This window comes from Monodelphis domestica, chromosome 6, assembly GCF_027887165.1.
Source record: "Monodelphis domestica isolate mMonDom1 chromosome 6, mMonDom1.pri, whole genome shotgun sequence".
Lineage (NCBI taxonomy): Eukaryota > Metazoa > Chordata > Mammalia > Didelphimorphia > Didelphidae > Monodelphis > Monodelphis domestica.
The window spans coordinates 12,506,693-12,577,734 of NC_077232.1; the positions used below are offsets into that span (position 1 = coordinate 12,506,693).

The window sequence follows — 71,042 nt, forward strand, 5'->3', positions numbered from 1 at the left end:
GTTCAGTGGCCAAAAGCAGTTGGTGAGATGGGACCAGCTCAGGAGATTAGGCTAAAGCAGTGATGGTGAACCTTTTAGAGACCGAGTGCCCAAACTGCAAACCTCACACCAAATGTGAGCCATCCCCCCCCCCAACCTTACCCCAGACAGGGGCGGGAGGAAGTACTCCCATTGGGCTGCTGGGAAGAGGGGTGGGTGAGATGACAGATGTCCTCAGGTGCATATGGAGAGGGGGAAGGGAGCACCCCCCCAGCATGCTCTGGCATGCATGCCATAGGTTTGTCAACATGGGGCTAGAAGCAGCATGAGAGCAGGGGATCTGTCTGATGCATTAAACACCTTTGGGTCTCCCCTGGTATCTAACGCAGTGCTGGCTTCATTGTAGACCCCAGAGGCCATCAGGGACTACAGGAGTCCTTTTCTGTCCTTCCCAGGTAATCCAGCTCTCACCTCTGAAATTACTTTGCATAAATTTAAAAATTTCTCTCAATAGAATGCAAGTTCCTTGAGGAAACAGACCTTTAACATCTTTGACTCTGTATTACCTGACCTTAGCACAGTACCCGACATGTAGGTACCTAATAAAAGCTGAATGAATGAGAAAACTCTGGCCTGGATTTGATTGGCTAATGATGACAGAAGCTTTTGAATGGCTGCTTCTCTCTGAGTAGCCATGGGTCCAAAGGAAGATCCTTCTCTCACCAGACCCAGATTAGATGCAAAGCTATCTCCTTCCTGGGGAAGAGAAAGGAGGAAAATCAAGACTATTGTATTCCTCTTAGCAGAACATGCACTGGAGTAGGGGCTTAGAGCACTGTCAAGGGCATCTGTCCATCTACAATCTGGAGCAGAAAAGTTCCTGTGAACGGACAGCTGGGTAACTCAGTGGATTAAGAGCCAGGCCTAGAGACAGGAGGTCCTAGGTTCAAATCTGGCCTCAAACACTTCCCAGCTGGGTGACCCTGGGCAAGTCACTTAGCCCCCATTGCCTAGCCCTTACTGCTCTTCTGCCTTGGAACCAATACACAGTATTAATTCCAAGATGGAAGGTAAGGATTTTTTAAAAAGTATATAGTATTTCCTGAAGGTGGCCACCAGCTCCCCTTACACATACTAGAGATCACAAGGCTTAAAAAGGGTTTAAAAAAAAAAGAAAAGTTCCTGTGACTCCTTGTTCCCCAGAGGAAAGATGCTTTCCTTTGGGACTGCTGTGAGACTTCCACCTTTACCCCATCCCACAGCCTTTCTGTACTGAGGTGGGCAGATCTTGGGATAACAGACATTAGGTTCATCAGCCCTTCTTGCTGGTTTGGCAGGGTTGGCCAGATCCCTTGAGAGCCCAGAGTAACTTCCATGCTAGGACAAAGCCCTGGAGAAAGACTTCAGGAGAGGTCCGACACACAGACCAGGCTGAAATAAATTGAAAACTCCCAGCATGAAGGAGAAAAAAAGCCTCTGGTGTCGCCCCTAATATTCTGACCTTTCCAGAAGCATTCCTTGAATTAGAGCCCAAGGAATTAGGGTCACTTTCCTCCAATGAGGTCAAAGCCCAGTTCAGGGGCATTCTAGGCACCAGCCCTCTCTCACCCAGACACAGTCCTTTGCACATAATAGGCACTTAATGAGCATTTGTCGAATTCAGTTGTTGAAATGTCCCTATGTCTATTGGACATGCTTGGGGGTGGGGGGTGAGCAGATGGAACCTCATTCTACATTAGTTCCCTTGACATATTCTGGCCCAGTCTGTTCCTTGAATACCATACTCAGTTTCCCACCTCTGGGCCTTTGGGGGTGCCCCATGCCTGAAAGACTGCCTTCTTTATTCCCCTGCCTTCCTTCAAGTCTCAGCTCAAATTCTACCTCATGCAGGAGGCCTTTCTGGCCTCCCCACAGCTCCTAGTGCCTTTCCCCTTCAGTTCCTCTTTATATACTCTGGGGAGAGCTTATGTGGATTTAGATGTTTACATATGATCTCCCTAATTAGGATGTAAGCTCCTTGAGGCCAGAACTGTGGGGGGGGGGAGGGGTTGTTTTTGCCTTCCTTTGGACCCCCAGAGTTTCTCATGATGCATATCACACATTAAACACTTGCTGAATGCTTGTCAGCTGCTGACGGACTCACCTCTGAACCTTAAAATTCTTGTTTACTTCAAGACTTGGCACTGATGACAACTTCTACATGAGTCCTTGATCCCTGCCAGCTGCTATTATCCTCCATCTCAACTGAGCTTGTATCTCCCTCCCTCTTCCCCTTTCCTCCTCTCCCCATCTTCCCCCTCCCCCTCTCCTGCTTCCTCCCTATTCATCTTTCTCTCCTCTATCCCTATCTCCCTATCTATCTCTTCTCCCTATCTTTCTCTCCTCCATTCCTGTCTATCTCCCTACCTCTCTATCTCCTTATCTATATCTATCTATCTATCCATCCATCCATCCATCCATCTATCTATCTGTCTGTCTGCCTATCTATCTGCATGTAAGTGTGGATCCACTGGAGAAGGAAGTGGCAAACAACTCCAGCATCCTTGCCGAGAAAGCCCCAGGGATAGCTGTGGTCCATGGGGGTCACAAAGAGTAGGTCCTGACAGAGCAATGAACAACAGAAATGCATGGATGCTGTCCGATAGGCTGAAAGCCCTTTGAGGACCGGCACGGACTGGCTTTTGGCTTTGTCCCCAGGGCCTCTTGCACTGAGCAAGTGCTCACTAAGCTCAATGACTGCTTAACCGACTGACAAGTCTGTCCCTGGGAAGCCGCTCCTCCTGCTGCCTGGCCTCTGTCCAGGGTCTGACCCCACTAGAATCAAAAAGTCTCTTGACCATAAACCCTCGTATTGACACCACACTCCAGTTTTTGCTCAGAGAGCCCATTTATTCTCAGTGTCATCAGGACTGAATGACCTTCTCCTCCTTCTTTGGGACTCATTCCAGTCAGGGATGAAGGGGAATTATGTACAGCGGCCATTTCTCTGTAAGTTACATTCTTTTTTTTTTAATCAAGTGGAGAATAAAACGACTCTCTGCAAATCTCCTCAGCTGGAGAGGGACGGGAAGGAATGGTGGGCTCCTGTCTCAGTCTTCACCATTAGCAACCCTCCAGCCCCTGCTTCTAAGGAATTCTCTGGGCTCTGGGATGAAGTGGTCTCTCTTCTAGGTGTGAGGCGAGGTCTCCACTGGGAGTCCCCAATGCCTCCTGGGATCCTCAGGGATGGGACCCCGAGGAGATCTCCATAGCCTGGCTCTTCCTGTGACCTCTGCTGTAGTTAACAGGTAGACTTGCCCAAGGGCCTATAGAAGCATGACTCAACCCCAGATCCTCTGATTCTAAATTGAGACCCAGTTCTGTTATATTCTGGGGACAACTTGAGAGCAACCAGCCTAGGAGATGGAGGAGATGTTGGCAGTTCACTAGCAGGAGAGGAGGGGTTTAGAAGGACCAGAAGCCCCTTTGGAGGACTGAAGAGCCCGAGATATTTCAATTCGAGAAAAGATGACACAGAGGACATGGAAGTCCTTCAAGTGGAGGGAGGGATGTCATTGGGTAGGAGGATAAAGCTTGTTCTACTTGGCGCCAGAAGGCAGAATGAGGGTCAGTGTGGGTGGTGGGGTGGGATCAGAGTACTGAGAAAGGTCAGGCACAAGAGGAGCTGTCCAAAAGAGGAATGCGCTAATTCAGAAGGCTGGAGATGTTCAAGCGGAGGCTGGATGACTGCGCGTTGGCATTGTCATAGAAGGGGTTCTTGGTCAAATCCCTGGACTAGATGTCTGCTGAGGTTCCTTACAAATCTGGCTTCTCCTTCCACCATCTACTAAGGATAAGCTGCGTCACGTTTGTAGATTCATGGGGGAACCAAGGTCAAGACATCCCAGCTGATGTTAATTGGTTTGAGGCTCAGGAGTTGCAAGATGGAGGCTGATTAATTCAGGTTAGGGAAGGGGATCTTTCTCTCCACATTGGTGAATCCAAAGATCTGAATCGGTATGGTCTCATGGTCCTGGGCAGTCCAGTAGAGAAGGAAGGCAGGGAAGCAGGAGTGGCGGCAGGTGGAGCAGGAATCAACAGGCATCCTTTTTTTCTCTTTCTAGGTCTTGTCCTATGCAGCTCTGATGTCATCGTACTCCTCATCAGATGAGTCATTTTCAAGACTGCCCATGACTGCTGGGGTACGTGGTTCTGCCCAATGCAAAAGATGTAGTTGGCACCTACACCTTATACCATGAGATGCTTGTGTCCTCTGGTTCCCAGAATCCCAATGTTAGACCATGCCCAAGGAATACAACCCTTAGGGCTCTTATCTCCTTTCTCCAACCACCCTCTGCTCAGCACATCTTCCCCCACTGAATTGAGGTGCCTAATATCGAGAACCCCAAAGCTGAGGAATAATGAGCCCTTCCCCCACTAAAGAACACAGCTGCTGGCAAGGACATTGAACCAAACCCAAAATAGAATCACAGATTTGGAACTAGGAAGGACCTTAGAGATCCTTAGAATCCAATTCCTTCATCTTACAGAGGAGAAAACTAAGCCCCAGAAAGAAGTGACCTCACAGACTCTCTAATTCAGTTTTCTCATTTTACAAAGGAGGAAACTGAGGCTCACAGAAGTCATGTTACCAGTCACACAGGTAAGTAAGCAGCAGAGCGGAGATTTGAATCTAGGTCCTACAGTACAACAGTCAAGCAAGCCAGCCCTGCCCTATAAGATGGAGACCTAAATCATAAAATCAGGACTAGAGAATCAACCCCAAAGAAATGGATCTTGTTTCTACACTTCTTGGAGAGAGAAGCAAAAGGTCCATGAGGATATGTTAGATAGGCCAGAGTTTGGAGGGCTTAGTCGAGATAGAATGGAATTCCAATTCTATCTCCGATCTTATGTGACCTTGGCAAGTCACTCAACTGCTCTCAGCCTCAGTTTATCCACCTCCAAAATGTAGATGACAATTATAGCACACACAACAACCCCCAGAGTTGTTGTGAGGACCAGATACGATATGTAAAATGCTTGCTGCTCTTGTTGTACTTATTAATAATCCCTCCTCATTCAACTGAAGGGAGGAGGAATAAGGTAGTTGCCTCAAACCTCAGTTTCTTCATCTATGAATTAATGGATTTGACTTTGATCTAAAGCCCCTTCTAGCTCTCACTCTAGGAGCCTGTGATCTTTACATCTCAAAGCTCAAGCAATGGCACAGCTAGGTGACTCAATGGATAGAGAGCCAGACCTGGAGATGGGAGGTCTTGGGTTCAAATCTGTTCTCAAACACTTCCTAGCTGTGTGAACTTGAGTAAATCATTTAATCCCAATTGCCCAGCCCTTGCCATCCTTCTGCCTTAGAACTGATACTTAGTATTGATTCTAAGTCTGAAAGGAAGGGTTAAAAAAAAGCTCTAATGAGCCCATCTTCCCACATGCTCCAACTTCATCCTACCCTATTAGGCCCACCTTCTCTTCCTTATCTCTTAATTCCTTCTCCTCCTTCATTAAAAAGGTATAAATGATTTTGTGTGTGAGTACACACACACACACACACACACACACACACACACACATACTGCATGTGCCCCTCTTTCTCTGCCTTGGCCTCAAGCCTCACTCATCCAAGCAAACATCTCAACCTTCCTGACTGCTCCCCATTGGCCCACGAACATTTCCCTCTCTTATATCCCCCGTATTACCTGGACAACCAAAGGGCACCAAGGGAGGGGGCTGGGGTGAGTCATAATTCTCATACCACTCCCCAGAGGAGGTGCTGGAACTGTCCTCAGCCGCTGGTGCTGCTGAAACAACTCCAGGGCAGGTTCCTGGAGGGGAAACAGAAACAAGGCAAGACCTTTCAGACCAGGTCTTGGCTGTTGGGACCCCCCGGGAGCCAAGTTAGAAACCCTGGGGGAAAGGGGCAGAGGCAGATTTGGGTTCGACTGGAGACACACCATTGATAGAGTCCCCGAAGCAACTTGGAACGGATCTGAGACCAGTCTGTCCAATCTGTACCTTAACAAGGATCCTTTGGGAATGGCCCATTAGCCTCTGAATACAGACCTCCAGGGACAGGGAACTCACCACCTCTCAAGGCAGCCCATTGATTCCACTTTGGGATAGTTCTCACTAGTAGGAAGTCTTTCCTGACATGAAGCTTAAACCCACATCTCTGCAGCATGGAAATGACTGTTCCTCTTTCACATGGCAGGTCTTTAAATACTTAGGACCAGAGATTCATAGGTCAAGATCTGGAAAGGACCTCAGAAACCAGCTAGCCCAATCTTGTCTCTTTATAGATAGGGAAAGTGAGTCTCAGAGAGGTGAGCTGACTTACAAGATCAGACATCCAGAGCTAGAAGGACCCTTAAGGGCCATCTAGTCCAATTTCTTCATTCTATAAATGAAGAAACTGGTGTTCAGAGGAAGTGAAATGACTTATCCAGGGTCTTGAATTAATCCTAAGTAGAAGAGTTAGAATTTGAACTCAGGTATTCCAAACTCCCAGGCCAATGCTGTGTCCATAATATTACTCTGCCTTCTTTTGTGAAGACCACCCTCCTATCCTTCCTCTAAGACTTTCTTCTCCAAGCTAAACACCCCCAAGTCCTTCATTTGATTATCACCAACTAGATGGCACACTAGCTAGAATGCTGGGCCTGCAATCTGGAATACTTGAGTTTAAATGCTGTCTCAGATGCTTTCTACCTGGGCAACTCACTAACTTCTAACTGCTTCAGGTTCTCAACTATAAAATGGAAATCTTTCCACTGATTATCATTATTGAGGAGGAGAAAAAGAAAAGGAAGGAGGAGGAGGAGGAGGAGGAGGAGGAGGAGGAGGAGGAAGGTTGTTTCAATCCATCCTCTGAAGCCATCAGCTCTCTATCTGGAACTGATCCAACTCAATGTTTAAAAATTAAAAGTCTATTGATGCTTCTTTCTTAAAAAATCAAGCCCTAATTTGGAACTATGCCCAAAGGGCACTAAAAGACTGCCTGCCCTTTGATCCAGCCATAGCACTGCTGGGTTTATACCCCAAAGAGATCATAAGGAAAACGACTTGTACAAGAATATTCATAGCTGCACTCTTTGTGGTGGCCAAAAATTGGAAAATGAGAGGATGCCCTGGCTGAACAAATTGTGGTATATGTTGGTGATGGAATACTACTGTGCTCAAAGGAATAATAAAGTGGAGGAATTCCATGGGGACTGGAACAACCTCCAGGAAGTGATACAGAGTGAAAGAAGCAGAAACAGGAGAATGTTGTACACAGAGACAGATACACTGTGGCACAATCCAATGTAACTGACTTTGCAACTAGTAACAATGCAATGACCCAGGACAATTCTGAGGGACTTATGAGAAAAAATGTATCCACATCCAGAGGAAGAACTGTGGGAGCAGAAACACAGAAGAAAAACAAGTGCTTGATCACATGGGTCGATAGGGATATCACTGGGGATGGAGACTCTATATGATCACCCTAGTGCAAATATCAGTAATATGGAAATAGGTCTGGATCAAATGACACATGTAAAACCCAGTGGAATTGGGCATCAGCTATGGGAAGGGGTGGGAAGAGGGGAGAGAAAGAGCATAAATCATGTAAGCATGGAAAAATATTCTAAATTAATTAATTAAATAAAACATTTTTAAGACTAAAAAAATCAAGCCCTATTTTGTCTCTCATGTGGGAGCTCTGTTGCTTCCTCCTATTTGCCCTGCGAACCTTCACTTGTAACAAAGAGAAAGTTAAGCAAATAGAACTGGTACAGTAAGTAGATATGTCAGGTATGCCATCTTCTGCACCCATAACCCTCTTCCTTTCCCCCAAGTACCCTCCACCCATATTTGATGGAATAAAGGTTTCTCCTTTGGACAAACTTACCAAGAAGAGTGGCCCGGGACCCAGCCAGTTCCAGATTTGGAGTTGGCTCCAGGAGGTTCCTCTCTGAAGAAAAGCCCTGGAAGTTGGACTGAGACAGCTTTCCAGTGGAACTATTGCAGTAACCTTCCCCAGAAGAGGTGCTGGACTCGCTATTGTGCCTCAGGTGATTCTGAGGAGCTGGGATGGAGGCATCTACAGTCCAAGGGGTAAGAGGTTTGTGGGGTTAGAGGGAAGGTGAACTGTTTTCCCAGAAAGATAATCTGCAGCAGGAGGGCTTCAAGTTAGACCCAAAAAGAACTTTCTGAGACTCACATAGAATTTAGGGATGGAAAAGACCTTGCAGGTTCTTTAGGCTCTTTCCCCATCCCCATTTGACAGATGGGAAGCTAAAGGCCAGAGAGGAGGCTAATAATGCACTTCTAGATTTTCCTTGGCTTGGGAGACAGGCAATTCAGGGATTATCATTCCTATTTCACAGGTGAGAAAATGGAGACCCAGGAAAGTGATTTGTTCAAGGTCACAAAGGTAGTAAGTAGAGAAGCTGGGATTTGAACCCAAGTCCTGACTCCTCAATCCTGTGATCTTTCTGTGTTCCCCTGAGTATTTTATTTTCAGTCAAACATCCCCAGGTCCTCCACATGGCTGTCAGATGCCAGAACCACGCTAGTCACTCTGCTTTGAACTCTCTAGTTATGGGTTTCCTTCTTAAAATGGATTTCCTTGTTCATTAAGATAGATAACCAAATTCAGAGGAATGAGGGTCACTGAGGAGATGTTTCCTCTCCCAGTCTACCAACCAAGCCAACGAGCTGGGGAGAGAAATTCGATATTTTAGGAACGGCAGTGGATAGAGCTCTGGGTCTGGAGGCAGGAAGATTCGTCTTCCTGAATTCAAAACTAGCCTCGGACACTTCCTAGCTGTGGGACCTTGGGCAAATCACTTAACCCTGTTTGCCTCAGTTTCTTCATCAGTAAAATGGGCTGGGGAAGGAAATGGAAAACCACTTCATTTTCTTTGCCAAGAAAATCCTAAATGGGATCACTAAGAGTCAGACACAACTGAAAAATGGCTGAACAAAAGCGATCGTGCAGCCCAATGGACTTGAGTTCCCCACCCCTGACCTCTACCCAGTGAAAGGCATATTCCAGCAATCCCAGAAGGAACTGAGAAAGTGAGAGGGCACAGGGTGAAATGGAAGGATCAATGGACTTGAAACCTGAAGCTCAGGGATTGACCCTTGGCTTGGCCACTTCTTATCTACATGGTCTTGACCTTGCAAGCCCCTGGGCCTTGGGGAGGTGGTTGTTCTTTGGGTGGTTTATAGAAAGAGATGGTTGGGCTAGACACCTCCTAAGTCCAGAGCCTTTGCCCTTAAGGTGGCGGAGGCAGGAGGCAACTTCCTAGACTCCTTCTGGCTCTAGAATTCTATGGATTCCCAGTTCCCAGAAAAGGTGGGTTTCATGCTTCTTCCAACCAGATTTTTAAGAAGAGAAGCCTGCTGGGTGCTCTTGTTTGTTCATTAGTCATTTCAGGTTCTTTGCCTCTCCTGCCCATCCAGTAAGCTTTCCCTTGCCAGGAAAACCATCCAAGAAAACTCAATGGACCCAGTGACATTGCATGTGCCATTCTGCACCCGTAGATCCCCACCTTTCCAAGGAACCCTTCACCTACATTTGATAGATCGAGAGCTCCTCCCCTGGAGAAACTCACCAAGCAGAGTGGCCCGAGACCCAGCCAGCTCCAGGTTAGGAGCTGCCTTCAGGAGGCATTTGCTCTCTGAAGGAAAGCCTTGGAAGTTGAACTGAGGCAGCTTGCTGGTGGGACTATTGCAGTAATCTTCCCCAGAAGAGGTGCTTGACTCGTTGTTGTACCTCTGGTAATTCTGGGGAGCTGGGACGGGGTGATCTGCAGTGCAAGGTCAACATGGGAGGATTAGAACAGAGGGGAAGAAGACGAACCTTTGTGAGGACATAAAAAGATGAACTGAAGTTAGCCACTTGGTCAACAAGCATTTTGGCATGAAGACTTCAGTTCATCTTCAAAGCAACACCTTTCTTAGGGTTTTAGGATTTGGAACTAGAAGGGACCTCAGAGATCCCCTAGTCTATCCCCCCTTTTAACATTTGGGGAAACTGAGGCCCAGAGAAGAGACCAATAGTAACTCACCTCGATATTGTGTTTTAAGGCTTACAGAACACTTTAAAAATAAACCTGTAGGGGACAGCTGGGTGGCTCCGTGGATGGAGACCCAGGCCCAGAGATGGGAGGTCCTGAGTTCAAATCAAGGCCTCAAATCCTTCCTAGTTGTGTGACCCTGGGCAAGTCCCTTAACCCCTATTGCTTAGCCCTTACCATTCTTCTGCCTTAAAACTAATACATAGTATTGCTTCTAAGATGGAAGGAAGGTCGGGGTTTAATAAATAAATCAATAAATCTGTGAAGGAAGTACTTAACCTGTTTCTGAGACCTGCAGAGGGGAAGCAATTTGGATAAGGTCATACAGATTGTAAGTGGCACAGCTGGGATTCAAACCCGGGCCTTCTGACTCTAAATCCAAGTCTCTTTCCATTGCACTAGCCTCCCTGTGCTCACAGAGTTTGTTAAGGGCCACAGTGGGTGGGAGAGGGAAGCTGCAGCTGCCGGAGCATCTCGGGGTAAGTCGAGTCCACAAAAAAGCCCCAGAGTCACCCCATCCCATCCCTCCATGGCAGAAGGCTCCTCTTACCCTCCTGCAGGGTCGGCATCCTGAACCTGTTCTGCTGGGCCATCTCCTCTGTCACTTGGTACTTCTGGGAGTCTGAAAGCAGAGACCGTGGTGGTGGTGCAGAGTGGGGGCCTAACAACCCTGCCCTGGGACAGTGGAGGAGGGCGCAGAGATCTCAGGGGGCCATGCCTAAGGCTAGCGGTGTTGGGGATGGGGAATGAGCCCCAGAGAGATTGTGGAGGAAAGACCTGGGTTTGAATCCTCCATCCCTCTGAAACCTGCAAGCTGGGTGAACCTGGGCAAGTCACTCGCCCCTCTGACTCCCTGACCAGGGCCCTGATGACCCTCATCCCACTCTCTGCCTGGCCTGCTTACAGGCTTCTGCGATGCCCTTGGCAAGCCTTCAAGTCCCCATTAATGAGGCTCTCTTGATTGGGCTCCATCTATGGGAATAGCTCCAGCCCCAGCCCCAAGGCAGCCTAGCGAGGGGCAGCTTCCTTCCCTAACTCCAACTGCCAATTCTTCCTCTGTGGACTTCTTGGTCTCTAGTGTCCCCCCAGCCGAAGGGAAGGCAGGATGGAAAGATGGAGCTAGACTCAGGGTCCTGGAGTGAGAATCCTGAGTCTGCCACATACTACTGGAGTGATCTTGGATAAGTCATTTCCCTTTCCTGGGATTGTTTCCACATCTGTAAAATGAGGGAGTGCCTCAGTGGCCTCTGAGATCTTTTCTAGCCAGAGATCTGGGATCTTATAAGATCCTCTAAGAAGGTGTTAGTGAGGAAAGAATGCCACCCCCGGAGTCAGAGGACCAATTTCTAATATGTAGGCCTTTAGAGAAGTCATTTGAGCATTCCCAGGACCTCAGTTTCCTCGTCTATAAAATGGGGGAGTTGGCTTGTGACTTCAGAGGTGGCTCCCAGCTTGTAGGTTAAATGGTCTGTCGTCCTGGCAGTGTGAGACTCAGTGATAAACACTCCTCCATAAGTGATGAGAGCCTTGCTTAGACCCCTACCTTAAACCCCAGCATCCCATTTCTCACTCAGTCCATCCTCAAGGCCTTCCAATGGGGGGGGGGAAGGAGGGAGGGGCGTTGGCTGAGGTGGGTGGGAGTGGCAAATAGCCCCCTGAGCTCCAGGGGGCTGTCCTCCCCCACCCCAACTTTGCCCTTTGAGTCACAATACAGACATGATCTAAATGAAGGTTGAGGTGGGCTAAGAATGCTAAGGTGGGGGTGAAGAGTAAAGGACTGCCAGGACAGAGATGCTGCCATCACAAGGAAGGAAGGAAGGAAGGAAGGAAGGAAGGAAGGAAGGAAGGAAGGAAGGAAGGAAGGAAGGAAGGAAGGAAGGAAGGAAGGAAGGAAGGAAGGAAGGAAGGAAGGAAGGAAGGAAGGAAGGAAGGAAGGAAGGAAGGAAGGAAGGAAGATGGCCCTAACAAGAATCTATCCAAATTTGACGCATTTAGCACCCATAAACCCCTTTCCCTAAAGAATAAGAACAAATTTTCCCATTTCCCAGAAAGAATCAATGAGGCAGAGAGTAGTGAAGGTCACCCTAAGAGAGTGATAAAACTTGACAGTGGCACCCAGAAGTCCCATCCTCCAGCCTGGCACCCTTTTATTCAGCTTGAGCTCCCTGGACCAGGGAGTCAGGCAGGGAGACACTCACTAGCAAAGGTGGAGAGGGGCACAGGGGGCTGGCTGTGGAAGTCATAGTGTTCATAGTCAGAGTCTGATTCAGAGTCCTTGGAGGGTGGGGCTCCCACTTGCAAGGAAAGCTTGGGTTCTGGGAAGAAAACAACAAAGTCAGGAAAGGAAGAGGAGAGAGCAAGTGCCTACTGTGTGCCTGGCATGTGCTTGGCACTGGGGACACCGAGATAAAAAATGAGAAGTGGAAGCCCTCGAGGAGCTCGTGCTCCATTAGTTAGTTAGGGGTGAACACATGGTGACATGGTGGGAAAGGACCGAATTTGAACTCAAAGGACAAAGGCTCCAATCCAGCCTCTAGAGGTTCCTTCTACTTGTGTAACCTGGAACAGGTTGTCTAACATCTACGGGTTGTAGCTTCCCCATCTGTAAGATGAAGGAGTTGTTCTAGATAACCACATAGAGTGCTAGAGCTTTGAGCTCTAGATCCTCTGGGAAGAGAGTGGAAAAGCAGAAGAGAGGAGGGAAGACACACTAAAGAGGGGGCAGAGAACCTGAGACCCAGAGCTGGAAGACCTTAGAATTCTCCTTATAGATGAGAGAACTGGGGCCCAGAGAATCTCAACAACATGCCCTGGGTCTCCCAGGTAGGGACAGAGGCAGGATTGGAATCCAGGCCCATGAAAAAAGCAATAGAGGAGAAAGTGGGAAATGGAGAGTAGGAAGCGGGCAGTGGGAATGGGCAGGATTGGGAGTTGGTAGGGAGCTGATTGGCTGGTCCATTTGGAGTAGTGAGGATGCCACAAATGCATTAGTCAATAGGCACACCAGTTATTTGCTCTGGAAACAAAAGATCTCCCCTTTCTGTCTTGAAATGATACTCTACATTCCTTTGTAGCTCTTGGCTCCAGTAATGCCTGCCATTTTGTCATAAGAGCCCAAGGAAATGCTGATGCTTCCTCTCCATCTCCAAGCTCCAACCCCTCATCTACCTCCAGCCCTCCACTGTCCATCTAGGTGGATGGACTCCTACCTTCTTCTTTGGGGATGGTCAGAGAGACCTCATTGTTGCTTCCGATGGTGGTCGTGGCTGTCTCCTGATTATGATTTTTCATGACTGGGAGGGCTGAGGGTGGGAGACAAATGGAGCATGGAAAGAGTTTGGAATTAGGAGTTCAGAAGGCCTGGCTTTTGATCCCAAGCTTCCATCCTTCATTAGTTGGGCACTGTTGCTTGGGACCTCAGTTTACCCAGTTTGCCCCAGTGCTCTCTGGGGGTAGGTAGACTAATCTCATCCCCATCTGGAAGAGCATGCATGTCCCTAGGGATTGGGTCTCCTTTTCATGCTTAGCATCAGGGTGTCCTGGACCCTTACCATACTTTCCTTTAATCTTCAGAAAGATGAAAGTCAGAGCTAGGAGTGCCGCCAAGAGGAGAATTCCTAGGACAATGCAGAGGATGAGGAGGATGCGCTCCCGAAATTCATTCTTTTGTATTCCCAAAGGCACAGGGGATGCTAGAAGTAAGAGGCCCCATGTGAGTAAGAAGAAGAGCAGGCTCAGCCTTGGTCCCCAGATCAGAAGGGGACCATCCCACATCCTGGGCCAGTCAGGGTCCCACAGCTGTCTGAACTCAGATCTTCCTGACTCCAAGCCTAGCACTTTGCCCATTACACACCCAGCTGCCTTAAGTCCTTCTAACTGCAAAAGCCCTTTGTTCTGTCCCCAGCCCAGGGATCCCTTTGTATAACTGGATTTGAATTGAATGAATCCAGAGAGGTGAGAATTCGGTGCATGACTCTGATGCATCATGGGTCTAGAATGGAGGAGCTACCCATGAAGTACCCAGGAGGGTTCCTGGGGGAGGATGCATAACTCCCCTCCATCCACAACCAACCCTGGGAGAGGATTGGAACTCTGAACTTGGAAGGCTCACCTGCTGTGGGCAGCTGAGAATTGGAGGTGACCTCAGGAATCCATGACGTATTCTGACTTAGGGAGTCTAGCAGAGGGGATCAAAGAGAAAACATACACTTCAGTCAACGTGGGAGCCCTCCGAGGGGGGAGGGACAGACAACAGAGGGCTGGGAAATCAGGCAGAGGCATGGGTGAGGAGGCTCTGGGGCCAGCCAGAGGAGCAGAAGTTGTAGGGGCTGACCCGGCCTTGCTGCCCATTCCCATTGCTCTGAGGGATCAAAGAGTGGTGGCAGTGGTCACATAGGATGGACTTCTCCCTCTAAAACTGCTGTCAATGCCTTTGACCCTGGGAGGAGGGGAGATGGAAGCTGGGGTGCCAGGGGGTGCTGGATACTCCCGTGAAAAGGCCACAGAGCCACCAACCTAGGCCATTCTGTTCCCCAGGGCCAGCCAAAGTTTGGAGTAGTTCATCAGCAGATGAGGTGCAGAAGAAAGAATTCTCCTACACCAGAGACACTCCAAGGCCATCAGCTAGGTCACTGGGGGCTCCCTTTCCCTCAGCAGGTGGAGGGCTCTAGCCAGGGAAACCCAGAGCCCGTCCATTCTGCTGGAGTGCCCACAGTGCCTAGGTGTGAAGCTCACCCTGATGCCCATGACCCTGGAGCTTCCCTCCCCACCAAACCACTCTGGATTGATTTTGGTTATATTTCTGTGTGCATGGGCTGACTCTCCCTAGAGAATGTAAGCTCCTTGAGGGCAGAGACGGTTTCCTTTTTTTCTTTGTATCCCCAAAGCCTAGCACAATGCTTTGTACCCAAGAGCACATATTTGTGGAATTGAATTGAGTTTCAATGCACCCATGAGATGAGGGCTAAAGCATCATAGGGACCTAAGGGCACAGAAAATACAGACAGGCAAAAGGACAGACCTGAGCAAACCACACCGGCATCCTCTTTGTGATGACAGTCATGATCTCTCTGGGCAGGGCACTCCCACAGGGAGAGCTCAGTCCCAGAGCAATTCACCTCATCCAGGTGGATAGGTCCTTTGCCCTTCTGGAAGACTGAGGCCCCTGGGATGTCTACAGCCCTACCACAGCCCAGCTGTTGGCACACCACCATGGCATCATTCAGGTCCCAGGCGTCATCACACACAGTCCCCCAGGAGCCTTTGTCCTTCAGCTCTACCCTACCGGCACAGCGACTACCTCCATCCATCAGCCGCACAGCATGGACTTCTGGGAGAGGAGGGAGACAAAGGAAAGGAGGGAGAGACAGACAGAGGATAAAAAGAAGGCACAGAGGAAAGGGATGTGGAAGGGAGGGAGGAAGGAAAGAAGGAAAGGAAAGAGGAGAAGAAGATAAACAAGATAAATGACCAAATGTGAGGTCAGCAGAGAGAGATGGAAATGAAGAGTGAGAGAATGGAGGATATTTAAGGATTAAGGAAGAGATGGGGAGTTGGAGCAATTGAAGCAGAGATGCAAACAGAGAAAGGGAGATGCAGCCGTGGAGATGAGAGATTTGGAAAGAAGAAATAGAGAGGGAAAAGCTTGTGAGAGAGAATTCTTGCTTATTTACTTACTAGAGATAATTCCCATCTGTGAAGAATTCTGGTGATAAAGTACATCTCCCACTCTCTCTTGTTTACTGAATTCTCCTCACCTTTATTTTCACTTCCCTTCCCTTCCCTTCCCTTCCCTTCCCTTCCCTTCCCTTCCCTTCCCTTCCCTTCCCTTCCCTTCCCTTCCCTTCCCTTCCCTTCCCTTTCATTCCCTTCCCTTCCCTTTCCTTCCCTTCCCTTCCCTTCCCTTCCCTTCCCTTCCCTTCCTTTCCCTTCCCTTCCCTTCCCTTTGGAGCAGAGGGAGCCTGGGCAAAAATATGATCTGTGGGATGGAAGCCCAGACGTCCTTCTTCTCTAGAGGATGTCCTGGTCAGTATGGTGGCAGTATGAGAATCCTCTCCTCACCTTCACAGTTGACCTTGGTTGGCGTCCCATTGGAACATACATCGGACTGCACCTTGCAGGTCTTCCACTCTCCTTTGTCACAGGTCACAGACCTCAGAGAGAAGGCCCATGTATCATTGAGGGTCACACTCCAGTTACCCACAGGGAGATGCTTTGGTTCCTCTGGAGCAGGTGTCCCAGCAACAGACTCTATTGGCTCCATCTTCCAACAACTCAGCTCTCTGCAGACAGCAAGGCTGGCCATGTTGCTCCAGGAGTCCTTACAGACAGGATGCCAGGATCCTGAAATCTTGACCTGCAGTGTCCCATTGCAAGAGCTGGTTCCAGTCACCAAACGGACAGACTTCTTTCCTGGAAGGAGCAATGCATAAGACACCTGAATGTAGTGGCTGGTCTAAGAGCAAACTCTTGAGGGTCCAGTGTCTTGAGGGACAGGGGATAGGGTCAAGGCTCAGGACCTTACCATGTACTGGGGTCTACATCATAGACAAAGCACTGGTGTAGGTTCAGTGCCAAGGATACTGGATTTAGAATCAGAGCAATTGGGTTCACATTCCAGCCTGATCACTACTTATGTGACTTTGAACTTGGCATGCATTGGTCCCATTTTCATCATTTGTAAACTAATATGGTTGATTTTGGCAACCCCTAAGGTTACTTGTAACTCTAAATTTATGGTCCTATTATCCTATGACAATATGGTTGGCATCAATCCAATGACCACTCATAGAACTGAAGGTGATGCATGCTCTCTGTGTCCTGTCCCAGAGAAAAGAAGGAGGGGGTAGAGGGCTGCTAGTATTAGAATCCTACTCTCATCAGGCCTGGGATAAAGAGAGAACAACATAAACATTTAAAAGGGTAAAAATCTTCTTAATGTACATAGAAACAGGAGTGAAGGGGGATGGGATAAGGGAGGTAATGGGAATCCCTTTTGGGAGACTGAGAGATTAAGAGAAGGAAGGGTGGGTTAAGATAAAGGGAGGGAAAAGGATAAGAAAAGGGAGTTAAAGGAAGGATACCTAGAGGGGGGCACATCAAGAGGTAGAAGGGTAGGGTGAGAGGATAAGAGAGGGACTCTTAGAACAAGATAGGGGAGGGATGTTTAGAATCAAACTCATGCCAAGAAGTAGGAGGGCATGGTTGGGGGGATAATGATGGGATTTTTGGAAAGATGAATAGAATAATAATTTAAAATTAAAGGGCCAGGAACATGGACCTTTAGAAAGGTGAGACAATTTGGAAGCAAGATGGCAAGGGGAGATTATAAAGAGGACTTTGGGGAAGGAGTGTAAATCAGAGAGGTATTGGTCAAAGGAAATTGGACATTTGAGGAGGGATGTGACAGAAAGAAAGGAAGAGAGGGACAAACAATGAGATGGAATGGAATAGATGAGAATGTTCAGCCAGTAACCATGATACTGAGTGTAAATGGGATGGATTCACCCACAAAAAGAAAATGGATAGAGGAAAAGATAAAAAATCAGGACCTGACAATATGTTGTTTATAAGGAATATTACTGAAAATTAAAGACACACATAGAGTGAAGGTGAGGGATTGATGCAGAATATACTAGGCCTCAGCTGATCCAGAGAAGGTAGAAGTAGTCATGATCTCTGAGGGAATTGGGTCTAAAATGGATATAATTGGAAGGGATGAACAAGGTAACTATGTTAGGTTGGGGGGAACTATGGATAAGAAAGCATTATTGGTATTGGACCTGTATGCATCGAGTCATAGCATCCAGATGTTAAATTCCTGAGGAGTTGTGGCATTGGAACAAAAGTTCTACTAGGTATGACCAAACTGGAAAGAATTGGTTTTGGAAAAATATGGTCCTGGCAAGACATTATCTGCTGCCTATGGATCAATATAATTAAATATGGCCCTGGTAATATATGTTAATTGAGAACCAGATAGATTGAATTGGTCAAATTAAATGCTAAGAGGAACATGGAGAAAGAGACCTAATATTACATTGCTAGAGAAGCTGTGAATTGTCTTTTAGAAAACAATATGGAAATATCCATTAAAATCATGTTGACCTACGGATCTCTTTACTAGGATTAGGCCCACAGGGCATTATTGAGAGGGTAAAAAGTTGTGTTATATAGGAAAATACTCATGGAAGATTTGCTTATAATGACAAAATAACTGGAAATAACATAAACACAATAATTAGGAGAAATAACTGAAAAGGTTTTGATATTTTAATGTAATGGAATGTATTATGTTATTAGGAATGATAACTTTTTGAAATATAAAGAAAATAAAGGAAATCTATGAAGAGAAGAAAAGAGAATAAGAATAATACGTACTATGATTACATTAGAAAAATAACAGCCACAAAATCAAGAGAAAAAATGTCCAAGTAAAACAAATCCAAATCCAAAGGAAACTCAAAAGCAGAGGGTTTATATTAGCATATAAATATAATTTATATATTTTAAAACATACTATAAACAATGTGGAGTTAGTGGTTTTGCACATAATTTTTTATGCATTTGTTTGGTTAAATGTTTATTGTTGTTAATGGTGGTTACTAAGTATATAATTTAAATTTTTTTCAACAAGTAAGAGCTATCTATAGTCATGTAAAATAAATCACTACTGATTTATTGGAATGAAAACAAGTCTGAACACCACCTCACCTCTATAAGAAATGCCAGATGCTGAAAGGGATGACAGAAAAATATGTACAATAAAGAAAGGCTGGGGAAGTGGTGAACTGGTCAAACCATTATGGAGGACAATTTAGACCTCTGCTCAAAGGGTATAAACTGGGCATACCTTTTGATAATATCATTACCAGGGCTGTAATCCAAAGAAATACCACTATCACTTCTGTACCCCAAAAAGAATAAAGGAAAAAAGGAAAACAACACACACATATTAATTTATTTATAGAATCTCTTTTTGTGGCAAAGGATTGGAAATGAAAGGCATTTTCCTCAGTTGGAGAATCACTGAACAAGTGTTGTATGATTGTGAAAGAGTACTATTGTGCTAGTGGAAAATGATGAGGTGAGTAGTTTCAGAAAAACGTGTCAAGAACTTTACGAACTGATGCAAAGTGAAGTGAGAAGAATACTGTGCACAGCCACAGCAGTGCTATAATGATGATCATCTGTGAAAAGTTCAGCTCCTCTGATCAATAAAATGACCCAAGATAAAACCAAAGATGAAAAAATTCTCTCCACCTCCCAAGAGAGAAGTGATGAACTCTGACTAAAAATTGAAGCATAACTTGCTCATTTTTTTTAAGTTTTCTGTCTTCTTTTAGAAATATGACTAATATGAAAATATGTTTCACATGATTTCAAATGTATAATTGAGATCATATTGCTTGTCTTCTCAGAGGGTATGAGAAAATGTGGGTGGGAGGGAGCAAATCTGGAGCACAAAATTTAAGCAGAAAAGAATGGTAAAAAATAAAATTGAAATACTAAGAATGAAAAAATTTAAACTTAAAAGGTTATCTAAAAAAGATCTAAGGGTTTACGTGGATTGCAAGCTCAAAATATGGTGGCCAAAGAATCTATTGCTGTCTTCAGAGAGCCAAGATGGTCTCCAGACAGTGATGTAACAGTCCTGCCACACTCTACCCTGATCAATTAAATCTGGAACAGAGCTGGATTTGGTTCTGGGTACTACATCTTGGGAAGGGAATTGACAAACAGGGCCATTCAGATGGGGTCCAAGATGGTGGGAAGCCTTAAGATTATGCCATTTGAGGATTGGTTGAAGGAACTGGGCAGGCTTAGCCTGGAGAAGAGAAAACTTCCAACATGATAACTTTTTTCAAGTATTTGAAAAGTTTTATTTTGTGGCAGAGGAATTTTACTTGTCCTTAGAGGGCAAAACCGGGAGAATAAGTATTTTTTGTGTTGTCTTCCCCCATTAGACTATAAGATCCTTGAGGGCAAAGACTATCTTTCTTTTTCCCATTTGTATCCCCAGTGTTTAGTACAGGATTTCACACTTAGTAAGCACTTAATCAATGTTTATTGACTATTGAGAATAGGTAGAGGTTACAGTTAGCTCCATATGAGAAAACTTGCCCAACAATTAGAATAATTCAAAAGAGGATAATGTGGTCCATGCTTCAGCAAGTGGTGGGTTCTTAATCAAGAGGATTTTGAGGGGAAAAGATGGATAGCCATGTGTCAGGGATGCTAAATACAGGGCCTCTGCACGGGGACAGATTAAACTAGATAGTCTCTGAGATTCTGGGGTTCTTGGGCTAGTTGTTTAACCTTGGGCGAGTCACGTTTTTAAAATCAGTGACTCAGTTGTTCCATCTGTAAAAAAGGGAGGGTGGGTCACATGTTCATGACAATCCTCTCCAGTTTTGATAGTTTGTGATTCTATGGAAAATTCACAAACAGCCAACATATAGGGAAGTGGGAGTCATTGAGCTACAGGAGACCTATTGAGGTAGGACTAGAGAAAGGAAAGTAGTACTAGATATGAGCCTGGGATAGGAAGAGATGACATCAATGCCCTCCTCTCTAATGACACCCTTATAGAGTGGCATTTGGGGTGCCCCCTATGTATAAGGCCCCCAAAGACGAGCAGATTGAGGAGTTTCTCTTTGCTCTCAAACCATCCCCAAAGGGGTGGGTGAGAAAGAGGTACAATTTCCCACCCACATAGCTTCCTGCCTCCTATACTAAAATGTTAGAGAGACGCTACTCTTCTGGCCCACTAGCAGCCAAAGAACCAGTTAAAAATGGCCACATCCCCTGTGGGGAGATGTGTGTGTTTTAGGCAAGTCTCTCCAGTAAGGCACAGGATGAGGGGTTTTTGAAGATGATGATCATCCACTAGGCCTGGGTCTCCCCTCTTTCCTATGTTCATTTTGTGGCTCATTTCCACATGCTCCCACCCCTGGGGTTGGTGAAGGATTTCAGTTTCTTCTCGAGACTGTCCTAACCTGGGAGAGAGAGCACGCTGATAGAAGTCTCAGACTCAAGCCATTAGATTTCTACTGGTGGCTCTTCAGACTCATAGATCTGAGGGCAGGGAGCCTTCTCGATGTTTTTAAAATCATCCCAAAGGCAGCCATATACATCACCTATTTGTCCAGCCAGCCCCCTAGCAGTCCCACCTGTGCCACTGGCCAGAGCTCTTACCAAATTCTGACGTTGAGTTTCCCGTGCCATGGAAGTTGTCCAGCTTTTCAGATAATGCAGGAGGGGTTGGAGAGATCTGGCCTGAAAGCAAACACAGAAGCCAACAAAGATAAGGAAAGAAAAACAAATTATGATACATGAATGTAACGGAAGAGTATGGTGCCACCAGAAATGACAAAATGGAGAGTTTCAGAGGAAACTGGAGAGAGCTCGGGGAAATGATGCACATGGAAGGGAGCCCAACTAAAAGGATGATTTCTATAAAGGCTACATACAACATCATAGAGAAAAATAACTTTGAAAAACTTTAGAACTCTGACCGATGCAATGACTAAACATGATTTCAAACGACTGAAGATGAAGCATGCTTCCTACCTCATGCAACAAAGTTGATGGCCTAGACTGTAAGCTCCTTGAGAGCTGGGATGGTCTTCTGCCTCTTTTTGAATGCCCAAGTGTTAGCACAGTGCCTGGCACATAGCAAGGAACTTAACAAATGTTCATCGATTGAAAATGCAAAATGAGATGTGTTTTTGGTCATGGTCAAAATAGATGGAGATATGTGTTACTTGCCTGTGTATTTATTGTGACGATTTTCTTTTTCTTTTTTATAAGAATTTTTCACCAGAGTAGGGGGCGGGAGAGTAGAAAAGAGTGAAAATAAATACTTATTATTGAGATGAAGAAATAGAAGAGCATTTGAAAAAATAAAAGAAGCCAGCAGAAAAGAAGTTTTGGAACACTGAAGAAAAGGGGCCACATGTAGCCCTGTGGGGAAAGCAACACTTTCTACTGTTCACATCTAGGGGTTCTCTGAGGGTTCTTGCAGAAGAGGGGATCCAGGTTGCAGCCAGTGAACAGAACACATCCTATCTCACTTCAGGGCAGGATTCTCAGTAGTGCAAGGCTGACATGGAATAAAGACTTAATCAAATCTTGTTGCCTATTTACTACTTTGTCAAACACCTTTACACACACACACACACACACACACACACACACACACACACACACACACAGGGAAGGAGAGAGAGAGACAGTCAGAGAAATAATAGCCTTGAAAGAGGAGAGAACTAGCAGCAATGCAATGATCCAGAACAATTCTGAGGGATTTATGAGAAAGAACACTATGAAAAAGAACTGTGGGAGTAGAAACGCAGAAGAAAAACAACTGCTTGATCACATGGGTCAATGGGGATAGGATTGGGGATGTAGACTCTAAACAGATCACCTCTAGTGCAAATATCAATAATATGGAAATAGGTTTTGATCAATGTCATATGTAAAAGCCAGTGGAATTGCACATCGGCTATGGGAAGGGGTAGGGAGAGGGGAGGGAAAGAACATGAATCATGAAACCATGGGAAAATGTGCTAAATTAATTGATTAAATAACATTTTCCAAATTAAAAAAAAAAGAAAGAGGAGAGATTATAGACTTCCCTTCATTCTTTGCAGAGGATGATAAGCGACTCGGGATGGAGCACTACACAGATGTTCTGACTTAAATAATGGGTTGGTTAGTTTTAGTAAACTATTCTCCTTTTCACTTTGTTATAAAGGATAACTTTTCTCTTTTTTCATAATTGATGGCTCTCTGTATAGGGAAGGAGAGGAGGGATACATTAGAAAATGTAGGTAATATAAAAAAAATGATATTAATTGTTTTCACAAGAAATAGGAATTAAGGTGAATTATTTGGGGAGGGGGTAGATGGAGGTGAGTAATTTTCATAGCAACATTTGAGATCCCTAGAGAACACTGAGCCATCACAAAGTCTGGATTGAGTTCTTGCCTCAGAGTCAAAATCCTAGTACAGTCTCTGTCCAAGAGCACTGCTTAGGAAATGGCCTCTCAGATAGTTTAAGCATTCTGTAGTTATTCTGAATGGAATTTCTTTTTCCTACTTCTTCCCCCTGAATTTTGTTGATGATAAAAGACTGATGATTTTTGTGGCTTTATGTCCTGCTACTTTACTGAAAATGTTGTTTCAAGTAATTTTTCGTTGAATCTCTGGGGCTTCTTAAGTAAATCTCCTATCATCTGCAAAAAGGAATGTCTTTGTTTCTTCTTTGTCTATGTTTAGTTCTCTAACTTTCTTGTCTTATTGCTACAGTTAATATTATTTCAAGAAATAGATCAAATTATAGTCATGAAAATGGACGTCCTTGTTTTACCTTTGATCTTATTAGAAAAGCCTCAAGTGTTTCTTCTCCATTATATATAATAGTAGCTCTCAATCTAGGCATGTTCTCAGGAGAGCCAAGGGGTTGGCATGGAACTCAGGGGTGCTGACATCCTCAATCCACTGCAGAAGTTACAGGACTCTCTCCACATTTTTAATTATTCCCCTTCTTGCTCCGAGTTCTTTCACTTGTCTAGGTCTCAGTTTTTTATTGGGAGTGCATCCCAGCAGGGGAAAGGTGATCCACAATGATTTTTTTGAACTCGGTGACCTTCTAATAAAGCTGGAAATAGATTGCAATCTGTGTTGTGGAGTGAGGGCTTACACTGAAAAAAATGTGGTCCCTGAAGTTCTGAGGCGAAAAATTAAAAGTCTAAAGATAAGGATGAAGAATTCAAAACATCGTGGGAAGACTTCAATGAATTGATGTAAAGTGAAACAATCAGAATCAGGGGAAATGTACATAGTAGCAACAATGTAAATAGAAGGACTAATCAATAAATAGAAATTGAATGGTATGCAATTATAATGGCCACATTTGCCAAAGAAGAGGAAAGAAAATTACCACACTCACTTTATTGCAGAGGTGGGGAACCATCAGTGTGGGATATCACATACACTGCCAAATTCCGTTGGCTAGTTTTGCGGAGCTTTTTTTATTTAAAGGGGGTGGTTCACAGGAAGAGGAGAGGGGAGGACTATATTTGGAAATGAAGGTGATACAAAAACCGAAGATATTTATAGAAATTAAAATTTTAAAAACCTGACTCTTTCAAATCCCACTCAGCTTTATCCTGCCCAATGGATCAAAGATAAAGGCATATAAAATACAGAAGGAGCTCTTACATGAGCCCATCATTTGCAAGAAATCCATTCTTTGTGCTTCAAGGAAAATTAGCAACCATAAATTTGTGGAGGGAAGCCCTCTGGAGGGCTCATTGGGAGGGAGGTGGTCTTCCCCTCCCCCATCCCATACATATGTACACCCATACTCTATGAACAAAGGCATGGGAGCCATTTGATAGAGCTCCTTATGCTCTTCTTGGGGACGAGATGAAGAGATGTGGTCTAGACATGGTACAGCTGGGTAGTATCGGAGTTAATTCTCAGAATCTTAGATCTAGAACTGAAAGAGACCTTGGACTGTATCTAGTCCAATCTCTTCACTTTACAAATAAGGAAACTGAGGCCCAGAAATATCAGAACCATACAAGTTAGAATCGAAAGGGTTAGGGTTAGGACTTCAGAAGTTATCAAGTTTTTCAGAGGAGGAAACTGAGGCACAGCATGGTTAAGTGAGGTTTCCAAGGTCACATAGCTAGTCAGCATCTAAAGTAAGATTTGAACCCTGATTCTCCATCCTCAGAGAAAGGTTATTTTCTATACACCACACTTGTTTTGACCCAAAAGAGTGTCAGCTTGGGATGTGGTCTTCAGTGGAGTGTTTCAGCATTCTCTCTTGGCCTTGCACCAATTAATATTTTTGTCAGCTTAGGTGAAGGCATAGATGGCAAGATTATAGAATTTTCAGACTACACAAAGCCAGGAATCACAACTAATGATCTGGATGACAATTGGACTCTCAAAAAATTTGGGTGGGCTAGACTGTTGACTAAATCAAATAAGACTAAACTGAAGAGGAATGAATGCAAAGTCTTACCCAAGTTAAAAAAAAAAAAGATTAGCTGTTAAGTATGAGATGAGGGGGAAGCCAGGGCAAGGTAGCCCTGCCAGTGAAAAAGATCTGGGAATCTTAGTAGACCACAAACTTAAAATGAGGCAACATCATGATATTACAGCCAAGAAAATCTCAGTGGCTCTTTGTTTGCCTTGTCTTCTCCTCCTGTTGAAACTCATCGGTAGTATTGGGTTGATTTCCAGATGACACATTTTGGGAAGGACACTGAGAAGTCAATAAACATTTATGGAGTGCCTAGTTGTACCTGACAAGGTGCTCGGATGGAAGTTGGAGTACATCCAAAAAGAGGACCAGGATGTGGGAGGCTTTGAAATCATGCACTATTAGATCTGTTGGGGAAACTGAGAATGTCAGAAGAATGTTAGGAGAAACTCGAGACTTAGCCGGAGTCTCTGGATAGGAAAAGGGATTCACTTTGTTCCACTTGGTCCCAGAAGGCAGAACCTGGACCAATGGGGAGAAGACCCAAGTGGAGGCTTCATCTAAGGAAAACATCCTAGCAATTCCTGTTTTCTGAATGGGGAGTGAAAGTGGTCTGTCTCACTGGCAATCTTCAAAGGGAGGCTGGAACTCTTACCAATCATATTTTAAAGGGAGATTCTTGCTCAGGGTCATATTAAACTAATTGCCTCTGGTTGGCAGAGGAAATGGGGTACTGGACCACAAGTCAAGTGCTAGATACTTAATAAAATCATTGCTCCCGGGCAAGCCACTAAGCCGCTTTGTGCCTCAGTTTCCTTATCTGTAAAATTTAAAAAATCGACTTTTAGAGGGAAGCTGGGTAGCTCAGTGGATTGACAGCCAAATCTAGAGACGGGAGGTCCTAGGTTAAAATCTGACCTCAGATAACGTCCTAGCTGTGTGACCCTGGGCAAGTCACTTAACCCCTATTGCATAATGGAACACAGTATTGATTCTAAGACAGAAGGTAAAAATTATTTTTTAAATTGACTTTTAGCTCTAAATTTATGATCCTAAGAAGAGGAGAGGAACAAGCATTTATTAAGCACCTACTATTTCCAGGCACTGTACTAAGCACTTTACAGATAGTCTCTCATTTATAACCCTGGGATCTTAGAATTTCTCTGTGCCTCCAGGTTCTCATTTTAAAAATGAAAGATTTGTACTTGATGTCCATGAGGCAGGGGTTCTTAATCTGGGGTCCATGAATTTGTTTTGTTTTGTTTTAATTTTGATAATTATTTCAATATTGGTAACCCTGTGTATTTTGTCTTTCACGTTTAAAAACATTTTTCCTGAGAAGAGACTTGACAAAGGGTCCATGACACCAAAAGGGTTACCAACCTCCATGTGATGGTCTCCTCCAATGCTAAATCTATGCCCCCCTGCCCCCCCCCCCCGTGCCTTGGTTTCCTCATCTGTAAAATGAAGGTTTGTGAACAATAGCCTTAGAGTCTCAACTCTAAATCTATGCTCCTATGCTCTCCCTCTGCCTCAGTGTCCTCATCTGCAAAATGAAGGTTTGTGATCAATAGCCTTAGAGTCCCAACTCTAAATCTATGCTCTCCTTCTGCCTCAGTTTCCTCATCTATAAAGTGAAGGTTTGTGATCAAAAGCCTTAGAGTCCCTACTCTAAATCTATAATCTTATGCCTTCCTTGTGCCTCAGTTTCCTCATCTGTAAAATTCTTAGAGTCTTTCCCAGCTGTAACTACATAGAATAATTCAGCAGAGAGTCCATAGTCTAACCCTTCTCCCTGCCCAGCTTGGATCCCTGAAGACTCTGGGAAACAGAAAAGGCCAGGTTGGTCCCTGGCTGGGTTTTTAGACGCGGGAAGAGGCGACAGCTCTCCCAACTAAGAACCGTTCTCCCCGCCCTGGCCCCCTGCACCTGCCTTGCACTTACGAACGAGTCCAGCAGCCCGGAAGGCTTTGTCCCACCCACACCACTGACTCACATTAGCACGCACACCCACGGAGCCCTCCCCAGACTTCGCACACACGCCATCGCCATCGAGAAACGAGCCCGCTAAACCTCAGCGTGCACGCGCGCGCGCACACGGCCTTCCCACCCGGGCAGCCCGGGGGCCACTCCAGCAGCCCAGAGAGAGCCCTGGCAGGGCTGATTGCCAACCCAAGTGGAAGCCTGTTCCACCAGCCGCCCTCCCGAAGGCAAAACGACTCGGGATTCAGAGCACAGAGCTCCCCGGCGCTCCTAGAGCATTCCGAGGTGCCTGGCTCCGAATCCCGGTTCCCATGGCAACCAGCCCCGCAGCGCCGAGCTGCTGTTTCATCTTTCTGGGTCTAACGAGATGCCTGACTGTGGTGCGTGTGTGTGTTCTGAGCATCGTTATGAGTTATAAGTTGTTTGGCATGAGCTTCAGTGTGCATCCTCGTGTTTCAGGGTCTATCTGCAAATGCGGTGTGGGTCAATAAGCATTTAAGTGCCCACTGTGTGCCAAGGGGCACGGTGAGAGAGGGCAGAGCCAGGAGTCAGGAAGACTCGTTTTTATGAGTTCAAATCTGACCTCAGACACTTACTAGCTGTGTGACCCTGGATAACTCACTTAATCCCGTTTGCCTCAGTTTCCTCAACCATAAAGTGAGCTGGAGAAAGACATGGCAAACCTCTCTGGGACCTGCGAAGAAAACGGCAAAAGGGGTCAGGGAGAGTCAGGCATGACTGAAATGACTCAAAAAAAACCCAACAACGACTACTTTATATTTGGATGGGTTTAACCAATTGAATGAATAACCTAAAGAGTAGTCATTAATGGTTTGATGTCACCTTGGAAGAGCAGCTCTGCCGGAAGGCCACAGGGACCCATGGGTGACCCTATTCCATTGAACTTGGGTAGAGGCATCAATGACCTACTTATTGAATTTGTAGATGACACAAGGCTAGAGGCCATGATTATCCCATTGAAGGACAGGGCGACAGTGTTGGGCTAGATCAAATAGTGAAATTTCATGGGAGAAATATAGTCATAGACGGGGTCAAAAAATCGACTGCTCCAGAACAAGAAGGGGGAGGCAGAATCAGATGACCTGGGGACTGCAAGATCAATGACCCAATCGTGTGATATGGCAGACAAAAATGGCCCCTGTGATCATAGTCCGTTCAGAGAGGCATCCAAGTATCCAAGCCTGGAGAGATGACCTCATATGGCAGCCAGTCCTCCCCCAGGGTATTGGGCTGGGTTCTAAGTGTTACATAAATTTAGGAGGGGCATTAATAAACTAGTGAGTAAGTAGGAGGACAATTGAGAGAGTAAAGTGCCTTGAGATCAGGCTGTATGAGAACCATTTGAAGAAGACTAAAGATGGTGGCATGCTAGCAATCTGCCATTTGGAAGAGGCAGCAGACACATTTGGGGGCCCATAGGGCAGAGTTAGGAGTGAATAGTGGGGGTTGCAGAGGCAGATTTCCATTTCGCTATCAGGAAGAACTTCCCAATGGTGTGAGCTGTCCCAACCAAAGTGGAATGGGCAACCCTGAGTGGTGGGCTCCTTCTCTCTAGAACGTGAGGGACGTCTCATTGGGGTAGGAAGTCTAGTTTAGCTTTAGTGAGATGCCCAAGCCACAGGGTGGAGACTGAACATGGCCCCAGAAGAGCCTCAGCCCTGGCCCCGTCATTTTCTACTGAGCTTGCTACCTAATGTTTCTGGCAGAGAACAGGGAAATCTGGGTGACTCACTTGTGCTTGGGGGATATGGAGGAGGAAGCATCTGCTTAGCCAGGCCCTCCTTCCTAGTAAGAGTCGTGCCCTCAAACAGGTGGGCCATCGGATGGGAGCTTGTTGGAAGGCCAGAACTCTTGGGTTCTCCTCCTGCCCCCACGGCGTTGATGTTCAAAAGTCCAATGAGAAGGGAGAATTCTGAGCCTTCCCTACCCAGCAGGAAATCTCCTAGCCCAGTGGATATCAGTCACTTGAGTAATCCTTTCCTAGTATATCAGAAAGCTTCTCTAGATAAATGCCAGACCCAGAGTGAGACAAATCCCGCCTGTTATTTATTCCTTGTTGGTGACCTTAGAAGAGCTATCTTTCCTTTCTGGGTCTTGGCTTCCTCCTCTACAAAACGAGGGGAGAGAAAGAGATGAGCTTTGAGATCTTTCCCAGTTTAGAATTCACAATTCTGGGTGAGTTCCTTCCCTTTCTGGGTCTCAGGTTCTTTCCCTAATATAAAGGGCTTGTACTAGACCATCTCAAAAGTCCTCTTCGATTCTAAATCTCTGGCCTTGTGAATCATTTTAGGAGGCATGATAGATAGGGTGCTGGAGTTAGGAGTTCAAATCTAGCCTCCGACACTAACTAGCTATGGGAGCTGGGGCAAATCTTTTAAACCTATTTGCCTCAGTTTCCTCATCTGGAAAATAAGTCAGAGAAGGAAATGGCAAAGCACTCTAGTATCTTTGCCACAAAACCCCCAAATGAGGTCACAAAAGGTCAGACATTACTGAAAACCGACTGAACAGCAAATGAGCCATTTAATTGGGGACCCCATGTCATGTGCCTAGTATTGTGCTATTTATAAATTCATAGGATTAGAGAATGGCTTGTCCCCGAAAGATCATAGTTCAGGCACTCAGAGGTTAGCAAGGGGACCTTAGAGCTTCTTTAGCCAAACCCTTCATTTGACAGAGAAGGAAACTGAGGTCAAGAGAAGTAAACCTACATTCTATGAATGAACATCCAAGGTCTACTCACTAGATCATACTGTCCTACACTTCACAGTCGCCATTTTAAAAGGGGGAAGTGGAGGCCCAGAGAGGGAAAGGGATTTGCCCAAGGTCACCCAGCAAATTTGCATTTGTGGCTTCCTGAAAAATCCTGTTTGGTTGAAGAAGGATGTGGGTATTTCTTTTAGGCGGGCTACACCCTTACCCAGCAGATATTTCTGTCTCTGGGCATCTGTTCCCATAGGAGAGCTTTAAGAAATGCTTAATTGAGTCCAATGGGCTGAAGCAACTGGTTACAGTCCAGTACTGAGGAGTTCTGAGTGGGGAGGTGGGAAGAGTGTGGCTCTGGCCATTGTCCAGCCCACAAAGGGGACTGAGGGAATGTGGATAGACCTGTCCTCCTTACAGGTCTAGTGGCTCCAAGGGCAAACCCTGAGGGTGATTGGCATCTCCTAGCATGTACGCTGGAGGGTATTGGCCCTCAGGACGCCTGGGTCCTGGTCTTGTCTGCTGATTCTCTGTTTGACCTTGGACAAATCATTTCCTTTCTTTGGGCCTCAGTTTTTCCCTCTGCAAAATGAACTAATTTGAGGTGACCTCTCTGGTCCTTCCTAGTTCTGATCCTCTGTACTCTGAGAGAGTAGAAGTTAACAACAACAACAACAATAGCAATACTTTAAGGTTTGCAAAATGCTTTATGAATGTTATTTCATTTGCTCTTCATAACAACTCTGGGACACAAGTGATTTTCTTATCCCCATTTTACAGTGATTTGCCTAGGGTCACACGGCTAGTTAGTGTTAGAGGGGGAATTTGAATTCACATCCTCCTGACTCCAACTACGGCACTTTCCTGCTTGTATATTATTGTTATTATTTAATATGTATTACATTTGATTGTTATATTACTTAATATATCAGTTATATAGAATTGATATTATCTGTTATTTAATGTTATCAAATACTCAATATTGTTATAATGTATTAGATATAATAGATATTGTTATTAATGTTACATATTATTATGTATCCAATATTATAGCATATTATATGTAACTGACATTTTATTGATGTTATTAAATATTATATATCAAATATTGTTATGGTGTATTATATAATTTATATTTTATTGAGGTTATTAAATATTATATATTCAATATTATTGTGGTATATTATATATAATTGCTATTTTGTTGATGTTGTGTTATTATATATTCAATATTGTTATAGTACATTGCATAATTGCTGTTTTATTTATGTTATTAAATATTATATATTCAATATTATTGTGGTATATTATATATAATTGCTATTTTGTTGATGTTGTGTTATTATATATTCAATATTGTTATAGTACATTGCATAATTGCTGTTTTATTTGTTATTAAATATTATATATTCAATATTGTTGTAGTATATTATATATAATTGATATTTTAATTGATGTTATATGTTATATATTCAAAATTGTTATAGTATATTATATAATTGATATTTTATTGATGGTATTACAGATTAAATGTTATTGTGGTATATTACATATAATTGATATTTTATTGATGTTATATATTATATATCCAATATTGTTACTGATGTTGTTATATATCCAATATTGTCATAATATCTGATTGATATTGTTACTGATATTGTTATATATTATTATATATCCAATATTGTTATAATATTTTGTAGATAATTGATGGGGATATTGATGTTATTACATATGATCATATATCCAATATCATTGTTGATATTGTTTCATATATTATTATATATCAATTATATATAATCAATACTGCTATCCATGCTCATATATTGTTACGTGTTGATTCTAGATCACCAATCTTGTTATTGATATTTGTTTTGATATCAACTCCATTTCCTGATGTATCTCAGAGAACCTTGTAACCAAGAGGAGAAAAGAGGGATGGAGAAGCAATTCAGGAACTCGACTCTATTGAAAAGGTCTGAACAGGGGTTATGATTATTGCTGTTATTGTGTTCCCCACTTTGAATCCCACTTACTTGGGCTCCAGGGCTGGAGCAGTGAAACTCGAGGAGGAAGGTGCCGGAACCTCGAGAGGCTGCTCTCCTGTTCCTAGCCTTTAGGGAGGACAATGCTTGTCCATTTAGAATGATGGCCGCCTCTCCTTTCTCTTAAATCCCTTCTCTTCTTCCAGAGTGGCTTTGCTAGGAATGGGTTCTCTCACCCCTGCTCCCAGATTCCTTTCTTGCCCAAGTAGATGGAGTGCTGGACTCAAAGTAATTAAATCTGAATTCGAATTCTGCCTCAGAGTTCTACTGGCTATTCGATGCTTTGTAAGAAACTCAACCTTTCCCAGGCTGTTTCCTTATCTAGAAAATGGCCCCCAAGGTCCCTTCTCCCTCCAGATCTATGAGCCTATAAATCTCTTCAAGGCTGCCTTTCCTGAGTCTCCCTCTCCCCCACAAGAATCAGGGATCTCTCCCTTCCCCAGATTCTTCCTAGCTCTTTGTTCCCTTCCCAGGCACACATCTTTCTCTTCCTTACGTCGGTGCTCATGTTACGTCCTCCAAGTTAGACTATGGTACCATTCAGTTTAGAGATGAAGAGACCAGTGAGTGTCCCCTTCTTCCTTATTTTACAGATAAGGAAGCTGAGATTCCTAGAGGGGAAGGGACTTGCCCAAGATCATACAGGTTATAAACAATAAAATTTAAACTCCTCAACTCCCCATCTAATGTTTCCTTTCTACTCCACTGGTTCCCACCTTCCTCTCTTGACTTTTTTCATAGTGTTCTCCTTCACACTCTTTCTTTAGTCCCCCCCCTCAAAAAGGGGGCCAGAAAGAGGAAATAAACAGCTACTCTGAACTAGGTACTATGCTAAAAACTGTACCTTATTTGATCCTCACAGAGTCATTTGTAGCTTTCAGACACTAACGGTATGACCCTGGGCAAGTCACTTCACCCCATTTGCCTTAGTTTCCTCACCTGTAAAATGGGCTGTAGAAGGAAATGGCCAACCACCCCAGTATCTTTGCCAAAAAAAAAAATCCAAATGGTTCATGAAGAGTCAGACATGACTGAAATGACCAAACAACAATGGCACAGTGCCTGTCACATAGTAGGTGCTTAAAAGTAAATGCTTTGGGCTATGGGAGGGGGGTGGGAGGAGGGGAGGGAAATAGCAGAGTTGAATTGCTACAAAAACAAAAGATATCAATAAACCTTCATCTAAGGTTTTAAAGAATTGAGCGAAGGGCGCAGCCTCTGCGGGGATGAATGCGATACGGCCCAAGATGTTATTTCTGGAGGTTCCCGGAAAGTCAATGAGGAGAGCACCAGGCTCTCATTCCAGAGAGGTGATGAGGCCCAGCCAGAGGCCCAGGGGGGAGCAGACATGTGCTGGGGAGGGGGAGGGGACTGGTTTTAATCCTCACACAGAATTTCTGGCAGCCGGCAGTGCAGCTAGCGTCTCCCTTGGACCGGAGCGCAGATCCCCTGACTTGGGCGATCTCTGATGGGCAGCGGGTACAAGGAATGGGCTTGCCCCAGACAGACAGACACACACAAGGGAGGGCGGATTTTCAAGGAAAATCTAATAGTAACATGGCAAAGAAAAGTCAGCAAATAGGTGGAATATTGGTACACTGTAAGATGATAAAGGGGATGATGGGGGCACTGAAGCTTGTTTTAGAGGGAGATGCAAATTCAGAGAGAAGAATAAACACATGGAACTTTTCTGACAGTAACCGAGTTTAAAAATAGGCATTCTTGAAATGACCAAATAAAATATTGTTAAAAAAAAATAGGCCTCCATAAACAAGCAAGCAGCACAAAATGGAGATCCAGGCCTCATGTGCGCTCTCCTGTGGTCTGCTGTCGCTGCCCTGGTGTTTTCAGCTTCAGAATTGTATAATGACTAAAACACAAGAGAGGCACAGCACGAGACCCGGCCAATGTGTGGATTTCTTTTGCTTGATAATGATTATTTGCTAATAAGCTGGGATTAAGTTAATGAAAGGTGAGATGAAAGAGAAAAAAAAGGATGGAAGGAGGGGAAGAGGTAAGGAGGGAGGGAGAGGGAGAAAGGAAGAAGAGAGGGAAGGAGGGAGGGAGGAAGGAAGGAAGAAAGAAGGAAGGAAGGAAGGAAGGAAGGAAGGAAGGAAGGAAGGAAGGAAGGAAGGAAGGAAGGAAGGAAGGAAGGAAGGAAGGAAGGAAGGAAGGAAGGAAGGAAGGAAGGAAGTGGATTGAGAGCCAGGCTCAGTGGATTGAGAGCCAGGCCTAAAGATGGGAGGTCCTAGGTTCAGATCTAACCTCTGACGTGTCCTAGCTGTGTGACCCTGGGCAAGTCACTTAACCCCCATTACCTAGCCCTTACCACTCTTCTGCTTTAGAACCAATACACAGTATTGATTCTAAGACAGAAAGTGAGGATATATATATATGCATATATGTATGCTTTTTGTTTTCTTTTGTATATATATACACATATATTTTGTATATATAGCTGTGTGACCCTGGACAAGTCACTTGACCCCCGCTGCTTAGCCCTTACCACTGCTCTGCCTTGGAGCCGATACTTAGTATCAGTTCTTGGACAGGAGGTTGGATTTTTTTAACCAAAGTCGCTCCAAGTCCACGGCTCCCTCCTCAACCCTTTGTTCTGACTTTTGTTTAGGGAAAGTCTGTGCTTCTTAGCGGTTCTGCTCAGGATAAAAAGAAAATCTGAACGCTAAAGAAGGGTTCGCAGCGCCGATAATCCCGGAGGCCCGGAGGGAGGAGTGCCGGATTCGCGGGCCGAGGAAGCGCCTTTCGGCCCAGTTTGGTCCCTTCGCGCTGCCTGAGCTCGCGAGCCTCCCTCTGGGCGAGGCTCCTGCCGGTTCGGTGAGCCCGGCGGCAAGTACAACAGCGAGGAGCGGGTCCGGCCAGAAGAGCGCGCAGACAGGCTTAGCCATAGACGTCGGTCAGGACAGTCTGTGCCGGGCCGGGGCATCGTGAGACACGTGCTGGAGCCTCGAAGGACAAACCAGAAGCTCGCGATGGCTCTGGGCCTGGCGGCGCCCCAGATATCGCCCTCGCAACGTCCCTGAAAACCTGCCCGGTGTTCCGCCCCGGACTAGGAGCGGCCTCGCCGACTCTAACGGGGATTCCTTTGCCAGTCAGTCAACAAGCAGCCACTAACGCCTGCGAAGTGCTGAGCTCTGGGGACACCGAGGAAGCGAGGCGGCTCCTGCCCGAAGGAGTGGCGGGGGGGGGGGGGGGGGGGGGGGGGCCGGAGAGACAAATTGATGGTCACCCGTGGGTGGGACTAGATGACCTCTGAGGCCCATTGGGTAAGTCACACACGAGGCCCCAGAGGCAATGGGGGCCAGTGCCGATTCAAATGGGGGGTCCCGAGGCAGAGCCACAATGGAGGAACATCAGCAAAATGGAAAGAGAATTTGTTTTAGAGTCAGAAGGTCTGAATTCAGATTTTACTTCTGACCCTCCCTTTGTGACTGGTAAATCACTTCCATTTCCTCAACCTCAAAGTTCTCATCTGTCAAGTGAGGGCTCTCTCTTTCTCTCTCGCCCTCCCTGTCTCCATCTGCCTCTCTCTCCTCTCTTGCTCTCTCTCTCTCAGTCTCTCTCCCACTCTGTCTCTGTCTCTGTGTCTCTCCTCTCTGTCTTTCTCTCCCCTCTTCCTCTTTCTCTCTCTCTCTCTCTGTCTCTCTCTCTGTCCCTCTGTCTCTGTCTCTGTCTGTCTCTCTCTCTGTCTGTCTGTCTCTCTCTCTCTCTCTCTCTCTCTCTCTCTGTCTCTCTCTTTGTCTCTGTCTCTCTCAGTCTCTCTCCCTCTCTGTCTCTCTCTCTCTGTCTCTGTCTCTCTCTCTGTCTCTCTCATCTCTGCCTTTCTCTGTCTCTGTCTGTCTGTCTGTCTCTCTCTCTCTCTCTCTCTCTCTCTCTCTGTCTCTCTCTCTGTCCCTCTGTCTCTGTCTCTGTCTCTCTCTCTGTCTGTCTCTCTCTCTCTCTCTCTCTCTCTCTCTCTCTCTCTCTGTCTCTCTCTTTGTCTCTGTCTCTCTCAGTCTCTCTCCCTCTCTGTCTCTCTCTCTCTGTCTCTGTCTCTCTCTCTGTCTCTCTCGTCTCTGCCTTTCTCTGTCTCTGTCTGTCTGTCTGTCTCTCTCTCTCTCTCTCTCTCTCTCTCTCTCTCTCTCTCTCTCTCTCTCTCTCTGTCTCTCTCTCTTCCTCTCTCTCCCTCTCTGTCTCTCTCGTCTCTGCCTTTCTCTGTCTCTGTCTGTCTGTCGCTCTCCCCCCCTTCCTTCCCTAACTGGTCCCCCCCCCCCATCAGAAAGACATCTTCCATCTTCTAGGATAAAATTCCCCAGAGAAGCATACCGGGCATCGGCCAAAGGCCCAGGCAGGAAGCTGACCTGCATGTCTGGGCACCATCTTGTGTTCTGTCCCTCTCTTGTTCCACCCACCCACCAAAACATCCTGGTTCAGGCCTGGATCGTGGGTGAGGAAGATGTGCTGAGACGGGGCAGCTTATTTCTGAGGCTCCCAGGCCCCCCAGCCTGGGACAACCATGTGATAAAAACTACTCTAGATGTTCCGTAACTTCTTAGAATGGGCCCAACTCAGAAATCCCCCGGGGGTGCCAACAGCCTCTTGCAAAGGTGGCGGCCCCATTAATGAGGGGCAGCCAGAGCTCTTCGGGGGCTCATCCATCCAGACTCGAAGGAGCCCTGCTGACAGACTCCCTGCTCCCCCCTGCATCCCTCAGGTAGGAGTGGAATTCAAGGCCGCAGGCAGTTGAGGGGAATACAGAAAGGCACCAGCATGAGGCCTGGAAGCTCTGTCTGGTTGCCACAACCTGGCCAGCACCCACATGCCTAAGATGTGGCCAAACAACTGAGATCATGACTCCGCTCTGGCTCAGTGTTCACTGGGCTAGATCTCCGCGTCTTCCTCTCCACGCTCTAACAGTTCCCTCTCCCCTGCCATCTTGAGTCAGGTCCGCTCAGCATATACATCTCGAGCCACTTGTGTGGGCCAAGGACTCCAGCACCCTCCCAACTGGACCATAAGCATGGCAGCTCTTGCACTCAGGGCTCTGAGACCCCCTCCAGGGAAGAGGCTTGGCAAATTCCTGGTGTGAGAAAAATGATGGATGAGGTGGTATTTGAAGACTAGCAAAGTGCTCTTCCTCCCTCTCTCTTTCTCTCTCCCCCCTCCCTCTCATCTCTCCTTCTCTCTCTCTTCCCCCTCTCTCCCTCCCTTCTTTCTCGCTCTCCTTCCCTCCCTTCCTCCCTCTCCATTCTACTCTCTGTCCCTGTCTCTCTGTCTCTGTCTCTGTGTCTTTCTCTGTCTCTGTCTCCCTCCCTCTCCCTCTCACCTCTCTCCTCTCTTTCTCTCTCCCTCCCTCCCTCTCCCTCTCTTCTCTCTCTCTCCTTCTCTCTCTCTGTCTCTCTCTCTTTTTCTCTCTGTCTCTCTGTCTCTCTCTCCCCCCTCCTTCCTTCCCTCTCCACCCCACTCTGTGTCTCTGTCTCTGTCTGTCTCTCTGTCTCTCCCTCCCTCCCTCCTTCTCTCTCCACCCCACTCTCTCTCTCTGTCTCTCCCTCTCTCTGTCTCTGTCTGTCTGTCTGTCTGTCTGTCTGTCTGTCTCTCTCTCTCTCTCTCCATTTCTCCCCCTCCCTCCCTCCCTCCCTCCCTCCCTCCTTTCCTCTCCACCCCACTCTGTCTCTGTCTCTGTCTCTCTCTATCTCTGTCTCTGTCTCTCAAACCCTGGGTGCTCTTCTCAGCTTGGCCAAGAATTCCCTGTTAGCCATGCACAAGTAAGCCAATTGCTTTCTCTGAGACGTCTCAGTTTTCTCCTCTGTTAAATCAGGGATGTTATCTTTAAAGTCCCTTCAAGTTCTACCATCCTATGTCCTGCGTTCCAAGGGGGCAGCTTGGTGGTGCAGTGGATAGAGCACCAGGCCTGGATTCAGCATGACCCGAGTTCAAATGTGACCTCAGATACTTGCTAGCTGTGTGACAACTCTGAGCAAGTCATTTCACTGTGCTGATCTCAGTTTCCTCATCTGTCAAATGAGCTAGAGAAGGAAATGACCAGCCACCCCAGTGTCTCTGCCAAGAAAACCCCCAGGGGGGTCACAAAGAGTCAGACAGGACTGACACAGCTGAACCTTCTAAGGGCTCTTCATTTCCACCCCCTCGATTCCAGGACTGGATTCGTGCCCAGCCTTCGGTCTCCTCTCTGGTGTTTCTGAGAAGCTTCCTTGTCCTGGCTATAGATTGGCCTTGAGGTTGACTCTTGCTTCTCGGGCTTTTCTCCTCAGTCTGTTGGCCACTCTTGGAGAAGAAGGGGGCGAGAAGGCACAGAAACTGGCCGCCATTAGGAGACGCCCGCGGGGCACCTCCCCAGTGGCTACTGTGATAAAAACTGCCCCTCGTTCTACTTTTCTCCACAATGAGAGAAGGTCAGGGAGAAGAGAATGAAGAGAGATGATTTATCATGGCTGGAGTCTTTGGATTTGTCATGGAAAACCAGCTGGATTTGGAGTCCAAGGCTCTGGGTTCTGATCCTGTTGATAACCAGTTCAACTGTGGGCAAGGAATGCTACCTTTCTGGGCCAAGGTTTATTCCCTCCAAAATAAAGGGATGGTAGAACTAAATAACTTCTCAGGTTCCTCCAGCCCTAAGAAGTTGCAGTCTGGCGCTGGGGTCATGGGAATTTGTCCTACGAAGGCTGTTCTACCCTCATTTGAGGGAAGACTTTTACTGGCTCCCTTGGGCCAGGGGCTGGCCCGTAGTTTTTGGTTTTAAGCGCTTCCTCCTCTCTACACTGACAATGTTACATGTAGGATCGTAGATTCTGAACTAGAAGGCGCCTTCAAGATCATCGAGTCAAACATCCTCATTGTACAGATGGGAAAACTGAGGCTCCGAGTAAGTGACTTGCCCAAAGTCACAGAATTCTCAAGTAACAGGAGTTAGCCTCGACCCCAGGTTCTGTGACTCCAGAAGCTAACTGTGGGTACTTGGGGAATTCCGGAGAAGGACACCTGATTCTAGAGAGTTGGACAGGGACGGGGAACCCAAGCACCAAGAATTTCCCCCAAGTCGAGAGATGGCGTTCTGTTGATGCTTTGCCTAAATCACGCCTCCCGTCTCAACGCCAACAGGCTTCCTGCCCTGGTTCTAGGGATTAAAGCCTTGGCAGCATAGAGGTTCATAGGAAAACCCATTGGATTTCTGGAATAGAACTTAGAGTCTGCTGAGCCCCATTCACTCATTTTTCACATGAAGGAATGGAGGCATAAGAAGGGGAAGAGTATTTAACCCCAAAGCATTCATTAAGCACCTACTGGGTACCAGCTACTGTCAACGAACAATATTCATTAAGTATTTACTTTGTGCCAGGCTCTGTGCCAAGTTCTGGGAATCCAAAGAAAGGCCAAAACCCATTGTTTGTCATCAAGGAACTCTCATGCTACAGATCGGCGCCAGGGATGCCCGCAATAAAAGAAAGTACAGTCTAGACTCGAAACCAGGACATCTGCTTCCAAAGCCAGAGCCCATTCTACTGCCCCACGTTGGCACGGGATACCTATGCCTCTTCCTCCATTACTTTTGGATTTCATTTGCTTTTCAGGTGATCTAAGCAATGGCGGAAGAGGACCCGGGTGAGGCTTCACTAAAATGGCAAAGTTGATGAAATATCTGTTCTCTGCCCTCACCATTCATTCATTCATCCACTGATTGACTGCTTCGATCATCCATTCATTCATCAGCACCTGGCAGAGCAGATCCCGTCCTGGGTCCCAGGGGAGGGTGAAGGCTTAGCTTCGCTCGGACCAGGTCCTTGACCACCGAAAGCTCCCGCCCTACGTGTCTTAACACCAAAAGTTTCATTTCCCCCCTTTGACGTAAACAAGCAGAGCTGCAATTCCCTGGGGGAGATCTCCAGGAAACTTCCCTTGCCTGGCCCTGGTTACCCACCTGCCCCCAATTCTTGGGCTTCCATCTTGTTGTTCCAACACAGATGCTTTCCTGCCCTGGACTCTCAACTTCCCTAGGACCAATCCTCTTTCCCCAGCTTACTGCATCCCACAGGATGCTCCTAGAGGTGAGGCTCTTCATTTCCTAGCATGACAGATGATGCCATATTTAGGGGCAACTGGGTGGTTCAATGGATAGAGAGCCAGGCCTAGAGATGGGAGGTCCCGAGTTCAAATGGGACCTCAGACACTTCCTGGCTATGTAACCCTGGGGGAGTCACTTAACCCCCATTTACTAGCCCTTACGCCTTGGAGCACAATATTGATTCTAAGACAGAAGATAAGGGTTGTTTTTTAAGTCAACACTTCTTAAAAGTGGTCCCCAAACAAGGTTTGAGAAGGCATCCACTGTGCTACTTGGCTGACCCCCAAGAGCATCCACCTAGGAAGGAGACACCCCCATTTCACTTCACGACTCCCTTCCAACCATGGCACTGCAGCAGAACAGCTCAATGCCCCCATCCCGTCAAGATCCTGCTTTCTGGTACCTAACCACCCACTCACTCCCTCTTCCCTCAACACACTCCCAGAGAAAATCCAAAATGGCAGCCATGAACTGACATCTGGGAACGCCATAGGAAAGGAGAGAATAACCAGAAACCTTTGCCAAAGGGCTACGGAGACTATTCATCACATCTTGCCTTCTGTCCTTCCACAGAAGGAGGGGATCTGAGGCTGACCTGCAAACCTGCCTCTCCCTACCTACCTTTGTGGCTTTGTTCTAGGTCATTCTCCTTCACACGCTCTCTGTTGACCATACCCAAAATTCCATCCCACATTGACTCTGCATATGAGGTGCCTGGAACACATGCCCTCCTCCTCTCTATCTTATAGAGTCCCTACTTTTTCCTTCAAAGCCCAGCTCGGGCACAGCCTCCTTCATGAAGCCTTCCCTGATTACTCCCACTTATTAGTGTGTTCTTCCCTTTAAAATAACTACATCTTGTTCAGTTGTTTCAGTCACATCCAATTCTTCATGACCCTATTTGGGTTTTCTTGGCAAACCACTGGAACAGTTTGCTATTTCCTTCTCTGGTTCCTTTTTACTGATGAGGAAACTGAGGCATTTATTGTTACATGTTGTTGTATCTCCCAGCAGAATTTCACATCCTTGAGGGCACGTAGGGACTGTTTACCTTTGTTTATTTGTTGAAGAGGATGAAATGCTTCAGCTCAAAAGAATTGTAAGGTTCTAGGATCAGAGCTATTAGAGATCACATAACTAGCCCAATACCTTCATTATAGAGGAAACTGAGAGCTTATAGTGCCAGGCTCACAGCCACTCAGATTGTTAAGCATCAGAGGCGTGATTTGAACCCAGATCCTCCACCTCCAGAGTCAATACTGTCTCCACTATGCCACACTTTACCTTAGGGGGCATTTGTGAAATTTAAGAAAGTCCTGAAATTTTGAGTTTCGTGTCTATAGACCTTCATGCATGTTAGCCCTGTGAGCTGAACGGTGCCAGAATCATCGCCCCCAGTTTATAGAAAGACACTGAAAAGACCTAAGCAGGCTCACAAAGGGAGTCACTCCTGGGGGAGGATTTGAACTCAAATTTTCTGACTCCAGAGACAATGCATGTTCCATTGATATATTTCTTTAAATGCCGCCCTTCCCGTAGGGGCAGTTATTTCCAACTCTCCTTTGGCGGCACAAGTTTACTCAGCCCCGTGAGGAGTTAGGAGGTGCTGATCCCTGTCTCTTGCTTCATTCTCTCATGTGACCCCCAGGTTTCCATCTCCTCCCCTGTGAAATGAGGGACTTGGACAAGATGATCTAGAAGGTCACGCAAGGACTCGTTGTCTCCTCCTAGAGATTAGAAGCTCCCTGAAGGCAGGGGCTATTGCATTTTGGAATTAGAACCCCCAATTCCCAGCACCCTGCCTGGAGCTTAGTATGTCAACAAATACTTGTGACCAATAGAGTAAGAGGCAGAACTTGAACTCAGTACTTCTGACACCAAAGTCACTCTTTTTCTCACTGAACCACAAGAGAACCAGTAGGCAAATCTATCTTCTGACCTGGGATCAAACCAATAAAAGTATCCCAGAACTGGAAGAGACCCGAGTCGGTCAACAAACATTTTTTAAGCACCTACTATGTGCCGGGCACTGCACTAAGTGCTGAGGTTTCAAAGAAAGGCAAAAAATAACTCTAGAGTTTACCGTCTAATGGGCAGGGATGGCATGCAAGCAGCTACGTAGAAATGATTTGGGCAGAGAAAGCCGAGATGGACTCAGAGAAAGGCACCGATCGTAAGGACGACGGGCTAAGGCTTCTTGACCAAGAAGATAGGATTCTAACTGAGACCTAAAGGAAGTCAAGGAATAATCCTGCCTGGGGTTCTTTACCATTGGGGGACCCAGAAGCCCTTCAATGTTCTGCTGAAGCCGAGAGGGCCCTTCTCCGACTTAGGGTTTTAAATTCAGAAAATAAAATGCAAAAAACTCCAAAAACATTTACATTGGAATCCACTGATCGCTATATTAAACAAGAAAAAGACCATGAATTCCAAGATTCCCTGATCTAGTCCATCCCTCTCGTTTTACAAATGAGGAAACTGAGGCCCAGAGAGATACCAATTCATTTCAATGGCACCAACATTTGTGGGGCTTATTTCTTACTGCTTTTCTTTTTCAATAATTTAAAATTAAATGTAAATGTTACTTTTATTTTATTTTGTTTTTCTTTGAATATAAGTACTATGTGTAGAGCACTGTCCTGGGCACTAAGAAAGCTACAAAGTTTAAATGCTTTATTATTATAAGCTCTCTCCTCATGGTTGATAATAATAATAACAACTTATATCTCTGCATCTTCTGAAGAACACATTTCACCCATCCAACCCATGAGGGAGGGGAAACTGAGGCAGAGAAGTTAAATGACTTACTCAGAGTCACACAGCTAGTCAGTGCCAGAAGCCATCTCAAACCTGGATCTCCTGGCCCCACCTCATCCCAGCAGGTGAATCTATTTAGAATCTCTGATGCAGATGGGGAGTTAGGCTTACATGGGCCTTCCTTGAACATCCCAGAGAACTGGGGATTGATCGCACTTTGGAACTGAGCCTGAAGGCAGCTTTCCTACAGACATTTAAAGGAACACTTAAGGTTTTTTTGAACCCTTACTTTCTGTTTTAGTAACAACTGTAAGACAGAAAGGCAAGGCTAGCCCAAGGTCACACAGCTAGGAAGTATATGAGGCTAGATTTGAACCCAAGTCCTCCCTACTCCAGGACGGGTGCTCTATCCACTGAACCACCCAGCTTCCCCTAGGAAGATTTAAGAGTAATGAAGAGCTTGGCTGAAAACCACCATACCGTTCCGGTGGACAAAGGGGTCAAGTGGATCTGAGTATGAATGGAAGGCAGGGGCAGGGGCAGTCTGTTCTGCCACCATGATGGCCGTGTGACCCCCAGGCAAGCAGTCTCACCCCTCTGGGCCTCGATTTCTTTCTTGGTAAGGGGAAGGGAAAGGAACAAGCATTTATTGTGTTCTGGGCTAAGAGCTTTACAAATATTGCCTCGTCTGATCCTCAAAACAACCCTGCAAAGTGAATGCTGTTATTATCCCCGTTTTACAGTTGAGGAAAATGAGACAGAGAGAGGGTTAGTGACTTGCCCAGGGGACATACAGCTGGTGTCTGAAACAAGAAACTGAAATCTTCCTGAGAAGGCCAGTGCTCACAATTCCAGGCAACTCAATGCTCCTCATGGATGGTCTAGGCCTTCTCTCATCATCCACACTGGGATAGTCTCCTCTCTGCCTCCCACTCTGCCCTAGTTTTACCTATGGACATTCTCCTACTTTCTGCCTTTCTTTCTTTTTTCTTCCTTCCTTCTTTCCTTCCTTCCTTCTTTCCTTCCTTGCTTTCTTTCTTCCTTTCTTCCTTCCTTTCTTTCTTTCTTTCTTTCTTTCTTTCTTTCTTTCTTTCTTTCTTTCTTTCTTTCTTTCTTTCTTTCTTTCTTTCTTCCTTTCTTTCTTTCTTTCTTTCTTTCTTTCTTTCTTTCTTTCTTTCTTTCTTTCTTTCTTTCTTTCTTTCTTTCTTTCTTCCTTCCCTCCCTTCCTTTTTCTTCTTCCTTCCTTCCTTCCTTCCTTCCTTCCTTCCTTCCTTCCTTCCTCCTTCCTTCCTTCCTTCCTTCCTTCCTTCCTTCCTCCCTCCCTCCCTCCCTCCCTCCCTCCCTCCCTTTCTTTCTTCCCTTTCTTCCTTCCTTTCTTTCTTTCTTTCTTTCTTTCTTTCTTTCTTTCTTTCTTTCTTCTTCTTTCTTTTCTTTCTTTCTTTCTTTCTTTCTTTCTTTCTTTCTTTCTTTCTTTTCTTTCTTTCTTTCTTTCTTTCTTTCTTTCTTTCTTTCTTTCTTTCTTTCTTTCTTCTTTCTTCTTTCTTTCTTTCTTTCTTTCTTTCCCCTCCTTTCTTCCTTCCTTCCTTCCTTCCTTCCATCTTTCTTGGACCAAAAGCGCAGTGGCCATTGACAGGCATGATCTCAATGCCAATTGCTACAGTTGTTTTAATCGGCTCCCTTTCTCCTGCTCCTCCCTCTTCCCTGGCATCCTGGCAGCCCTCTGCTCCTGAAAGCTCACCCTATTAGTGCCGATCATAGTGAGATGCCCAGTTGGCATCGCCACACCACAGCTCAGAACTGTTCAACTCAAGCAGGGCCCCAGCTTCCACTTCGCTGGTTTCAAGGATGCGTCTTGTTCCAGCACTGGACCTTCTCTCCATTAATGCTGATGGACAATTCTCTGATTTAGTCTTGGAGAGATCCTGTGCCCAGAGAAGTTAACACTATCCTGTAACCAGGGTTAGATAGCCAGGATGGGTCAGAGATTCAGGTCTTCCCAACTCCAACTCTCCCTCTGCTCAGTACCCAATATTTTGCACATAGCAGAACTTAATTAATGCTTGCTAAACTGAATTTAATTCAATTAATTCCCCCTTCTGGGGGGAGGGCAGGGAGTCTACCATTTTCTTTTTATTAAGAGCTTCAAAGAAATTCTTAAACACTTGGGACAAGTCTTTTACCTCAAAATTAAAGTCTTGCTGATTGAAAAAAAGAGCATTTCTTTAAAAAGAAACGTTCCCTCCCGGGGGATCTTACCCCACACTTAGATGGCAAACCTGACCAAATTTCCCCTGGTGCCTGGGCATCATCCTAGGCCTTTCCCCCTAATTCCCACTAGCCTGTGGGCCAAGACATCCACTCAAATCAAGAGGTAGCCAACTGGTCTCCCCTCCACACCCCATCGGCGATCTCCGGAGAGGGCTCCATGGCCAAATGGGTTCACTGCCTACTCATACCCAGAAGTTCCCATCTGCCCTTAGTTCTTTGTGGATGGTACTCATGCCCAGCATCTGAAGCATCTTTGGGCCTCGTTTCCTCATCTTGAAATGAGAGAGCCGCCTTCAAAAGGACTGTGGACTTAGAACTGGAAGGGATCGTAGAGAATACCCATTCCCCCAGACCAAAGTGAAAATCCATTTCTAGGTAATAATATCATTCTGGCTTTTCCCAGCTTTTCCTCAGTATAGTCCTCATAGCTTCCTCTCCCCAAAGGCCTCGTTCTTTCTACAAAATGATCTCAGTGCGGGTCCAAGGCCCTCCATTTTCAAACAGAAAAAGAGAAGGCAGTAGGAGCCTCCAAAATGGAGGATGGAAAGCATGGTTACCCAAAAAAAAAGTTTCTCCTCCTCCTTTTTCTCCTTCACCATCAACTCTCTCCTTCTTCATCACCCCTATGATTTTCTACCCTTCAGTCCTCAGCCCTGGACCCAACTCCGGGGATTTTCATTGGGGTTCTCGAGTTCAAGTCCCTCTCTGGCTGTGGAGCCAGTTGTAGTAGCCATAGCTGATGGAAAGTTCCTAGGAACCAGCCTTGGAATAAGAGGTTGAGACATGGTGGAGGGGCCCAATGGTCAGCCATTCCCAGTTAGTTCCCAGGAGACACAAGCCACGTGTAATAGCTATTTGCTCTTAAAAGGATGGCTCTCTTACGAAGAGAGAGCACACACAAAAGAAGATCCACACGAATGAACGTCCCCAATAGCCAGCAATCACATATAGGTTGACTGCTGTGGCAGAAAGACTCTGGACTTCCTTTTGCTGCCATTTAACTCGCTGGGTTGATTTGGAGTGAGTCACTCTTCTCTGAGGCTACCATTTCCCAGAGCAAAACGAAGGTGTCGGAAGAGACATTTTAAGGTCCTTCCCAGCTCCGATCTTCTCTAATCTAGCTTCTCCCAGCTCTAGCCTTCTCTGCTCTAAGGTGCCCCCCTGGTCTAACACACCCTGTTCCAAGAGCTCCCCTTGTCCCAGCATTGGATACTCCATGTTCTGAGGTCCCTTCCAGCTCTAACGTTCTCTTTTTTGTCCAAGGGACCGATCAAGCACGCTGCCCACCCGCCAACAGAAAGGGAGATGGACTCGAGATAGAGTTTCTGGGCACAACAAACTAGGAATATTTGTTACAGAGGTTCGGCTTTTCTTTCCTCTGTTTTTGTTCTCAATGCAGAGAAGAGGGAGGAGAGAAGGAAAATGAGTGTATGTTCATCATTGAAAAAATCGGATCAAATCAACATTCTCTACTCGAGATACTGAGGATGGTTCCAGCTCGGACATTCTCTATTCTAGGACCCAGCCTAGACGTCACTTCCAACTGTCTCCAGGACCGAAGGCTTGGGGGAGGGAAAGCAATAGGTCTCCCAAGTTGGGCCCAGAGAAGACCATTTGGAACTCTACTCACATCCTGCTCTAGAGAAGCAGAGATGGGTCTCTGAGCCGACTCTACCCCCTCTTGCCGGGTAAACAGATCCTTGGGGTTCATTAGGGCCCGTGAACCCTTGCTAGAACATATAATTCTGGACTTTACCCATTTGCCCTAGAAATCAGATGTTGTCTTCATAAAAGGCCCAAAGTCCCGCTGAGTGGGGCCAAGGCGATGTTAATTGGCTCGATGGGTTATTTCTTGATTCTTGACTTTGTGTCGTGTGAGGGGATAAATGCTCGTACCCCTTCAACGATTCAATCTAGACTAAACCAGAGGTTCTCCTGGGGTTCTCAGGCAGGCCCATTAATGAGGCTGACAAAACTATTAGGGCTCCCTCCCTAGTCACTTCAGATCCCCACCAGATGTTGGGAGCTCCCCTCGGACCAGCACCCTTCTGGGCTCATTCGAGCAGGAGACTTGGGAAGCTGGGGGAAATCTCCCTTGGGGCAGGTGGCAAAGAATGGAAATACAAAGACATTTCAGTACAGAGGGGATGAGGCACCAGGAGAAGGTGAAGGACTGAAAGGCTTCCTGGAGGAAGTGGCATTTGTACAGAAGCTTGGATGGAGTGAGAGATCCCAAGAGAAATAAGAGAATAGGGAAAGCACTCTTGGCCTGGAGAACAGACTTCAAAGGCATTGAGGTGGGAGATGGAATAGCGAGGATAGAGAAACTGCCAGCAGAATAGAAGCTCCAAGGCTGGCGCCTCAGCAGACCCTAATCGATGCTCGTCAGATTGAATCCATTTGGCTTGGCCTCCTGAACCCCCAAACCCAGCGAGGTTGCTAATTGGCCTGGATGGTGTTTTCTCACCCAAGTTCCTTCTTAATAATATGCCACATAATGACTGGTGACTGTTTTCTTTTTAGTTTTGTTCTCGATAGCCCTGCCTCCGCTTGAGGGGCTTCAGGCCTGCTCCCCCAGAGAAGCCTGGACCCCAGATTTCTCCCTAGTGGGTGCCTCTCGATCCCTGGCTCCTTTGGAGAACTTTTAGCCCCCGTCTTGTTTCACAGGTGTGCACCGACACACACGGAGCTCCTGACACAGGACACCCCTTTTCTTCTCCCTCTGAACCTTCCATCTCTACTCTCACCCTAAGTGAAGACACATGCAGGCAAAAACAAACCCCGGCCTGCAAACTGGAGTCCACCATGTCCTCAAGTGGCAAAATCCTGCTCTGAATGCTGGTCCCTGCTGAGAAACCTCTTCCCCTCCGTCCGCTTCCTTCGAGGGTCACTAAATCCATGAGTGGGGTCGGGCTAGCGCTTAAAGCAGGGGTCCAGAGGGAACGTTTCAGAGTAGTTCTGAGGCACTTGTGTTATATCGGGGGAGAGCAGCGAGCAAGAGGCAGGAGGCAGCATCAGCAGTGACTGGAGAGTCTCCAGAACGTACCAAGTAGAGATCTGAGAAAGCGTGCCTCGTACTGCACTGCTGGGTACTCAGGGGGATAAGCCCCTTCGCATCCAGAGAAGTCTAGAGAACTAGAAGAGGCCTTAGAGGGCATCGGGTCTGGCTGCATTTTACAGAGGTAGAAACTGAGGCACGGAGAAATGGACAAACTTGCCTAAGCGCCTGTACCAAAAGAGGCAGAGACAGCCCCTCCTGGTTCTCTTAGGCCAGGATGCTTCTCCATCGTGGCGGTCCTGTCTCCCTGAGGCCCCTCTCATCTCCTCCAGCGAGAAGCGAAAGCTGGATCTCACGGCCAGAGAATTTAGTATCCTATCCTTGCGATCTAGGCCCTGGGCGGCTCGGGCTCTCCCTGGCCTCATTTACAGCCGTGGGAAATGATGGATGGAGAGGGAACCAGCCTGTCCGTCATCAACCGCGGCCCGCCATAGTCCAAGGGCAGCCAGATGGAGAGTTTACCTCTTGTCCTGACTCGCTTTCTCAACCGGCAGACACTAAAAGTACGCCTGCTATTCGGTGGGGGCTCATGAAACAAGGTGGACCCTTCAAAGGGTCCGTGAGCCTAGAGATGACCACTAGCTCGTGCTTATTAAGCACCTGCTATGGGCCAGGCCCTCTGCTCAGTGCTGGGGAGGCAAAAGACAAAAGCGAAACCTTCCCTGTTCTCAAGGATCTTCTGTTCTAACGGAGGAAACAACAAGTCCGTATAGAAATCCATAGAGAATAAATCTAAAGAGAACAAATATTACCAAAAAGAATTCTCAGCTAAGACCCAAAGAACTCAGCAAACCTTGGAGGGGGTTAACGGTTGTTGTTAATGCTGTTTTAGTGCTGAGCCCACCCTAGACAGGCCGGAGGACCGATGCCTGCGGCTCCCTTTTCTTTCTTCCCCCACATTCCCCTCTCACTTGCCTCCTTTTAGATTTTCCCCAGGAGGGGTTTGGAATCTCACCTCCTGGAGAGCTTGGCCCAGTGGAGAGGGGCCAGGGCTGGAAGCATCTGAGGGATGATGGGATGAGGAAGCTGCTCCGTCTCCCTGCTTCAGCTCAGGATGGGTCTATTGTCCGAAATGCTTATTTATTAGATAACTGATCGGGCTCCCGAGAGGGGCCAAAGCAGGGGATGGTGACCCTCCTGGCGTAAGCAAATAAGTATCTTTTCCATATCTTAAGAAGTGATTATTGTGGGGCAGTCGGTGGCCAGGCCTAGAGACGGGAGGTCTTGGGTCAAATCTGGTCTCAGATATTTCCTGGCTGGGTGATCCTGGACCAGTCACTTAACCCTGACTGCCCATCCCTTACTGCTCTTCTCCCTTGGAACCAATACTTAGTATTGATTCTGAGAAAAAAAAAATATTTTCATTTCCTTCTAGCTCCCAAGATGGCTGGGTCACTTTGGATCGGAGCTAGTCCTATGGGGGCAGAGCAAGGTAAAGTCACTTTGGGGGTCTCCTCCTCCCCCCGAGAATGTCCACCTTGGGCCTCCGACTTCTCCTGGGGGATCCGTAGCCTTGCTCAGAGCAGGCCCCTGGAAGCGGGCCCTAATCAAGCTCTGGAGGATTGGCAGAGATGACGGAGCATCTGCCAGCCCATGGCCGATCTTGAGCATCCCCATCAGCTCAGCTCACACTAGAACTTTGCTACATTCCCATCACCCAGCCTTCCTGCTCCCTGGAGTAAAAGGCCACCTCCCAGGAGAGGATGAAGACACAAATAGGCTAAACCGGGAAGCTCACCACCTGGGAGTCCTTGTTTGTAGACGCCTCTGTCCCAACCAGAAGAGCCAGAAGTCAGAAGAGACATTAACTGGAGCCTACGTGCCCCTGGACGAGGAACCCTGGACCCTTACACCAATATTCCCCCATCGATGGAACATGGTCCAGAAAAGGATCTGGCCTCGGATCCATCCCTCCTCCTTCCCTGCAATGGGAAGTGCTGACTTCCTCTACCCCTGCTCCCCAGCCTCCTGGGGGTCTCTTGCCCTGGAAGAAGGAGCCAGGGAGGCAGCCTTGAAGCCTCCCTATTCCCTACGTTCCTCACAGCCAGCCCCAGAGAATCCTGGCTGCTGCTGCTGCTGCGACTCTCGAGGGTGGCTTCTGTCCTAGGGCACCAGGAGCACCAGGGATCAGACAAGCCAGCCCCTTCGGTCATGGCCTCCAGGGAGAGCGAGATTCATGAGCAAGGGCCTGGACAGCTCTGGGGATGGAGAAGTGACAGGCTCCAAGGGAGGGAAAACCCCAGAGAATTGGGTACCTGAGAAAGCAGCCATCAGGCAACCAAGGACGATGAGGAGCAGCATCTCTGGTCCCAGCCTAGTCATCCACGCCGGCCAAAAGATGAACCATTCTGAAGAGGAACAAGGTTTTTCCTTCCTCTTCCTCGTTTTCTCTTTTCCTCCTCCTTCACTCTCCCTTTCTCTTCCTCTTTTTCTACCCTTCTCTCACCGGCTCTGCCTCAGTCTCTTTCTCATGCCTCTCGCTCTCTTGACTGTGGTTTTAGTCTCCAGGAAGCTGGGTTGGTGACATACGGGAACCCCCAAGCCAGCACTGCGCAGCTGCCCCAGAGCCCTCAGTGAGACAAGCTGCCCCAAGAGGCAGAAGGAGGCAAGGAAGGGTGGCGGGGGAGAGACCCCAAGGAGAAGGAAATATCAGAGAAGAAAATGACAGAAAGAAATTGGGTTCAGATCCTCCCTCTGCTCCGTACTTGTCCAGTCTACAAGCATTTGTTAAATGCTTATGATGTTCCTGGTACAGTCTAAGCACCAAGTGTGGGAAATGTGACCTTATATAAGTCATTTCCCCACTCTCAACCATAATTTTCACCTCTGTAAATGAAGAGTCTGGTCTGAAGGATTCCAACATCTCTCGAATCTGACCCATTTTCTCCACTCATCTGGGCATTGCCCTAGTTCAGGATCTCGTCACCTCCTTCCTGGACTCCCAGTGTCCCTCTGCTCCAGTCCATCTTCCAGCCCACTCCCAGAGCAATCTTCTTAAAATGCAGATCTGAATCCCAAGGGACTCCATCCATATCCAGAGAAAGAACCGTGGGAGTAGAAACATATGATTGATTGATCACCTGGGTCGGTGGGGATATGAGTGGGGATGTTGACTTTAAATATCACTCTATTAAAATATTAATGATATGGAAATAGATTTTGAACAATGATACATGTAAAACCCAGTGGAATTGCCTGTTGGCTCTGGGAGGGGGGAGGGAAAGAACATGAATCATGGAACCAGAGAAAAATATTCTAAATTAATCAGTAGAAAAAATAAAAAAAAAATTAAAGTGCAGGTTTGGCTTAGTACTTCTTCCATCCATCTAAAATTCCACTGGCTTCCTAGTCCCTCCAAGAACAGAGACTCCTCTATTTGGAAATGAAAGTCCTTTGCAACCACCTCCAGCCTACTTTTTTATCTACATTATCTACATTAGTCCTCTTCTTACACTCTTTAGTTCTGCCACATTGGTTTTCTTGCTATTTCTCACACACACCACTCCATTTCCCACCTCTGTGACTTTGCACTGGTGGTCCCTGTGCCTGGACCTTCCTCTGCTTCTTAGAATGTCCTATTTCCTTGAGCTCATGTACCATATTCCACTTGAAGCCTTTCCTAACCTCCCCTGTCGCCTAGTGTGCTCATTCCCCAACATACCTTGATTTTAATTTCCATATATTCTATCTATAAACTTAAATTTGTATCAGTGGTCTCAAATAGGATATACACGTTGTGAAGGCAGGAATTGTTTCCTTTTTGTCTTTGCATTGCTGGCACCCAGAACACTGCCTTGCACATAGTAGGTGTTTAATAAAGCCGACTGATGGATCACCCTTCATGCTCTTCATCTTCTGGCCACTAGAGCTGGGGGCTGACCCAATGACATCCACTGTAACTGAAGGTTACGAGGACCCTGGGAAAGTCATGGCATTTGTGAATTCTCTTAGTGGAGGCAGCAGACAGTCCTGCACCCCTTCTACCTCAAAGCATCCAAGGATACTCAAGGTGCAGCTTCCCATTTGGCTTACTTTGGGTTCTGTCTACTTGGGTGCAATGGTTGCTGGGAACCAGAAGGGGGCACTTTGTCTCTACTCCTTTGAGAAGAGGTAAATTTTCCCCTAAATTGGGCAAGATCTCCCTGAAGAAACATTTTCCCTTTATGTTATTCCTAGGGGCCAGGAGACTGGGTCATCTCCCCAAGCTGGAACTCCAGTGGCTATACCATCCTGGAACATGTGTTGGAATGTGGGAAAGATGATGCAATTTTAAAAAACCCCTTCCTTCAATCTTAGAAACAACTTTGGATTGAGTCCAAGGCAAAAGAGTAGTAAGGGTTAGGGGATGGAGGTTAAGTGCCTTGCCCAGGGTTACCCAGCTAGGAAGTGACCAAGGTCAAATTTGAACCCAGCACTTCCCCATCTCTAGGCCTGGCTCTCCATCTACTGAGCCACCAAGCTCCCTGATGCAATTTTTTAAAAAAACCCTAAACCGGGGGCAGCTGGGTAGCTCAGTGGATTGAGAGCCAGGCCTAGAGATGGGAGGTCCTAGGTTCAAATCTGACCTCAGACACTTCCCAGCTGTGTGACCCTGGACATGTCACTTGACCCCCATTGCCTAGCCCTTACCACTCTTCTGCCTTGGAGCCAATACACAGTATTGACTCCAAGGCAGAAGGTAAGGGTTTAAAAAACAAACAAACAAACAAAAAAAAAACCCTAAACCCCTGTCTGCCTTGGTTTCTAAGGAAACCTTGAACAAGTTCCTTTTCCACTCTGGTTTCCTCTATTGTTGATGATAGGGCTGTTCTATATTGCTACTTCCCTTCCTACTCTGAGATTTTGGAATTCTGTGAATGAATGTTCCCAAAGCTGGCTTATCCCCAGACTTTCCCAGACCTTGGTCCCAAGGGGATTGGATGGGGGGTGTCCCATATCAAGATTCTCAGGTGAGAGCAAATGTAGAGATACCATAGTTCATGGTGGCTGAGATGGCACAACTAGGAACCTTGGATATCATCTAGCCCAAACACTTTTTTTTATAAAGAAGGAATCTGAGAGCCAGGGAGGTGGCATGGATAGTGAATCATTTTAGTGCAGAGGAAAGAACCCTGGGCTCGGGAGCTGAGAGGCTTGGTTCAAATCCCATCTCCAAACAGGATTGCCTATTTGACCCTGGACAACTCTAGACTCCCTGGGTCTCAGTTTAAACATCTGTTAAAATGAGGGCATTGGCCCTTTGATCCAGTCATACCACTACTAGGTTTGTACCCTGAAGAGATAATAAAAAATGTTTGTACAAAAATATTCATGGCCAAGTTCTTTGTGGTGGCAAAAAATTGGAAAATGAAGAGGTGTCCCTCCATTGGGGAATGGCTGACCAAATTGCAGTATCTGTTGTTGATGGAATACTATTGTGCTGAAAGGAATGATGAATTGCTTCATTTCTATGTGACCTGGAAGACCTCCATGAACTGATGCAGAGTGAAATAAGCAGAACCAGGAGACCATTATACACAGAAAGTGATACATTATAGCACAACTGAATGTAAAAGACATTGCTACAGTAGCAATGCAATGATGCAGGACAGTTTCAAGGGATTTATGAGAAAGAACATTATCCACATCAAGAGAAAGAACTGTGGGAGTAGAAATGCAAAAGAAAAATACATGATTTATCACTTGGTTATATGGGTATAGGATTGGGGGATTTCATTTTAAAAGATTGCTCTATTATAAAAATGAATAATACAGAAATAGGTTCTGAGTAATAACACATGTATAACCCAATGGAATTGCTTGTCAGCTCCAGGAGTGGGGAAGGAAGAGGGGAGGGAGAGAGCATGAATCATGTAACCTTTAAAATAAATAAATAAAATTTTAAAAGACAAAAGTAAATGAAAGAATTTATTCTTACCAATGAAAACTAAGATAAAATAAAAGAGGGCATCGGACTAGATTGGCCTCTGAAGTCCCTTGAGCTCTAGATCAATGACAGATGGCCCTAAATCCCTACACTGGGGATCCAGGTTCCTGGGTGGTCTCTGCTCCATCTCCAAGGTATTTCCCTAACTCTCCCAAACTTCTCCTCTGTCTCCTCCTTTCCTAAGGAGCACCACAAGGTTATAGAAGAGCCAGCTTTATCCCAAGGGCTCTGAGTACTTGGGGTACCTATCCCTTTCTTCTTCTTGGTGTTGGATGATTGATTCTTCCAACATGGCCCTGAGCAACCAAGCCCTCAGCTGGCTTCCTATCTCTGACATTTGCAGGTGCTACCCTCTAATGGACAAGAGCTCCAAGCACAGGCTGAAGGAGTGTGTGTTTGGGGAGGAGGAACCGTGGGGATGGGGGAGGAGTTAGGTTACCACAATCCTGTCCACCCCAAGGGCTCATGGGTGGAGTGCAATGACCAACCAAGGATTGGAACGAGACAAGAAATAGGCCAACTTCTCTTTTCCCACCTGAAGGGCTTGGATGACAGATCACAGCTCTCCTGGTCTGTTTTCCCATTTGTAAAATCTTTGCACTACCTACGTCATAGGTGCCTAGAGAGAAACTGCTTCCTAGAACCCTTCAAGCAGTATAGAAATATGGGTTATTAGTAGAGAAGACTAATCTTCTTGGGGATAAGGGCTGTGACTTATCTAAATTTTATATCTCCTCCAGCCCCTAGCATGATGCTCTGGAGACAGTAAGCCTTTGTTGGCTGAATTGAATTATTAATAACAAGAGCTAACAGTGAAATAATAGCCTTTAAGGTTTTTGAAACATTTTGCATATATTTTCTCATCTGATCCCACTGACAATCGCGTGAAATAAATGGTGTTAGCATCCCCATTTAAATATAAGAAAACTAGGCATGAAAGAGACTTGCCCACGAGCATCTAGGAAGCAAGGATCTAAGGCAGGATTTGGACCCAGGTCTTCCTAGTTCCTTATCTTGTATCTATTCATGGACCACTGTTCCCCTACCCTTCACTGTGGTGCAGTGGGTAAAATCCTAGATTTGGTATTAAAAGGATCTGAGTTCAAATCCCCTCTCTGCCTTCTCAGCCCTCACCACTCTGGATCTCAGATTCTTCACCTGTAAAATGAAGGATGGAAGGAGGAAGCAGGATGGGGATGACCCTGGGTCTCTCCCTGTTCGAAGTCCTATTATCTATTGGGAATCCAATAAGAGAAGGTATATAAAGTTCTGAAACCTCCGAGTACTCTAGGAATATCAGCTATTGTTGTTCCTCTAACCCATTCCTGGGATTCCCTTCTTCCTTCCCTCCCCGATATTCTTCCTCCTTGGGTCCCTCGATCATCCTACTTGCTCTTGGCTCTCTTGCTTGAGCTAACGGCTCCCAAAGCATTTCCATAGACATGATCTCCTTCAATTCTCACAAGCCAGAGTCAGATTTGGGCTATTTTACATGCTTTATGATTTGAAGCAACTTGGCCCAGAGACAAAATCCCAGAATTCCACAGTTTGAGAGCTCCAAAGGATCTCAGGGGCTGTTGAGTCTAATCTACATACAAGGAATTCCTAATGGAAATTACCTGAGAAATGGCCTTGTAACCACTGTGTGAAGGAATGCAGATTGGGAGAGCCTACCCTGTTCTTCAGCAGTCCATTTTGGACAGCTCTCAACGCTGGCAACATCCTCCTCCTCCCACCTCCCAGATCAAGCCTCAGATGGCCTCTTTGTAGCTCCAACTCGTGGCTCCTGGTCCTACCCTCTGGGTCCAGACAGAATAAGGGAAAGGCTTCCTCCACATGTCAGCCCTACAAGGATTTTAGACAACTATCAGATCCTTCCCAAATTCTCTTTTCTCCTGGCTAGTTCTTAATCTCATTCTCACAGGCTAAGAATTCTGGTCCCTTCACTATCCAGGTCATGATGCTCTGGGGCAGCTAGACAGCACAATGGATAGAGTGCCGGGCCTAAATCAAGAAGATCTGAGTTCAAATTTGACCTCAGATATCTACTAGCTGGATGACCCTGGCCAAGTCACTTAACTGATGTTTACCTCAGTTCTCTCATCTGTAAAGTGGAGAAAACAATAATATCTACCTCACAGAGCTGTTGTAATGATCAAAAGAGAATGATAATTGTAAAGTACTTAGTACATTGCCTGGAACATAGCAAGCACTCATATATGATAAACATTAATAATAATCATAATCCATACTATTATTCTCCACAAACCCTAGTATTCAGAACTGAACCCAGTGCTCCAAATGTGGTCTGACAAGGGGAGCATTCAGTAGGGCTATCACAGGGGAGTATGCTGGTAAATGTTTAACAATTAACTCTCCAAAGGAGAAAGGAATGCAGGAAAAGCACTATTTTAGATTTTGTTTGTATTATTCACCTTTTCTCCATCAACTTTTTTACCTTCTGAATAGAATTGAGAGTAAGTATTGGTTCCAAGACAGAAGAGCCTTAAGGATTAAGCAATGAGGGGAAAGTGATTTGCCCAGGGTCACACAGCCAGGAAGTGTCTGAGGTCAAATTCGAACCCAAGACCTCTGGTGTCCAGACCTGTCTCTCTATCCACTAAGCCACCAGCTGCCCCTCTCCATCACTTTCTTAAGTCTATAAATCAACAAAGCAAGAAAATCAAGCCTGATTTGTAGCATTTGCTGATTTTTGTGATGTAAATGGTCATGTTGAAAATTTAACAAGCATCTCTGTTAGCAGTTCCTCATTCCTAGAAAATGTGCCCTCTTAATGAGCTTTCTTCGTTGCCAAACGCTGACTCATATGGAACATACAGGACACTAAAATCCCCTAGATTTTTTTCAGAACCCCTACTGCCTAAGCAAGTCTCTGCCATCACGCACTCAAATGCAAGATGATTTCAAATTTATCTCTGCTGAACTTCGTCATATTCAACTCCTCCTCGTGCTCTAGGCTCAAGCCTCTTTGGGATCCTGACTGTCAGCCAGTGTATTAACTGTCCCTCTCAGCTTTGTGGCATCTGCAAATGTGAGATCCACTCCAACTTGGCCTTCATCCAAGCCATGATAAAGATATTAAGCAGCAAATCCCTAGGAGACTCCTGCCATGTTGACATTGAACCGGTAACAACCGCTCTTTGCGCTGGACCAGCCAACCAACTCTCTTCCACATCACTCCACGATGAAATGTTTTTACATCAAAGGCTTCGATAAAATCTAGATCAATTCGATCTCTGATTTTCTCCTGGAGGAAAACCCCTCGACACGTCCCAGTGATCCCATTCTGTCCCATTGGTTTCCTTTATCAAGTGTGCTCCCTCACTTATCTACTAGCTGCTTCTCTAATGTTTCCAAAGAGCCCCATGTCTCCCCTATTCACAAAAAAAAAACCCTCAATTGCCCCATCCTTCCTGGCCAGCTACTATCTTGTCTGACGCTGCCCCTATATCCAATCTGATTCCAAGGCCTGCCAATTCTACCCTCAGAGCATCTTTCTAATGGTACTCCTTCTTTCCTCTGATAGTGCCACCATCTTGGTGTAAGCCATCATCACCTCATGCCTAGACTATGGCAATACACACCCTACTGGAGGGGTCTGCCTGCCTCAAGTCTCTCCTCCTCCAATCCATCTTCCATTCAGGCACTGAAGTGATTTTCCTACAGCACAGCTCCAATTGTGTCACCTCTCCACTCAATAAACTCCAGAGGCTCCCTATTACATCCAGGTTCAAATATAAAACCCTCCGTTTGGGGTTCAAATCCCTTTGTGAGCTAATGCCTTCCTACCTTTCCAGTCTCCTTGTATCTAATCCCCGCATATTCCTAGATTCTGTATCACTGGCCTCCTGGCTCTTCTTCACACATCTCTGGACTCTGGCCATTGTTCCTGGCCGTCTCCCAGTCCTGGAATGCTCTTCCTTCTCCTTTCCATCTCCTGATTCCCAAGTCTTAGCTAAAAGCCCGCCTTCTATAGGCAGTCTTTCCTAATCCCCGCTCCTGTTGATGCCTTCCATCCATGATCCCTCTCCATTCATCCTGCCACTGCAGAACTGTTTGCCCACTTCGCATTAGACTGAGCTCTTCAAGAGCCGGGACTGTCTTCATGTTCCCAGCACTTAGCACTTAATATGTGATTATATGTGGGCTTAATATGTGATAATAGCAATTTCTTGTTGTTGCTGTTGTTGTTGTTTACCTTTTTTCAGCTGTATCTGAGTCTTTGGGAGCCTGTTGAGGGTTTTCTTGGTAGAGATGCTGAAGTGGTTAACCATTTCTTTCTCCAGATCATTTTACAGGTAAAAGAAAACTGAGGAAATAGGGTGAAGTGACTTGTCCAGGGTCACACTGTTAGGAAGCATCTGAGGCCAGATTTTAACTCAGGAGAGGAGTCTTCCTGATTCCAGACCCAATGCTCTATCCACTGCACCACCTAGCCACCAAGCTTGGTCCATCTAGCTGCCCCATGATAATCATAGCTCACATGAACATGATATTTAAAGGTTTCAATGACCTTTACAAATGTTAGCTCACTTCATCCTCACATCCACTCTAAGAGGTAAATACCATTAAAATTCCCATCACACAGATGAGGAAACTGAGGTTAGGAGCCTTAGCCAGAGGAGCTGCATGACTCTACGCCCAGTGTTCCATCTACTGTCACCTTGGGGACCGTTCTGGGGACTGACTGACTGACTCATTGACCCATTTTGTAACCTATCCAAAAAAGAAGTGAGCTCAGTCTGGCATGGTCTGTTCTTGATGAAGCCATGCTGGTTCTAGGCCATGCCCACTTCCCTTTTTCAGACAATCACCCACCATCTCTCTGATGAGCCAGGCTGCAGTTTTCCCAAGAATCAAAGTCAAGTTCACTGACCTTCAGCTTTGCACACTCTGTTCTTCTCCCTTTACTGAAAATCAGGGCATTTGTTCTTCTCTAAACTGCACAATCTTAAGAGATCGCGCTCCCCCCTCCTTCCACTGAGGCTTTATCTTTGGGTGAAGGCACAGCCATGCCAAGCTATGGGGCATCAATCACCAAGGTTCTTTGTGTTGGGATCTCTGCTGCTATTCAATCATTTCTGGCCCTTTGGGACCCCATTTGGAGTTTTCTTGGCAGAAATAATAGAATGTTTTCCCATTTCTTTCTCCAACTCATTTTACAGATGAAGAAACTGAGGCCAACAGGGTAAAGTGACTTGCCCAGGGTCACATAGCTAGTGTTTGAGGCTGGATTTGAACTCAGGAAGATGCCTTTCTGACTCCAGGCCCAGTATTTCTCCACGGTGCCCCCTCGCTGCCCATTGGACACTCTAGGTTCTTCTTTTATGCTGTCTAAAGTTTGGGCATTTGTGTACAGATGTGTGAGGTCCAGATGTGTACTGCTGTTTCACTACTGCCTTGTTTCCGAGATTTTATCTCTGGTGAGTTTCTGGAGAGCTCAAATGCTCTTTTTTCCCTCTTCATTTGTAGCAGCACTTTAAGGAAAGCAGGGCTCAGTGAACTTGTTTTTAAGACAGATTTTATAATTATTCCGATAGAGCTGGCTTCCTTTGTAATCCTCACAGCTTCCTTTTTATATTTAAAAACCGTTATTCTAAAAGGGGTCCCTGAGGCCCCCCAGACTGCCTGCCTGAAGGAATCGCCACAGAAAAAAGGCAAGAACTGCCTCAGGCATGCCTGCCTCAGACATGGAAAGCGGGTGGATGCCTGGCTCCTCCGCTGTTCTTCTTGGTTTAAAGCCATTTGGGTTAGATTTGCAATACATCGGCCAACACTTTCTTAGCAGCACCCTTGGGGGCCCACCCTCTCTGACCCATCATCTCAATGGCCCCCAGAAGGGCACAGCTCAGGGCAAGTTCCCCTATTCACTGCTGTGATCAGACCTCTGGAGGGAGCGCAGATAGTTCACTCTTCCAGTCTTTCCTCTCATACTCTCATAGGGTAAACTGAGGCCTAAAGCTACGATCAGGAACTTTTGGTTCAGGTGGGTGTCAGCCCACAGGATGGGGCTGGTTTCAGTCTGGGAACTTGTCTATGCAAAGCTGCTGAATCCAGTGTGTGTGTGTGTATGGGGGGAGCGGAGCTGGAGAGTGTCAACAGCCAATTTGCACAGCGTCCCCAGATCAGCCAGGCGTTTGATTTAATCCAGCGGTTTCCTGAGATAGTTCTCATTCTCCGTGGAAGCGGCCGGGCGCTGTCTGTCTCTTCTCACCTTGGCTGGGACTCAGACTCCATCCTCTCCTGCACGTGGGTCTGTGCTCAGAATACTGAGCAGAGCCCGCTCACAGCTGGATGCTCTAATTAATTGGCTTGATTATGTTTAATACAGTTGCAGTTAGAGCCTCTTGAACTCAATTTCCAAGCCATGGGCAAACCCGGGCAGAGAGCCGGATGGTGCTTCATTGCTGAGAGCCCAGACAGGCCTTACAAATTGGGCTCTCCACACACAGCACACAGCAGGGAGCAGACAGGAGGAAGAGGGGCGATTTATTCTGGGAATCCTAACTCAAGAAGAATTGAACGGCACTTCTCTGCCTGCCCATGGCGTCTCGCTCCACTCATAAGCTCTTATTAAGCCCTACTATATGTCAGGGACATAGTAACCCTTATTAAGCACCTACTATATACTTTTCTCTTCCCTTACCTATTATTCCCCTCCTTGTCCTTCTCTCCCATCCCTTCTGCCTCACTAAACTCCAATTCACAAGCTAATCAAATATCATCATGTGATATCATTGGTCCTCTTTGAAAATGAAGGATGAACAACCACCACAGCAACTGTAGTCTTTTTAAGTTCTACATTATCTTCATTTTAGGGCACAGAAGTATTTATCTATCCTTATACACAAGTTCCCTTTTCCTCCCCTTCCCTTCCTTTCCCTCTGTTCCTTTTTTCCCCTCCCCTTCCCTCCCTTCCCCTTCCTTTCCCTCCCCTCCCTTTCTCTCCCTTTCCCTCCCCTTCCCTCTTCTCCCCTTCCCTCCCCTCCCCATCCCTCCCCGACCCTCCCTTTCCTTTCCCTCCTCTCCCCTTCTCTCCCTTTCCTTCCCCTCCCTTTCCCTCCCCGTCTCTCCCCTCCTTTTCCCTTCCCTCCCCGCCCCTTCTTTCCCCTCCCCTTCCCTCTTCTCCCCTTCCCTCCCCTCCCCATCCCTCCCCGACCCTCCCTTTCCTTTCCCTCCTCTCCCCTTCTCTCCCTTTCCTTCCCCTCCCTTTCCCTCCCCTTCTCTCCCCTCCTTTTCCCTTCCCTCCCCACCCCTTCTTTCCCCTCCCCTTCCCTCTTCTCCCCTTCTCTCCCCTCCTTTCCCTCCCCTTCTCTCCCCTCCTTTTCCCTTCCCTCCCCGCCCCTTCTTTCCCCTCCCCTTCCCTCTTCTCCCCTTCTCTCCCCTCCTTTCCCTTTCTCTCCTTTCCCTTTCCCTCCCCTTCCCTCCCCTCCCCTTCCTTTCCTTCCACTTCCCCCCCTTTCCCTCCCGTCCCTTTTCCTCCCTTTCCCTCCCCTTCCCTCCCCTTCCCTTCCCTTTCCTTCCTTTCTCTTCCCTCTCATAGAATATCAGTCCAAGGAGGCCTAGATATGAAGCACTTCGGGAGCCTGAAAGCACTAATAAGTGCCAGTTATTCTGTCGTTACTGTTATGAGGGTCCAGCTGGTCCAGTCCAAAGAGGAAGAAACATTCTTCTACCATCCTCGGAGCTGGCCATGCTGGTAGAGCTCTCGGGGCTGGGGAGAGCCGCGGCCTCTCGGAGCTGCTCCTGCCATTTGCTGACCACTAAATTCATCTTTCAGCTTCCCCCGCTGTCCTGAGCTCTCATTCAGTCAAATCAAAGGCACTGTCCAGGGCCAACTCCAGAAGGCCACCCCTCCCCACAACAGATCCTTCTTGCCCTGGACCCCACTGAGAAGGAGAAGTTGGATCTCTCAGACCTGCATTTCCAGCCCCATCCTACCCAGCCAAGACCCTCACCACTCTGCCTGGCCCAGAGCCCTGTCTCCAAAGGGGCCAACATCCTCTCAATGACCAAATCCGGAGGCCTTTCCTCAGTCCTCTTTCTTCTTGAGCTCTTTGCAGCACCTGACCTCTCCATCCTTCTTGATACTCATTTGTTTGGTTGGTTTTTAACCCTTACCAAGTATCAGTTCTAAGACAAAGAGTAGTAAAGGCCAGGCAATTTGTGTTAAGTGACTTTCCCAGGGTCACACAGCTGGGAAGAGGTCAGATTTGAACCTAGGACCTCCCTAAATTCTCCCATTTTTGATGAAGACTCCCCTACCCATGGTACAATGACAGAACTGCTTGTCCGGTCATCCAGAACAGTCTCTTAATGGTCCTGCGTGCTTCTTAGCTCTCCCTTCTTCCCCTCTCCCATCTATTCTCTGTTTTCCTGCCCAAATGATCTTCCTATGGCACAGCTCTCACCATGTCACTCTCCTACTCAAGATCCTTCAATGGCTCCCCATTGTCCATGTGACTACAATACAAGCTCTTGGCATTTCCATCCCTTTCCAGGTTGGCTCCAATTCACCTTTCTGGTCTTCTTTCATACTGTATCTTTAGGAACTCTGGGAATCCTTGGATTCCTTCAGCTCCTTCAAGAAGCTTTCCCTGATTCCCTGCCCCCATTTTTAGTGCTGTCTCATTTCTCAGTATAAAATCTGCATATAATTAATATGCTTAATTATTTACATGTTCTATCCTTCCCTCCCTCTCCATAAGTAGATCATACATTTTATATCCTTTCATATCCTCTTGCCTGTTTCCCTGCCTTATGAAGGATACTCTGGAACTGTAATCATATTAAAAGAAGCATTGCTATCACTTGTTTATTTGGGCATATGATTTGGGGTTTTGGTTTTATAAGATTATTCACTTATAAAAATGAATAATATGGAAATAAAGTTTTGTGTGATAATATATGTATAACTCAGATCAAATTGCTTGTCCCAGGAAGGGGAAGGGAAGAAGGGAGGGAGACGACATGAATCATATGATTTTATTAAACTTATGTGGATATTTGTTACTAGAAAAAAATGTAAAAGTACCATTGCTAGGTGGCCCAATGTAGAGTGCTGGTCTTGGAGTTCGAAAGCCTTGAGTTTGAATTCTACTGAGACTTTTACTAGCTGTGTGTCTCTGAGAAAGTCACTTAACTACTCTCTAAGGCTCAGTTTTCTCATCTGTAAAATGGGAATAATAGAAACAATCCCAGTGTTGTTGTGAGGATCAAATGAGATAATATTTATAAAGTGCTTCACAAACCTTAACATGCTATATAAATGTCAACTCTTATCATTGCTCTTGGAAAAGGTACTCCCTTATGACTCCAGCCACCTCTTCCTGTGGCTTCCTAGACCAAAATACTAGACCTTTCTAACCACTACTCTCCTGTCTGTGTTTTCTTTCCCAATTATAAAATGAGGTCCTTGAGGACAAAGAAATCTCAGTTTTGCATTTGTATCTCCAGCACTTAGCATAGGGCTTGGTACACAATGAGTGCTTAATAAATGCCTTTTTTTCCATTTATTGTTCCTGGAGAGCACAGGGACTGCTTCATCTGTGCCTGTTTCTGGAACATCCATGCATTTCATTCATGCTGGTTGACTTGTCTTGAGTAATCATTACTTGGATTCTTATCATATCTCTCCTTGGAGAAGGAAATGGCAAAACACTCCAGTATCTTTGCTAAGAAAACCCCAAACAGGGTCACAAGGAGTTGGACACCACTAAACCTACTTGACCACGACTTATCTCTCCAGCAGAACCACTTGAAGATGGAACTTGTTTCTTATTTCTCATCCATTCAATTCACAGGAGCTTAGGGTTTAGAACTGAAAGAGACCTTCAAGGTCTCTGACTCTCATTCCTTCATTTTACAAAGAAGGAACCTGAGACTCAGAGATGGGTATGGACTTACCCAGTATTACAGAGGTAATAATAAGTCACAAGCCCACAATCCTTCCCTGATCTTTGGGCATCAAAACCAGGGATCTTTTCTGTCCACCATGTTGGACATGGTGTCTTGGTGAAAAGAGATAATATTTGTAAAGCACAATGCCTGCTGCATCCAAGGTGGTTAGGACAGGCTTATTCCCTTCCCCCTTCTCCCCTACCTCATTCAACTTAATGAATGTTGATTAAAGGCTTTTGTGGGCAAGGTGCTATAATTGGGCTCTGGGGAAGCAAAGATGTTTCCTCTTGGTACACCAAGCCCAGAGGCCCTGTTAATCAGGCCTAATAATATCTGTTGAAATGAATATTTTCCTGCCATAACATCGCAAGCTTTAGGGCTGGATGGGATCTTAGGGATTGTCTAGTCCTATGGTGACAAACCTTTGGCACATGTGCCAGAGGGGACACTTGGAGCACTCTCTGTGGGCACTCCTGCTATCGCCCCAGCACAGAGTTCAACACAGTTCATTATTAGAAAGCCAGAGGTATATGGGGCTGGGCTGCTCCTCTCCCCAGCTCCACGTGTTCCTGAGGACATCACCTGCCCCTCTAAAAGGTTCACCATCACTGGTCTGGTCCAACTTCCTTAATTTATAGGGTAGAAAACTGAGGCTCAGACATAAAGGGATGAGAATAGTTTGAAGGCATTAAAGGTGGGTCCAAAAGTAAGACTTTTTTGGCATGGTGTCTTATGTGTGGCATGTATTCTCTCCCTGGACAGGTTCTACAGTTTAAGGACATTGATAAGCTGGAGAACATTTAAAGGGGGGCAATCAGGGTGATCAAGGGCCTTGAGACCATATCATATCAGTTGTTGCCCTTTATACTAAAAGAGGACCAAAATGGTGTCTCTGGTGATGTTTTTGACTCGAGCACAAATTGGATTTAAGTTGCACAAAGTCATTGGACTCATTTTCTCTTCTGGCGTCATCAAGGTCCAAGGGCAGGACAAAAGTCAAGACAACTGGTGATGGCCCAGGATGCCATGGATGACTATGACATCTTCACTGTCTGACTAAGCTCTAATGTGTGCCTACTTCTATCACCTTTGTGGACATTGGAACAAATTGTTCTCATCTGCCCCTTCTGTTAGAGCCATGTTGGTGAGCCTACGGCACACGTGCCAGAGAGGGTTGCTCTCTTCTTCCTCTCCACTGTGCCTGAGGACATTTCTTACATCAACTGCCCCTCTGCTGAGCATCCCAAAGGGAGTGCTTCCTCCCTCCCCCATCTGGGATAAGCCGGAGGGCTCATGGGCACTCAGGCTCTAAAAGGCTCGCCATTACTGTGCTAGAAGAAGTCTTCACCAGCCTGGGGTAGTCATCCCCTAACTCTCTAATGAGTTTGCAGCCTGTCCATTATTCTCAATCTGATGTAGGCTGGGTGCTAAGACAGTTTACCCAAGTATGGCTGCAGAGCATTAGAGCTTCATGGAGCCATAGGTGAGAGCTGGGTGGCAGATGAATAGCAAAAAAGAAAAGCTGCCCTGAAGAGGGATTGGCGAGCCCTCTCAGCAGAGGTACTCATCTTCCCTGAATAGCTCCTAGACATCCCTGCCCCCATATCATAGAGGTAGCCTTGGGGGGGGGGGGGGGGGGCGGGGATAGGATGGCTTTCTTTAAACATCTGAAGGGCTGCAATAGAGAGGAGGGATTTGATTTGTTCTGTTCTCAGTTCCAAGGAGCAGAGGGCAGAAATTCCCCTTTAAAATAGCAGAACCTCAGGGGAAACTTTCTAACAGTGAGAGCCATCCAAAGTGGGCGGCGAGGTGGAGAGTTGGGCTTGGAATCAGGAGGACCTGGATTCAAATCTAGCCTCAGACCCTTCTTAATTGTGTATCCTTGGGCAAGTCCCTTAACCCCATTGATCTATCTCTTTGTGCCTAATAGACAGGAAGGGTTAAAAATAAAGGGCTGCCTGGAATGGGGGATGGGATCCTGGTTCATCCAAGGTCTTCCTGGATGGCCAATTCCTTGTCAAGTGGAGAGTTCTTTGATGGTGGTCTCTGAGGTTCTGGGCGACTCTCCAATCCTGAGTTCTGATTCAGCAACTTGAGGTATGCCATGCTCATAGGTACCCTGAAGCCTCACAACCACTCCCTGCAGTAGGAATTGTCCCTTGCCTTTCCCCAGAGAGACCCAGCTCTTCCAAGGGCCACAGCTGAGATTCAAACCCAAGACTTGTGACTCTTCTTCCTGGCCTGAGGGCAGATGCCCCAGGGACCAGCTGAGACAATCTCACCCACACCCGACCCCTTATTTCACAAGGGAGGAAATGGAAGAATCAGAGAGAGGAAGTGATTTGCTCAGTCACCCAACGAGGACAGCTGGCTCTTGGCTGTTTTCAGCCCTCATCTTCAGAAAGGAAGTTCCTGACACCACCACCTCCCCCCCCCCCAGATCCCTGATTTTCTCTGTCCCTCCTTCCTAGGGTCTGGCATCGGGCTACAGACCTCGCCCAGGCCCAGGATTTCAAGCTGGAAGAGACCTTCGTGATGGTCCGCCATTTTACAGGCAGGGAAACTGAGTCCCCAGGAAGGGAAGTGACCCTGTGCCCAAGGTTCCTCAGCTGGTCAAGGGCAGAACCACCCCGAGCCCAGAATCCTGGCCTCTGGGCTCATGGTTCACGGGGGTGGGGCGGTGCCTTCAGGAGAAATGAAAGTGAGTGAGGACAACTCTGGCTCTTTGCTGCTGGGGAATGGGGGCGGGGGGGGGGGGGCGGGGGGGGGCGGTCAGGAAGCGGGATTTAGAGAGCTGAACCGGTGCTGCCCGGCTTTCATTTCTCGTAAGAGAAGCACCATGTGATGATATCAGTCTGGGAAAGGGGAAGTGAGGTGACGTCCAGAGAGAGTCCGGAGCGCTCGCGCACGGAGGGAGGGAGCGCGGGACGGACGGACGGAGGGAGGGAGGGAGGGAAAGCCCCCGGGAAGAAGAGGCAGATTCGGGGTGGGCGCTGAGGATTTGGCGGGGACGCCCAAAGAGTGCTTGGAGGGAGGACGAAGAAAGAGTGGGAAGAGGGAGGCGGAAGACGAGGCAGGATCGCGGGGAGGATGGAAGGCTAGACGGGGCTCCCGCCGAGGGGAGGGAAGGAAGGGAGATGGACGGGGACGCCGTGCCCGCGGAGCAGCGGCCCCTTCTGGGGCCCGCCCTGAGGAGCCGGGGCCAGGTGGTGTGGGGCCGCCGGCGGGCCGCCTGCGCCGCTGTGCTCCTGGCCGAGATGCTGGAACGAGCAGCCTTCTTCGGCATCTCTGCCAACCTGGTGCTCTACCTCAACAGTATCAACTTCAACTGGGACGGCCAGCAGGCGTCCCGGGCGTCCCTGGTCTTCCTGGGGGCTTCGTACCTGCTCTCTCCCATCGGGGGATGGCTGGCCGACGTCTACTTGGGCCGTTACGCCACCATCGTCATCAGCCTCCTCCTCTATCTGGTCACCTCCTGCCTGCTGCCCGTCACCGCCTTCCCCGACGGCCGGGAATCCTTCTGCGGGGAGATGACCTTCACCATCCAGCCTGCCTGCCCCGGGAAGGACTGCCAAAGGGGGCCTTCCAGCCCCTACTGCGCCCCGACCATGTACGGAGGCCTGCTGCTGCTGGCCCTGGGCATCAGTTCCGTCAAGGCCAACCTCACGTCCTTCGGCGCTGACCAGGTGAGTACAAGGGCCAGAGTCAGGGGGCTCCTAGAGGTGCCGGTGAAGAGTGGAGATGCCCAGGCCCAGCGACCTGGCCTACGAGTGGAGACTGGCCCACCCAGTGGGAGAGCCCAAGACTGGGGGGGGGGTCACTTCTTGCTTATGGAGCGGGGGTTGTTTAGTCCATCCGGTGGAGCAGGAAGGAGAGAGGCTGAATTGAGAGGGCAGCTGGGTAGTTCAGTGGATGGAGAGCCAAGCCTAGAGATGGGAGGTCCTGGGTTCAACTCTGGCCTCAGACACTTCCCAGCTGTGTGACCCTGGGCAAGTCACTTGACCCCCATTGCCCACCCCTTACTGCTTTTCTGCCTTAGACCCACACACAGTATTGACTTCAAGTCGGAAGATCAGGGTTAAAAAAAAAAAAGGCCGAATTGAAAACCACGTCAAGTGCCCAAACCTATCTGCACCTTTGGGTCCAGGGAAGAACAGGAGATGGCACCCAGTGGCAGGAAAGCTATTTGTCTTCTCTGTGGTGTCTTTGTGGGGCTTTGGAGGAATTAATCCGGGGGAAAGTGTCCAGAGTTAGGGCAGGGGAACACGGAGGCTCTCAAGCCCAAGCTAGTGAGGAGGCCTGGAAGGCATCAAGGAAGAAAGGATTTAGGGCACACATCAGAGGGATGAGCTCATTCTGCTTGGACCCAAAGGCCAGAGCTGGAGTCAGGAGGGGGACTTGCAGAAAGCTGAACTTGGGCTTGAGGTCAGAAGGACATTCCTCAGTCATTCGGGCAGTCCCAAATGGAAATGGGCTGCATGAGGTGGGGTGGGGCCAGGGGAGCGGGCTCCCCCTACCCTGGCTGGCCGTTTGCCAGGTTTGTGCAAACACGTTGGAGTAGATGGTCTTAGCGGCCCCTTCCAGCTTGGAGGTTCTGGAATGTTCTAAAGGGATGCTGCTGCTCTAGAGCCGGGAGTTCATGCTCTGCTCGTCCTCTCTTCTCATTTCTTCTGGGTTCTGAGGTCGCCCCTGCACAGACAGCCTCCATCCTGATGTCCTTCCAGCTCTAATGTTCTGAGTTTTGAGGCACCCCCCACCCACCCATCTCCAGTGATCCTTTCCCACTCTGACAGTCTACAGGTTTCTAAGTGTCAAGTTTATATGTGATCGAAACAGAGAGATAGAGACAGAGACAGAGGGGGAGACAGAGACAAAGAGACAGAGAGACACCGAGAGAAGGAGTGAGTGGACAGAGACAGAGACAGATACGGGAGGAGAAGGAAAGAAGGGGGGGAGACAGACAGACAGACAGAGACAGACACATATACACAGAGACAGATGGGGGAAAGAAGGAGAGACAGACAGACAGACAGAGGGAGGGAGGGAAAGAGAAAGATAGAGACAGAAAAGGGGGGAGAGAGACAGAGAGAGGGAGGGAGAGAGGAAGAGAAAGAGGGAAAGAGAGAGAACCGGGGAAGGAGAGAGAGGGAAAGAGAGAGAGGGAGAGAGAGAGAAGGAGGAAGGGAGAGAGAGAGAGAGAGATGGGGAGAGAGAGAGACACAGAGAGAGAGGGAGGGAGGGAGGGAGAGAGGGAGAGAGGGGGGAGAGGAAGGAGGAGGAAGGACAGAGAGAAAGAGAGAGAGGGAGAGGGAAGGAGAGAGAGAGAGAGAGAGAGAGAGAGAGAGAGAGAGAGAGAGAGAGAGAGAGAGAGAGAGAGAGAGAGAGAGAGAGAGAGAGAGAGAGAGAGAGAGAGAGAGAGAGAGAGAGATCTGGGTAAAAGAACAAGAAAACAAAAGCAGAAATTTTCTCTCCCTTTAAAATCTTCTGAGTGAGGGGCTCAGTGGTTAACTCTCCCTTTGACCCAATAGCACTGAAGGACCAACAAGAGTTATTTGGTCACCCCAAAGCACGTGTTCTTTAATCCTCTGTCACATGTTGCACTAGAAATGGCCGGGCCAGCCCAGCTCCTGAGGCCCCACAAATGCTCTGCTGGGGTGTGCCTTCTTCCAAAGGACAAGCCTTTGGACAGCTGAAGACAGCAAACTTGCCCCCAAGTCTTCCCTTCACTGGGCTAAATATCCTCAGTTCCTCCACTGATCTGAGCAGGACCTTATAAACCTGGGACCATGCTTGGTCACTTTCTTCTGCAGATCATCCAGTTCATTTCTGTGTCTCTCTTTTTTTTTTTTTTAAATTAAAACCCTTCCCTTCCACCTTAGAATCAATACTAAGTATTGGTTCCAAGGTAGAAGAGTGGTCAGGGCTAGGCAATGGGGGTTAAGTGACTTGTCCAGGGTCACACAGCTGGGAAGTGTCTGAGGCCACATTTGAACCCAGGACCTCTCATCTCTAGATAGGTCTCCATCCACTGAGCTACCCAGCTGCCCCATCATGTCTGTCTTTCTAAAAATGGCGCCGAGAACTGAAGTCATCAGACTCCTATTAGCAAGATTCTACCTTGATGGGTCCAGTCAGAGGTCTAGCACTGGACATCCCAGGGACACTGGGCTTAGCCAGATCTCTAAAGAGATGACTGTAACCGATGGCGGCATGTTTGGGCTGAAAGTTCCATCAGAGACCAACTCAAAAGCCAATGGGAAAAGGGAGGGGAGGCCTTTGGGGTTTCGAGCTGGGAGGGGATCTTTAAGCCCCTCTAGACCAAACTCATCCTCGTGCAGATGGGGAAATTGAGGCCCAGAGAAGGAAAGGACTTGCATACATATTTATGCAAATAATAGTGTTAATAATAACTTTTCTAGAGTCATTCAGGTTCTGCAAAGCTTTTTGCTCATCATAACCCAGTGAGGCATGAAGCAAGCTTTGCTAATGCACACAATTTGGGGAAGTTCAGGGCCAGACCCTGGTTCATGGTTGGAAGGCTGATACCTCCCATTTTGGGGGGACTGTAATGTTTAGGTAACAGGAGTGACCCAGGCTGGGGTTCAGCTAGGCAAGCACACACTCATGGTCCTCTTGGCCTTGCGCCTGGACTTCAGGGTGCCATCAGCCTTGGGAGTTTGGGGGCGGTTAGAGGGATAACCCCTGTCCCCCCTGAAATTCTGAGAGAGAAAGCTCTGAATCTGTCCCTACCTGAGCTGCTCTCCCCTCTTCTTTGAGCCTCCTGAGGGGGCAGCTCGCACTGGCTCAGTCTGGGCGTGAAGGGCCAACAAAGGACCTCTGCATCCTCCCAAAGCCAGTCCTTGGGCGGCGAGCCAGGGACCTCGTCCCTTCCCACAGGAACCGAGCGGCACCCCAGGCAGGCAGATCCAGGCATCCCTCCTGCTTTTTCTCCCAACTGTCCTCTGGGGAAGGAAGTCCAAAGACCAGTTTTACAGAGGAGCCAAATGTGTCCCAGGGAAGTGAAGCAACTTGACCAAAGTCACACAGGCAAGTATCGGAAGAAGAATGTGGCTGCAGGTAGCTGCGGCTTCAAGGCCAACTTCCTTCCCCTCACATCCATGCCTCCCTTGTGGGCAGAACTGATCACCCCCAAAGCCCAAATAGCCCAACAATGTGTTTTATTTTTACTTTTTAAGCCCTTGCTTTCTGTCTTACAATCAAGAGTAAATATCAGGAGCA

The 71,042-nt window shown here is 47.0% G+C and overlaps 2 protein-coding genes across 2 annotated transcripts in view; one reads left to right on the forward strand and one right to left on the reverse strand.

Annotated features, from left to right (window-relative positions):
* Positions 1-2,840: 2,840 nt before the first annotated feature.
* On the reverse strand, positions 2,841-50,431 carry CD6 (CD6 molecule). The gene is made up of 13 exons (XM_056801646.1): positions 50,212-50,431; positions 21,240-21,320; positions 16,104-16,454; positions 15,064-15,372; positions 14,155-14,220; positions 13,595-13,735; positions 13,253-13,345; positions 12,242-12,358; positions 10,594-10,665; positions 9,579-9,773; positions 7,868-8,059; positions 5,676-5,801; positions 2,841-4,170 (listed from the first exon to the last, which is right to left on the reverse strand). Exons 1-13 carry the CDS (start codon positions 50,276-50,278, stop codon positions 4,091-4,093), a joined length of 1,890 nt encoding a protein of 629 aa, XP_056657624.1. The 5' UTR covers positions 50,279-50,431; the 3' UTR covers positions 2,841-4,090.
* A 16,253-nt stretch (positions 50,432-66,684) lies between these two features.
* The window catches only part of SLC15A3 (solute carrier family 15 member 3), a 21,992-nt gene continuing 17,634 nt past the window's right edge, over positions 66,685-71,042 (forward strand). The window contains exon 1 of the mRNA XM_001376632.5: positions 66,685-67,489. Coding sequence (XP_001376669.2) covers positions 66,941-67,489 — 549 coding nt within the window. The 5' untranslated portion in view covers positions 66,685-66,940. The remainder of the gene's footprint in view (positions 67,490-71,042) is intronic.

Excerpts from the sequence above, each read along its gene's own strand:
- CD6 (XM_056801646.1), bottom strand. The coding sequence starts at position 50,278 with ATGACTAGGCTGGGACCAGAGATGCTGCTCCTCATCGTCCTTGGTTGC. Across the intron at positions 21,321-50,211 it reads CCTGATGGCTGCTTTCTCAG|GCCAGATCTCTCCAACCCCT; the intron begins GTACCCAATTCT and ends GTTTGCTTTCAG. Across the intron at positions 13,736-14,154 it reads TTCTCAGCTGCCCACAGCAG|CATCCCCTGTGCCTTTGGGA; the intron begins GTGAGCCTTCCA and ends TCTTACTTCTAG.